Here is a 72,089-nt window from a genome sequence, read left to right as displayed (position 1 = left end):
TTTTTCCTGGTAGAATTGCAGAAATCTGACAGCCTGCTTTCCTTTTGTCCCACCTCTGTCCTTTTTAGTCAAGTCTGGTAGTGTTTCTGCAGGTATAACATTCTCAGAAGCCTGCTAGTCTCCCATGTAATTTACAGCAGTCTGTGTCGTCACACAAGAAAGTCCTCCAGAGATCTTTCCTGGTTTTGGTTGGGATGGTTGCTTGGATCCAGGAATTACATACCTAATCTATTCAGCAAAAGGTTTTCCAGAATCCTTGGTCCTGCCTCTAGAGCATACTATCTAGGTAGGCTGAGAATTTTCCAAATCATCAAATTCTGGTTCCTTTTTGCTGAATAGTTCTTTTCTTGGTTTATCTCTTTTCTTTCACATTTGACTATCAGCTTGAGCAAGGAGACACTAGGTTGAACCTAACACAATCTGCTTAGAAATATCCTCAGCTAAATATCCCAGTTAATCACTTATAAATTCTACTTTTACCAAGCTATAGAACACAACTCAGCCAAAGTTTCTGGTCCTTCATAACAAGTATCATCTTTCTCCCACTTGACAATAACATATCCCTCACTTCCTCCTGGGACCTCACCAGAAGCAACTCTGATGTTCAGGTTTCTACCCAATATTCTGTTCATGACAATAGATGTATTCTCTAAGATGATAAAAGCTTTGTCTACTTTGTTCTTCACCTTCATCTGAGACTTCACCTGAATTGCCTTTAACATTCATATTTTTGCCAACTATCTCTTCAAGTCATCTAGATTTTTCTTTTTTTTAATTTTTAAAAATATTTTATTTATCTATCTATCTATCTATCTATCTATCTATCTATCTATCTATTTGAGAGGGAGAGAGAGAGAGCAGGAGGGAAAGGGAGAGAGAATCTGAAGCAGACTCCATGCTGAGGGCAGAGCTCAATGCAGAGCTCGATCTCATGACTGCAAGATCATGACCTGAGTCGAAACCAAGAGTCGGACTCTCAACCGACTGAGCCACCCAGGCCCCCCAAGGCATCTAGATTTTTCTATGAAAATTCTTCCAGACTCTACCCATTTCCCAATTCCAAGGCCACTTCCACATTTTTAGATATTTGTTACTGCAGCATCTCACTTTCCAGTACCAAAATTGGTATTTTGGGTAGTTTCCTAGTGCTGCCATAACAGATTAATATAAACTGGTGGCTTTGAAAACAAAGGACACAATTCAACCCACTGCACACACCATGAGAGATCTGACCAGAAAAGAATTAGGAAGAACATGATTTCAGAAAAAAAAGAAAAAAAAATACAAAATAAAATAGTGGCATAATAGAAAGATGAAATGGGAGATTTCAGAGCTAAGGAAATAAGCAGAGTACTTAATACAGAAATAATGAACAAATTGGAATTAGTAAGGATTAGAATAGGCATGTCAAAAACAGAGTTTCTGAAATGAAGGAAAGGTTTGGGATCATCACAGTGATTTCATATAAAAGCAACAAAGATTAAAGCAGTTAGAGGGCAGGTCATAGATGTGGAGAACGGAAGTCAATCCCACATGAAGATCTTCAGTATATGTGAATAAGATAAACTAAACACTAGAATAGAAAAAAGTATTCCAAGATAGAATAATGAGTATTTTTATAAGAAAAAGGAAAAACTGAAACTATGGATTAAAAAGCTTGATACCCAATGTGGGGCTTGAACTCCCAACCCTGAGGTCAAGAATCATATGTTCTACCGACTGAGCCAGCCAGGAGCCACTAAGGCAAAGGTTATCTCTAAACAAATGCAAAAATCTCAAGAAATAATCTCACTATAGGCCATCTCTCTCACCGATCACAATTAAAAAACTCTGAACAACAAATGAACAAAAACTCAATTGCTCGAGGACTCAGAAAAGAAAGAAAAGCAGATATATGGTAAAAGAGCAAAAACTGAGTGAAATGGGCCACGTGGGGTGAGTTTCTCACTTATTTATGAATTTATCTTTCCTCTGTGGCCCTGCTCTAAGAGTAGGCCCCACAGAAATCAGGGGAAGGGGCCACCACAAGCTGAAGAGTGTGTGTGAAGGCAAGTCCTGGAATGGAAGGACATAGAGAAGGGGATTTCTACACGGGTACACAATCCTACACAGGTCTCAGCCTAGCTCCTGATCTCTGTGTGCACTGGTCAACCAGCCCATAGCAAGGCCTTCAAGAATGGAGCTGAGCTTTGAGCCATATGCACAAGTTTCAGCTTCGCCCTGGAATAATGCCTCCCTGGAACAATGCTTACACAGGAAAGACCCAAACAAAGGCCTAAAAAGATCTGATCTGAAAACTGGACTACTCGAAAAATTCTCATACCAACTCATGAATGCGTGGGCCAGACCTGAAAGAGATTAGTGAAATCTCAAAATACTGAACTGAGATTGGAATTCCCACTCAGAGAAATTAGACTGATCTTATTGTTTCAGTCATATTAGTTTCTCCAGAGGATTACAACAGGACCTACAGTCTACACAACATAACTTTTACAATATCCAGGATGCAATAGAAAATTACTCTATATACACAGAACCAAGAATATGTGTCTAACTCCTGAGAAAAAAAAAGAACAAACAGCTGTCATCCCTGAGATATACCTAGGTAGTGGAACACTCAGGGACTTTCATGCAACTATTATATATTATAACTATGCAATGTGATACAGAGAAAACACTCCTAAAAAGAATGAAATGAGAGGAAGTCTCATCAGATAAGTAGAGTCTATAGAAAGGAAATAAAAAGGAAATTTTAAAATGATAAATATAATCAATAAATTAAAAAGGAAACTTACTGGTAGACTCACAAGTTGAACTGAGATGACAGAGGAACAAGTCAGCAAACTTCAAGATAAGTCAATAGCAATTACCCAACCTGAAGAATAGAGAGAAAAATGATTGGGAACGGAAACAAAAACAAAAACAAAACAAAACAAAAAAACACTTCAGCTCTCAGGGACTAGTGAGACAATATCAAGAGGTCTAGCACATAAGTAGAGTCCCAGAGAATCAGTGCAAGAGATATAGAGGCACGAAAAAGTGAGGAAAAAAATGGCTGAAACTTCTCAAATGCATTGAAAGTCATAAATTTATAGATTCAAGATCAGCAAACCGTAAACAGGATAAACTCAAAGAATACCATGGAAAATAAGGGAAATAAGAAAATACTGTAGACTGAATTATACTTAAAACACAACAAAGCAGAATTTATGAGATAAAGCTGTGCTAAGAAGGAAACGTACACCTTTAAATGCTCGATATTAGAAAGAAGAAATCTAGAATCAATGCCTAACATTCCACATTAAGAAGCTAAAGAAAGAGCAAAATAGATCCAAAGTCAGTAGAAGAGAGGAAATAATAAAGAAAATTAACAAAGTCAAAAGTTGATTCATTGAAAAGACCAACAAAATGGACACACTTTTAGGTAAAGTGATCAAGAAAAAGGAAAAAGAAGATAAATTGTCATGATCAGGAATGAAAAAGAGGTGCGCCTGGTTGGTTCAGTTGTTTAAACGTCTGCCTTCAGTTCAGGTCTTGATCTCAGGGTCCTGGGATCAAGCCTGCTCACTGAGGAGTCTGCTTCTCCATCTGCCCCTCACTCAGCTCATGCTCTCTCTCTCTCTCTCAAATAAATAGATAATAAATACTTCTTGACCTGATGAGGTTGATCCCAAGAATGCAAAAATGTTTACACATTAGAAAATTAATTAATATAATTACTCATAATACTGGCCTAAAAAGAGGAAAACTGATTATTGTATAATCAGTTTTACCCTATTCAAACAAATATACTTGACAAACACCCAGCATAACAAAAGTACTTAATGGAGAAACTCTATAAACATTTAAAATAAAATCAGGATGAAGGCAAGGATTCCCAAGGTTAACAATATTATTAATATTGTTCAGCAAGTAATAGTGAATACAAATTAAACAAGAGAAAGAAATAAGAAACATAAACACTGGAAGGAAAAAAAGGAAAAACAAAGAAAAAAACTATCATTTGCAGGAGAGATGAATGTCTACCTTGCAAATTTAAAAGAACCACACACGGGGTGGCTGGGTGGCTCAGTCGTTAAGTGTCTGCTTCGGCTCAGGTCATGATCCCAGGGTCCTGGGATTGAGCCCCGTGTCAGGCTCCCGGCTCCAGGGAAGCCTGCTTCTCCCTCTCCCACTCCCCCTGCTTCTGTTCCCTCTCTCACTGTGTCTCTCTCTGTCAAATAAATAAATAAAAGAACCACACACAAGGGGCACCTGGGTGGCTCAGATGGTTGACTGTCTGCCTTTGGCTCAGGTCATGATCTCCAGGTCCTGGGATCGAGTCCTGCATTGGGCTCCCTGCTCATCAGGGAGTCCGCTTCTCCCTCTCGCTCTGTCTCTCCCCATGCTTGTGCTCTCTCTGTCTCTCTCTCTCTCAAATGAATAAATAAAAAATCTTAAAAAAAAAAAAAGAACCACACACAAAACAATCTTCCTACAACTAATAAAATAAATTTTAGCAAGATGTTTGGTTTAAATTAATATACAAAAGTCAGAACCTTTTCTAACAGTAAACAATAACATGGATAAAAAGGAAGAACAAATCCCATTCACAATGGTTATAAAAAGATAAATACTTAATGAGAAATGTATAGAATTTGTAAGACTTTTATGACTACATTTTTGAAACTATTGAGATTAGTAAAGGAAATGATACCTCATTTATGGGTAGATAAGAAAAATGATCAATTAATGCTAATTTACTTACTAATTTAAGTCATTCAATCTTATTAAAACACAAAAAGGTGGGGGGCTGGGTGAAATAGACAAAATGTTACCAGAGCAAATTTGTGAAAGTAAACGTATGAATATAAGAAAGAACAATCCTGAAAAAGAAAAATAGTAAGAGAAAACTGGTCTACCAGATAATAAAATGTGTAATCAAGTTAAAATAACTAAAAGAGTTTAGTACCAGCAAGAAATACACCTGGGAAACATAAAGGATCCAGTGATTGGTGCAACTATTTATGGGAAATTAGCATATTATGAAGGTGCCATATCAAATCAGAGGGGAAAAAAAAGATTCATAAATAACATTGGAAAAATTTGCTAACTGTTTGGGAAAAATAATATGAATAAATAAATATACCTGGAATAAATAATATATAATGTGAATATCAAAATAGTTTCTAAATACATCAAAGATTAAAAATAAAATAATAAAATTACTAAAAGAAAAGTTGGGTAAATTTATATACAATCTTGTTATGGAGAAGCTCTCCAGGCAGGACACCGAACACCAAAGCCATAAAAGTTAAAAAATTATACTTGCAAGAAGATGCTAAGCATAATTTTGTAAAAAAAAAAAAAAAAAAAATTAAAAAGACTAACTTGGAAAAGTATTTGTAACAGATAAAGGGAACAAATGGTGATTTTTCTAAATTTCCAAATGGCTTATGCAAATGACCACGTAAAAGAAAATGAATGCAGAAAAACATGCAAATATATGTAGAAAAACATGCAAAAGTGATAAATACTTAATGGAAAAATAAATGTAAATAGCCAAAAACATGAAAACATACTCGCTTTCCTTCCTAATTAAAGTCAACAAAAGCAAAAAATGGTGATCTTTTTCACCTTTCAGACTAACAAAATTAAAAAAGGTTTGCTATCCAATGTTGGGGAGGGTATGGAGAAATAGACACATTCATACACTACTGGTAGGAAAAAAAAATATACCACTTCTTTGAAAGGTAATTTGGCAACTGTTATTCAAATTGAAAAAAATATTAAACACATATGTGCTTAAATTTGTGTGTGTCTGTATCTTTCCCCTTCTCCCTGAAGGATCCATAAGAAACTGTTCTCATTAGTTACCTTTGGAGAGAAGGACTATGCATGAAATGGGAAGAGAGACATTTTCTTTTCATCATATACAGATTTCTTTACACGTTTTTCCCTTTCTTTTTAAACCATAGCTCTATATCTTTTAAAAAACTTTTTATTTAGGGGCATCTGGGTGGCTCAGTCGGTTAAGCGGCTGCCTTCGGTCCAGGTCGTGATTCCGGGGTTCTGGGATCAAGTCCCACATCGGGCTCCCTGCTGAGTGGGGAGCCTGCTTCTCCCTTTCCCTCTACCTGCCGCTCCCCCTGCTTGTACTCCCTCTCTCTAATAAAAACTAAAAAATCTTAAAAAAAATAAAATTTTTAAATTTAAATTCAACTTAATTAACATATAGTGCATTATTAGTTTCAGAGGTAGAATTTAGTGAGTAATCTGTTGCTTATTCTATCAAGTGCCCAGTGCTCGTTCTATCAAGTGCCCTCGTCGATGCCCATCACCCAATTACCCCTTTCCCCCTACTCATTTCTGCTCCAGCAACCCTCAGTTTGTCTATATCTTAAAATAAAAAGAAATTAGCCAGGCCCCTACTCCTCACACCCTCACAAAAGATGACCAGGCTGATGGAAGGAATTCCATTACAGGAATTCTCAGCAGCTAGTCTGCATCCTTTTTTTCTGAACTTCTCTGACCGAAGCATTTGAATGAGCAGTTGGGAAAAGCTCTTCGTTCCTGAGTGTCTGTGCACAATATCTCGGTGAAGATGGAAGCCAGCGTGGTCATTTAGACAGCCAACTCCATTTGACTAATTTCTCTAAACTCCTGAATTGAAATACTCTTTTGTTAAAATAATCTTTCAGAGCTAAGTAGAGTTCTTGTAAAATGGCAAAATTCAATTTCAAGAAGATTAAAAGAAGTGGTTCAATAAAAGTTTAGAAACATTTAGAGTGTTTATCTCTTTCCTCATCCCAGATTGAGACAGTATGACGCTACTGACAATCTTTTTTTCTCTCTGACTCTAAATGACCATACCTTTTAGTAACTTGATACATAGCATTTAAGATAAAGTACTTGAGAATTTTTTTTTCATTTTCGTTTCCTTTCTTTTCTTTCTTTTTTTTTTAAAGATTTTATTTATTTATTTGAGAGAGAGAGAGCATGAGAAGGGGGAGTGGGAGAGGGAGAAGCAGGCTTCCCGCAGAGCAGGGAGCCCGATGCGGGGCTCAATCCCAGGACCCTGGGATCATGACCTGAGCCGAAGGCAGTCGCTTAACCAACTGAGCCACCCAGGCGCCCCTCTACTTTTTTTATTTATAAAAAGCTAAAAGGCATCTAAAACTAAATGTTATATTATTGGGAATACACACAAATGTAGTGAAACACACAGAGCAGCAAGAGAATAACAGGCACAAAAATCAGGATAGGTAAGATTGGAGAACATTGAAAGAAGGGGTTTCACTGTATCTCAAGTTGGGAGATGTGTGTAGGTGTCTGTATTACTGCTGTTTTATACCTTTCACATATACTATAATAGGATTTTTAAAAATTATTTATTTATTTATTTATTTGAGAGAGAGAGAGAATGAGAGACAGAGAGCATGAGAGGGAGGAGGGTCAGAGGGAGAAGCAGACTCCCTGCCGAGCAGGGAGCCCGATGCGGGACTCGATCCCGGGACTCCAGGATCATGACCTGAGCCGAAGGCAGTCGCTTAACCAACTGAGCCACCCAGGCGCCCTCGTTTCCTTTCTTTTCATCTCTAGTTCTTTGTCTTCTATTAAAATTGAACTCCCTCTCCATTCTTTTCATTAATTTCTTTAAGACACCACACCATGCACTTCTATTTAAATGGGGGCCCTGGAGTTTGAAGACAATTTCCAAAAGTGCCTTGGGTAGGTTGATATGCCTTAAATACTCTGCAAGATGATGTGAACCACCATCTCAAAGATAAAAGTGACAGTTGCTTGTCTTGATTACTTTTCCTTATTAGCTTTATTTATCTCATGGCAAAATCCTTCTTTTCTCTGAAAACTAAATTTATGGCTCTTTTTAAAGATATAAAACAGTTTTGTAATATAATAAGTGCAACATAGCCTTCTGCTACTCTTCCATGTAATCCCTTCTGAAAATTCACTGCAAGAGAAATAGTAAAGAAACCAAAGAAACTGTGACTTTTGTAGGTGTTTAGCTTTTGTATGATCTTTACTTTGGAATCAAGTTTAAGGACTCGACTGCCACTATATTCAATACCACCTGCCTGTGCATTTTGTATCACATTGCCTAATTTTTAATTGTTATATTACTTATGACTGTCTGGAAATATTTTTTGGTATAATTGTATGTTATCTGTCTTGTTCATAGATTGGAGGCCAATTTTCCATGAGGTCAATGAAGTTTAAGCTTCAGGGCCCCTGTCTTACCTGGAGCCCCTGTGAATGCAGGGAATTTCTGTAAGCTATGGCGTATTCAGGGTAAAGAGGGGGAAGCGGGCTGCCATCTGGAAGCCTTAGCATGTAGGCATGTCTAGTAATTTGATTACGGGTATCTCAGAAGAAAGGGGCCTGAATTTCCAATGCCCAGGAAGTGGTTGAAATTTTTCCTCTTATTCCAAATAAGTATTGACTATTGTATCTAATTTTGCTTCCATGAATTGTAGGTTGTTTTTTTTAGAGAGAGCCTGCTAAATTATGTTCACTTAAGGTTCTACAAATCCTGAGTCTGTCACTGACTCGAAGGTAAGCCTGTGAAAAGGCCACATCTGCTGCTTTCATTATTGTAACCCCCCAAGGCCTACAACAGTGTCTGGCACATAGGAGATGCTTCATAAATCTTTGCTGAAAAAATATTGAGATGAGAGAGATCCAGGAGAAGAGCAGTCCAAGACTGCTGATCTGGGAACAGATATGGCTTATTTCAGGAACTGTAGAAGGTTTAGTGTGGCTGGAGCATGTGGAATGATAGGGAAGAGAGAGAGATTTTGGAGGCATATGCAAGGCCCAGAAAATTCTAGATGCATTGGAATATTTTAAACATTTATTTATTTATTTATTTATTTATTTATTTATTTATTTATTTATTTATTTATTTTTAAGATTTTTAAAATTTATTTATTTGACAGAGAGAGAGACAGCAATAGAGGGAACACAAGCAGGGGGAGTAGGAGAGGGAGAAGCAGGCTTCCAGTGGAGCAGGGAGCCTGATGCAGGGCTCAATCCCAGGACCCTGGGATCATGACTCGAGCCGAAGGCAGTTGTTTAACTGACTGAGCCTCCCAGGCGCCCCTATTTTATTTTTTTAATGACACGAACATCTTTTTTTTCTTTTCCAGTTCTAGTTCCATACAGTGCTATCTTTAGACATGACTGACTTTCAGTAGATGCCCTTGGTTGCTGCATCGAAAATGGATTGGAGGGAGAAGAATAGTGCAAGCAGGTCTGCAGGGGAGCGATGGTAGGGACATGGACCAGAGTGACAATCAGAGAGGAAGACGGAGGTAAGGGATTCAGGATGGATTTGGGAGATCAAAGCAACAGCATTTTCTGATGGACTAAATGTGGAAAGGGAGTGAGAAGAAGCAACAATGGTTCATGGAATTTTGTGTTGACTGAGATGCTTTTTCTTACGTTGCACAGTGCAGGGGAAAATGCAAATATAGAGAGGGTCTACGTAACACCTAGTGTAGCCATGTTCTTTCTTTATAATAAAAATTTACATCTCAATGGCAGATTTCTCTAAGGCTTTGAGACACAGATTCAAAATAAACTAGCATCAGCCTTGCCTTGACTTTTTTCTCAAACATGAATCCTAAACAGTTACTCAAAATTTCTAAATTGTGATGTTATAAGACTATATGGAGGAATCAAAATAAAATAAAAAATTTTAGTAATTTTTCAAGTGTATTTCATTTCAAATACAGATCTTAAAATAGTTGGCCAGTCTTTTTCTTTTTTTGAGGTAATTTTGAACTTACAGGAAAGTTGCGAGAATACTATAAAGAAATCTTAGATATTTTTTACCCAGATTCTCCCAAATTATTAACATTTGCTATATTTGCTCTAATCTGTCTCTCTCTGTCTGTCTTGCTCTTACTCTCCCTGTCTGTCTCTCTAAGTATATATGCATATATACATAATATATATTGTGTTTATATACATATATGTATGTATGTTTATGTATATTTAATTTTGTACTTATACATTATTCTTTTTTAGAACCACTTGAGAGTACATTGCAGACATGATGTCCTTTTCCCCCAAATAACTTCACTGTGGATTTTCTAAAAACAAGCAATTCTCCTCCACAACCACTATAAAATGATCAAAATCAGGAAATTATCTTTAATACCATACTATAATCAGTCAACTTTATAGAAATTCCTTTGGCCATTATTTTTAAATTCAAAGATCTAACTTAGTATCTTTTCCCAACAATGTTATTGGACTACAAGTGGGCATTTAAAAAATGAGAGGTACTTACTCAGTATCAACGGACTGAGTCTCATTTTAAATTTATGATCATTACCCTCAAGTGGGCCCCTGGTGCTACCACCTGGTGATTCTACTGTATCTCCCTAATCTATTTAATTCTCACTCTCCTAATTGACATCTTTTCTATTTTTGTTGCATTGCTACTACTTTCTTGCTTCTCTTATTCTCAGCTGATGATCTAGCTTTTTATTTCACTGAGAAAAGAACAGCCACCAGAAGAGGACTTTCACACGTTCTCACCACAAAGCCTATCAAACCACTGTACCCCTTGTATACACATCCTCTGCCTTATTTTCCTGCCACCATGAAAGGCTTATTTTTCCTCCAACCTACAGCCCACACTCTTCCTCTTGGCACTGGGTCTGGTCCCCATTCTCAAGTGCCTCCTCCTACATTTGGGTTCTGTGGTTTTCTCTCTCCACTTTTGAGTCATCAATTAGATCATCCACTTGACCACGCAAACCTGACTTCATCTCTCCCTACCACCATCACTCCCAGCTACCACCCATTCCCCTTACAATAAACCCTGCTAAAGAGTTGTATATACTCACTGTCTCCACTTCCTCTCCTCCCATCATCCTTTGAACCCACTCCAGTTGGGCTAATTATTCTCCCCTACAGTTCCACCACAATCAGACCTATGTTGCCAGATTCAATGGTCATTTCCCAATGCTCACCTCATTTGATCTACCTGCAGCATTTGACACAGTTGATCACTCCCTCCTTCTTGAGACACTTTCTTCCCTTGGCTTATAGGTTACTCTTTTCTTGTGGTTTTCCTCTCTCATTCACTGCTTCTTTTCGCTCTCCTTTCCTGGTTCTTCCTCATCTTTCTGATGAGTTGGAAATTTGTTTTGTTTCCTCTATCTTTAGCACCTGGAATGATGCATTCAATAAATGCTTATTAACTTATTAGTCATATATAACATATAATTTACATTACTTTTATATTTATATATGCTTAATGCATAAATATCTTAAACATTAAATATACTTATATGTAATATATAAATTATAATGTTATTAATATTAATAAGCACACAAATATTTATTGAATGAATGAATGGATTTACTCTTGAGGCATTATACACACATACACATTTTATACTTTCTCCCTTCTTGCTATGGAAGTTTTATTTTTCCTCCATCATAATTTCCTGAAACAATCATCTGTCTCCATTGTTGCTTGAATGTCTTCATCAGGGTCAGCAAATGCTTAGAAGTGCTGTCACAGTCCCTCTCAGAGTCTACCGTAAACATAAATAATCCATTCTGGTTTCTTCAGCACTATTATGACCAGTGTGTTTTGCCATTCTGATCAACGCAAAACTGCAAGCAGCCACCTCTAATTGATTGGATTTGGCAGGAAATGTGAAACCTGTTTGTTATCCTACATATATAAATAAACTTTATAAATTTATTACTACATATAAATTCAAACTTTCTTTGGTTGTTGTTTTAGGCTTGATTTCCAAACTGATCAAGAGACACGGACCCATGGGGTAAAATGGAAACTACATGCTCTTTAAAGTTCTTCCATCTTTGCTGGGTAGGACCAAAAAGGCAGAGAGTACCTTAAATAATAACTACTGCATATGTTATTAAGACTCCAGGGCATTGGTTTCAAAATAAAACTCCCAGTTCTCCTTTATCTGTGCCTTAACAAAAATCTCAATTTAATTGAATCATATTCCTTCATAGCCTCCTAAAGTCTCATCAATCACAGATCTCAAAGGCAAGTACAGAAAACCCTACAAATTGTTGGCTTCCTTGTAAATAATGGGAGCCCTTTATGAGCCCCCCTCTGTACCTCTGTACCTCTTCTGAAGTACCTCCTGGACTCCAGGAGGCCAGGGAAACATTGTTTCCTCTCTCTTGCTCCTAAAATCAAACTGATAACTGTGGTCCTTGTTTCTAATGAGGTTTTTGAATGTAAAGTAAGATACTCATTATTACCAAGGGATTCCTACCAGGACAGGAAAAGCAAATCTGAAAGGAAAAATAGATTTTCTGCCATGTGTCTGGAAATCAGGAATTTACTGGTGACAAGTTTCTCTGATGGTTGGGGAACATACTGGCCCAAATCCTTCTTCTCTTCCTTTTTATGATCTCTGTCACGACCCTCTGGTACTTGCTAGACAGGTAAAGTGTTCCTATTTTAACTCCTTTCCAAAGACCAGTTCCTCAAAACGTGAATCTTACTTGTTAAGTTGAGAGGAAGATGTGTTTCTTAGACAGGATTTTGGAGGTCATCTTTCTCCTTGTGGACATTCTAAAAATCTGAAGCCTGAATCTTTAAAGCAACTGGCCAAGTTTTCTATATATATTAATTGAGGTACTACTCTAATGTTGATGTTGATATCTTTGGTTTAAGGAATTTATTCCAATGTAGGTATAATCAAATTGCATATTACCTCAAAATCATTCTGGCCCAAGGGAAGAAAGTTGCATGGGATTTTTATTAACATTTTAATTAGCCTTTTGGTGGTTACTGACCTCTTATAGATCAATTTTTTTTAACAGAACAAACTTAAACTTTAACAAACAAAGTCTTATTTTTGAAGTGCTCATAGTTGCTTCATGGCAGCATTTTCTTATTTGTTTAATCTGCTATTTCAACCTTGAACAATGGATAGAATGTTTTTAACATCAATAGGAAAATGTTAGGAGATAAATGTTGGAGAGATAAATGTTGCCTTTTAATGTTGTAATTGTCTGTTATTTTATCTTTAAACTTTAGAAAAAGGTTCAAATAGTCTATATCCTCATCTAATCATGAGTTTTAGTTTTATTGGTATTTATGTCAATAAGTATTTTAGTGTGATCTATTAGAATTCCATTATAATGAAGCTTGTTTTTACCACAGTTTGAATAAATAATTTTTTTGGAAATATATTAATTTGCAAACAAGAAAAAGCTTCATATAATAGACTTAGCCTCAGTGGTGGACAATATTGTTTATTCTGACATCAACCATATGTTAAGAGCGTCTACTATACTTGCTGCTTATCATGTTCACAGTGGGTTAGTGAGAGACGGTAAAGAGACAATGATATCTAATGATCGTTTGGCTTAAGCTTGATTTTTGATCCTGCTCTTTCGAGACAGTCAATTCATTTTGAATAATTGTACCTTCCATTTCCACTTGTTTCCCTTTCTATAAAATGTAGATAGCCTTCTTTCAAGGATGTAATCAGGTATTAGGTTGAAACACGGAAAGCAGGTAGTATAGTATCTGGCCCACAGTACAGTTCCCTTGCTAATAATGTGCCAGCCACACTTGTTTCCTTGCTTCTCCTCATTCCTGTCTTTAGCCTGCTCTCCTATCCCCTCTACCTCCAGATCTTTCCATGGCTGGCTCCTTTTCAACATTCTCAGCTGGTGAGGGAAGTAACCACCTAGTCTAACCCCCATCCCTAATTAGTTCCAATATTACACATCACCCCATTTCATGGTTCTCATAGCCCTTAACAACAGACACAATTACCTTATTTTTCTGTTTGCTTGTTTATTTTCTTTCTCTTCTTTATAGAATTGAAGCTCTTGGAGAGTAGGGATATTGTCTGTTTTTCTTTTCCCCAAATCCCCAGAGCCTAGAATAGAGAGTGACACATAACAGACAATCAAATGAATGAATAAATGGTGGTTGTCACCCCTTTCCTTTAGCTGAGTCCACTGACATCCCAAAAGAGAGGCAGAAGCAACTTTTTAGTGTGTCATTGGCCCATGCATAAATAGATTGCTAGAAATTAATAAACAGATAACTGGAAACAAGGCAAGGAAGTACATCTCCCTTTATCTGCTTGTACTGATGAGAAGTAAAAATATACTGTAGGTAAAAGATTCATTTTATTCATTCACTCAATAAACCTGTTATGTGAGCATCTAGTATGTGCTAAGGATTGGGCTAGTTACTGAGGTTAAATGCTTAAGAAGAGAGTTCATATTTAAAAAGCCCCTAATCTAATTGGCACAGTAAATCATTTTGTTGCCTTTAAGTGAACTATATCTTTATGCTACTAAAATGCTAAAATGCTAGATAAGCCCGGGCCAAGGGAGTTTGTGGGAGATAGCCTAAGGCAAAGAAATCTTTACAACAGTGACATTTGAGCTGGACCTTAAAGACTGAATGGAGGTTTTCAGGGTAGAGAAAGAAGGAAGGGCATTCAGAGAATGCAACTAGCAAAAGCAAACCCCCAGAAGGGTCCTTCTTCTCCTGTGCGGTGGGGATAGGGAGGTAGTGGGGAGGGATCAGCCAGTGGCCTCAAAGGCTAAAGTGCAGGGTGGTATGGCAAGACTGGAAAGGCAAACTGAAACCATGAAGAGCCATAAATACCTTGCCCGGGGCTTAGACTTTAAACTGTAGGCAACAGAAAGTATGAGCTGATCAGATCTGCATTTTAGAAGGGTCATCACGATGACTATGCTGAAGAGGAGAGGGTTGCTAGAAGAGAGGAAAGACACCAGAGGCAGTGAGAGGCTAGAGTAGGAATCCTGTCTCAGAGCCCAGGCAGGAAGCCCTGAATCAGGGAAGTTCAGTAGTGAGCTTCGAAGAGAGAGATGGATTTGAGGGAAATTCAGCAAGGTAGCGCTGCTAAACCAAAGATGATTCTGGAAATGGCTAAATATATTGACAAATAGTAGAAATACAAAGAGAATACAAAGAGAAGACTTCAATTTCTGGAACATTGACAGTGAGGGGCTTGCAAGGTATCGAGGCTTACAGATCTACTGGGAAGCTTAATATTTGAATGAACCTTTGTTAAAGTTCAAATTATGGTCTGAGTGGTCAGATGGACAGAATAGTGTCTGTTGTGAACTTGTTTCATTGGAGACAAAGGAGGAAAGAGGTAGGAAGCATCGCCAACGTGCCCTTGGACGTACGTGTTTCTGTAATTTTATTTATCAAGCATCACACCCAGACACTGAGTAACGAATTCGATTGTTACTTAAGAGGCTTACTTTTCCCATGGGGAAGCAGGAGTCTGACTCTGTCGTTGCCCTTGAGCACAGTGATGATAACAACAGTTTGATACTCAGATAAGAATCATATTGATTGCTGACTGTAATCAGGAACTGGGATGAGCTCTTCCCATGAATTAACTCATTGAATCCTCATTTTATGAGGTAGGTACCGTAATTGTCCTCTTCATTTTACCGGAGGGGAAACAAAGGGATTTAAACCGTGGCACCCTGGCTCAGGGCAACCCTTCACCTGTCAGACCCATCCTGAAGCATATTTCTCATGCCTGCCGGATCCCGTAGCATGCTCCTCACGCCCCTGCCCATCTTACATTTTGGAGTGACACGTTCTTAACCTCTTCAGTTCTTTTAGCCACTTGATTCTTCTGACAGATGAGCTGCAGGGGCCTCCATAAACAGACACTGGGCTGGGATAGTGCTCCTTTTAAGGACAAAAGCAACAAACACCCCCAAACCCTAGGCGTTCAAATCCTCACAGTAGCGATTTCCCCAGAAAGAAGCATGGGGCATGTACACAGTGGACCAAATCAATGGAGGTGCTGCTAAAGTAAGTGTCCAGGGCTGCCCTGGCCAGAGCGGCAAAATCTGCCCTTTCTCTTCACATAGGCTTTCCTTTGGGATTGCCACTATCTCTATGGGTTGCAAAAATCTGATACCTGGTGACTATTAATCTCTACAAAAATCTGCCACCACCTGGTATCTACATTGCCTCTCCTTTCACATACCAGTTTCCCCCAATTGCTGACTTTCTGTGCACCCTGGGGCCAGGCTGCAGAACAGATCACATGCCCATCCCAGTTTATCAGCGAAGCAGAGGCTTCCTGTCCATACTTCCCAGTTTTGTGTGTCCTCTCTGTTGGGAGGCGTGGGACCACCATGGCTGGGTTGCACACCTGGGTGTTATATTTCCTCTCAGAGCTGGGAGCAGAATAGGAGGGTCACAGACATTCTGCTCCTTTTTTTTTTTTTTAGGAGGTTGCATCGTTATCTGCCCTTTGGACCACACCTAATCAGCCCCATCTTCTTTCTGCCAGAGGGCCTTCAAATATTTAGAGACAGCTATTATATTCAGTGGGTCTTGTTTCTCCAAGCTGGCCAGCTATTTTCTCTTGTGGCATGGGTTTGAGTGGCTTGATAGTCCTTCCTGGGCTTCCAAACATACTTGCTGCAATTCCCCATTCTTATTTATTATATAAGTTCTGCATTTATGGTTTATATACATATCAATATGCAACTTCTTAGGAAGTGTATCCTGTGACAAACATCCCTATTTCAACGTCACACTCAAATTCCTAAATCCCTTAACTCGAATCAGCAACTCTGGGCAATATCAGTGCAGAAAGTATCAATAAAATAGCCACATGTAAATCATACCAGTTATAAAAGAAAAAAGTAAAATAGCATCAATACGTAAGATTAAGACTATGTTAAAGAATGAAATTCACCTGAGTAAATTTGAAGATCTAATTGGCTTTATTAAGCGATTCCTGAATATCATCCAGCAAGTAGAGGGGAGCTCTGGAGAGTTTACAAAATGGAAGGTTTTTATAGGAGGGAGGATGGCGCAAGAACGTTGTTAGTAAGAGGAAAGGAAGGATGGTTCTAGGCAAGGTTATTCTTCCTTTAGGCGGTAGAGCAGTAAGTCTTGTTAAGTGGATTATGTCATCTTCCTTTGAAGGATGGAGAAGGCCTCATTGGTGCTGTTCAGAAAATGCCTGGCTGACTCCTTAAGACTACATTTCTCGTGGAGGTTGAAACTGCAATTAGGTTAGGCATTAAGCCCTGGTTTCGTGACTTGGCCCAAGTGGGTCCATTTGGGTCCATGGTTTTCTTTTTAACACCTGCAATACGTTAACATTGTCCTTTCTTTACAACTTGATTGTCTTCTCTCAAACTACCAGCCTTATTTTTCATTCTTGCGCAAACAACATGAATCATTAAATCATTACAGATACCAAATTAAGCATGGCAGAAGTGAGGGGGGGTTGCAGATTAGAAACAGCATAAAGTGAAATGCTCACAACACAGGATATATCAGTGTAGATAAAATTCCAAGACTCCAAGTAAATTGAAACAGTTGATAATACTTTAAAAAAAAAAAAAAGAGGCACCTGGGTAGCTCAGTTGGTTAAGTGTTTGACTCTTGCTTTGGGCTCAGGTCGTGATCTTGGGGTCATGGGATCGCCCCACTTTGGGCTCCATGCTCAGCGTGGAGTCTGCTTCTCCCTCTCCCTCTGCCCCTGCTTGTGCTCTCTCTCTCTCAAATAAGTAAATGAAATCTTAAAAGAAAAGAAAACCTGAACTATTCACAGTCAAGAGCCTGGTCAGTATAAACTCCTTCAAACTCACATACGATACATTCTTGTATATGCCTTGTATTTGTAACAAGTCACAAATCCTCAGTGTGCCACTGGCCAGGCCACTGCGGGCACAAAGTCCTGTTGAACAAGGAACCCCACTCCTCAATTCCCTGCCATGGCAATGAACAACCCCAATTCATGCTCAGTGTGGGGCTACATCATTGTTCTTAATACTAAAATCCACATGGCTTTTATAGTCCCACCACATTCCCCAGAGCCCCAGCTCTTGTTAGCTGAGTAATTTCTAAGAATGCCTTTGTGTTCTTATCTCAGCGTCCTGTGAAGTTGTAAATGCGCTGCCCTGCACACTTACCCCCCACATAATCAAGCAGCTGAACTGTCTTTGGCGCAGAGTTGTACTTTCTTGGCGCTCTCAGTCCCTGCTCATGATCTCTGAGTTCCCTTGTGCCATTGCCTGAAACAGCATGTTCCTTTTCTTTGCTGTAGCCCCGCTCCCCCACCTGGTTTTCTTCAGAACGCCAAGCCTGGCTGCTGAGAGAGGGATTCTCCACAGTCCCCTTCCCCTGATTCTGACTTTACACCGCCCCCCAGGAGGCGTTAGCAAATGTCTCTCACAAGTTACCCCCTGTAATGCACTTTATGACAGGACTTTCACTCTTTTATTGTCATTTTTAATCTGAAGCTTTTTTTTTTCTTTTTCAAGGCAAAATCTTATTGAGAGACTCAAAAAGTTAAAGATCTAATATCGAAAACACTCTGAAGAGGGACAGCTCAGCAAACACCTTATTAAATCAGTATCAGTCTCCTTTCTCTATTCTTTCCTCCTTCCCTCTCTCCCCCCTCCCTCTCTCGTGTCCATTAGGCTCTACTTACAGTTTACAGTCTTAAAACTTTGTCTCTGGTTCATTCTGAAAACACTTTTTGTCTTTTCTTTGTTAACGGGTCCTTTAACTTTTCCTTTGTCTACAAAAACACTGATTTTACTTAATTCAGAACATTTCCCTGTGTTCCCACCCAGAACTTTTACTTTTTTCAATAAGCATTTAGTGAACACTTACTGTGTTCTCAGTCCTAGAAAAGCAAACATCCTTGCTTTTGGGTGGTGCAAAATAGATGGTAAGCACAATCAATAGGTAAATTATTTATTGGAAATTCATAAATAGTAGGAAGAAACGTACATTAGGGAGGTGAAGAGGGAGTGGTGGGGAGGGTTGTTTCCATTTTAAATCTTGCATTTTGAAGGATGTGAGCAGTGACAAAATCTAGGGTAACAGCTATCCGGGGAGGGAGGGGGAAATGGCCACACATTTGGTGTGTTGGACAAGCAGCAAAGAAGGCAGAATGGATAGATGGGTGTGAACAAAACTGAAAGCAGATGAGTTCAGAAGGACAGGAGGCCAATCTCGGGGGGTCTTATAAGCCATTAAAGGGACCTTGGCTTTTGCTCTTAGTAGCAAAATTTCTGATGATTGTATGCTCTGGTTTATACTTTTCAAGGATCACTTGGCAGCTGGAGATGAAGAGACATTGCAGTAGGGCAAAGGTAGACGCAGGGAGGCCAGTTAAAAGGCTTTTACTTTAGAAAGTCCTTGACTCTTCAATTTATCTCAACTAATACATTGTTGACCTCTTACTGTATTCCGGGCACTGAGTTAGGTGTGAGGGGGAGAGGTGGGCGGGGGAGGAGGGAGGGAATGGTGTTTAACAAGGCTCAGTAATTTCTTTGATTAGTCTCCTTCCACACCGAGACTCTCTAGTGCAGACCTGTAAATTCTATACCTTCAACAACTGTGTAATTCTTTAATCCTGTGTTCCCGCTTCCAGGGAAGAGAGGCAAGAGATAAGTCTGCTGGGGTGGGCCCGAATCCAATCTGGTGTCCTTAAGAAAACAGGAAGTTTGAACACAGGGAGAGACCCCAGAGCATGTCTGCTCCGAAGAACGGCCACGCAAGGAGGCTGCAAGATGGCCGCTATCTGTAAACCAGGGAGAGACACCTCAAGAGAGACCAGCCCTGCCAGCACTGTGGTCTTGGACTTCTGTCCGCCAGAACTCTGAGAAAAGAGATCTCTGTTTTAAGCCACTCAAATTGTCGTATTTTGTTATGGCAGCCCTAGGAAACTACTACAATATAGTAAGGACAAGCAATCACTTAGATGATGGAAAATTGAGAGGACTTTAGGAATATTGACGGTAACAAATGGAACACACACACAAAGAGAAAATGAAATTAAAATAATGTCTTGATTACTGCATCTTAAAAATAGCTACATGGAACAATCAAGTGTATTAAGTGTAACCCTGCAATGTCACAGAAAACTTTTCTCAGGAAAGTTAAGCAGCTTGCCCAGTGTCACTCAGCAAGAAAATGGCAAGAGCCAGACCTCCTCATCTCACTTCAGGTTCAATGCTGCTTCTCTGCTCACCTAAAACTTGGCACTGCAGGTTTGTTCCAATTAACATGACAGACAGCACACTCCTATTTACTGTGGAGTCCTATTTAGTTTATGCCCATCCTTTGGAATCATTTTCCCAGAAACAACAAAAGCAGTGAACCCTATCAAAGCAGTTTTACTCAGTGTGGGTGGCTTTCTGAAGGGTTTTGTCTGTTTACACTGTAAGGAAGTACGACGCAAAGGCCAGATGATAGGAATAATTTTCATCTATGGAAATCTGCTTAACTATCCAGTGAAGGGGCTTTTTTACTTGTGGCAGAAGCAAACACAGCTAGACCTACTTTACTTATACCCTCTGCCTTCCTCCCTTACAAAGTAACGATTGTGAACTTTGAAACAATTACTTAAGTATATGTGTGTGGGGGTGGAGGATTTGCAAATCAAATCACATAGTTCAGCTAAATATAGCCTTTGTCAGGAGAAGTAATTTGTGAGCAAATAAAAATTAAGAACTAGAATCCACTGTGGACCATAACATGGAAATAATGTCTATTGTGCTCAGAATTTTCAGACTGTGACCATTGTCCATTAATCCAGACTGACCCAGTGATGGACAACTCTTGAAGGAAATCACCACGACATCTCAGGTGGAGATGTCATTCCACCCTATAATGTGGTTCTTAAAAAGGTGAAAGCAATCTAATCAAGCTGGAATGACTTTGGGGTAGAACCGAGAAACAAGAGAGTTGAGTTTCGCGAGGGACTCATCCACACTTAGCTGCGAAGAAGTGACTGACATCGTCTTTCTGGTCAAGGACACCGTTACCTGTTCTATTACTATCTGCGCAGATGAGTATGCATGAAATATCCAATATGCATCCCACTTCCTTTCTAACTTATCAGCATCTCTGGGCATTGGTGGATCCCCATTTTGTGAATCAGCTTACTCTTTGCTACCATGCTTTTTTCTTCAGAAGCCCAGTACCCTGTCTGAGGTTGAATCTGTTGCTCAACATTTTGAATTTCATTCCAATACAGCTTTTCCTCCATTTCACGTGCGTGTCTACTACATGCACTCCTATGTGTGGACATTAGCACTTCTTAAGAATTTGCTGTCTCTCTGTGTGGATGTCTGTGTTTAATTTGGCCCTTATGGGTCTTTTTGCGCTTCTTGTTACCCCATATACAAAATAGTGGCGGATAAATACATCATCAAAACTCTGATAATCAATATTTTCCTGTTTGAAAAATAAATGTGCGCAGTTTGTGTGGTACAGAGTGTCCTAGGTCGCATGTCGTACAGGCTATACCCTGGCTGGGTGAGACTACACGCACTTGCCTATCTTCTCACCAACAACGTTAACTATGACACCAGTAATTATAGCAGACCGATAAATACAGTACAAACTTTAAAATTCAAATGTAGGAGGCGCTTCCTGCCTAAACATAGCATTCTAAAATATTGTATTATTCCATCAGGAGACATTTATTGAGCCTGCCTACTATGAATAGGAGAACTCTGGGTACTCAGTGGTGAATAAAGCATGTTTCTTTCCCTCATGGGTTTATATTTTAGTGGGTTACTAAGCAAACAAATAAGGAAATCAAAATAAAATAATTTCAATTTTTAATGAGCTCTCTGAAGCAAAGAGAAAGCACACAGGGTTTAGATTTTATGCTCTATGAAAGGCTTTTTTGGTGAGGAGTACCAGAATACAATTTACATCTTAAGAAAACCTCTCACTGGTTCCCTAGTGAGAGTGGTTTAGAGGCACAAGAGTGGGAGCAGGACATAGCTGGAAGGTTGTGTAGTAATTTGGGCACAAGATGAAGGTGACTTGGTACCTAGGGGATGGAAAGATGATTGAATACGGTGGCAAAGGGATGAGAGACAGGGAGACATCAAGATTGCTCCTAGGGATCCGGCCTGAGGACCCAGGTGGATAGGGAAGCCATGTATTGAAATGAGAGAGTTTACGAAGCATGATTTACTGCATTGAATATGTTAGAATTGAGGTCTCTGTGATCAGTGATGTTGAGCAGGCAGTTGGGTCTGTGAGCACAGAGTTCACAGGAAATGTCATGGTGGAGGTACAGGGTAGAATTCATCAGCATACTCCTGGGAATGATGACCTCAGCAAGGGAGAGGAACGGGATAGAGAGAAAGAGAGGTCAAACAGTAAGAAGAAAACCAGCTTGGAAGCATGTGGTTTTGAGGAGGAGGGGTATCCAATACTGCCAAGAGATGAGTGAGATGAAGACAGAGAGGTATCCTTGAACCTGAGAGGTGCCTCTGATTCCTGACTTAATATGCGTTTAGCAATAGTCCTTACCTCACCGGGATTTTGTAAGGATTTAAGAACTTCATACAGATAAAGCCTTTAGAGGTGAGCCTGAAACGTTTCATTCAACAAACCTTTCTTGAGTACTCACTGTGTGGCGGGTACAGGACTGGGTGCAGAGATCTGAGAGTGAACAAACCTCTGTCCGGATGGACAGAGACAAGAGGCAGACAATAAGCAATGAGGTCTTGAGGATTATAAAGAAAAATGAAGCACCATAAAGGGGATAAGGAGAGCACAGAGTGAGTGAATCATCTTATTTTATTTTTTAAAGATTTTATTTATTTATTTGAGAGAGCAAGAGAGAGAGAGCATGCACAGGGGGAAGAGACAGAGGGAGAAGCAGACTCCCCACTGAGCAGAGAGCCCACCTGACTCGATCTCAGGACCCTGAGATCATGACCTGAGTCTAAGGCAGACACTTAGCCGACTGAGCCACCCAGGCATCCCTGGGTGAATCATTTAAATGGGGTCGTCAGGGTGGTAAGGAGCACCACCTGCAGATATCTGGGTCATGGGCAGCCCTGGTAGAGGGAAGAGGCAGGAGATCCCTGCTGTGTTCAAAGGACAGGAACTGCCTGGGTCAGGGGGAGAGGAAATAGGATCAAAATCACAGATTTATTATGACCACTATTTGCATTGGCAACAAAATGACATCTAAAATGACTGACCGGGTCCGGTGTGGTAGTGCGTGTGTAAGCAAACTGAAGGAAGTAGGAAGACACTGAAGGAGGTGAGAAGAGAAGTTGAGCTATGAAGGAGAGCAGGGAAATGCAGTGGGGCCATCATGCTTACCAACTTCTGATTTCTTATCAGCAACTGAGAGCCAGAGGAGAGGAGGAATGAAGAGCTTGAAACAGAGCTAAGAACCTGTTTTGTTTTGCTCATTTGAGTGAGGGCTACTAGGACATGTTCCTATGCTGATAAGAAGCTGCTAGAAAGAGGCTTGTGAAGGGAGGGAAAGGTGGGTGAGTGATCGAGCAGCACCTTGCGAAGGTGGGGGACAGAACCCGGCACGGGGGGGGGGGCTGGCTTTCTCAAGAGGCTGGCGGGGAGGGAAGAAGCAGACAGTGCGGGGGAGTCTAAAGGTGAGGCGCTGGGAAGGGTGGGGAGGCTTCCTCAGAGGGCTTCCCTGGAGAACGCAGGAGGGGCTAACAGCCGCTGTCAGGAGGGGAGGAGGAGGAGGAGGGTCTGAAGAGAAAGGGAAGGTCTGAAATGTTTTTCTTGGGAGGTGGGAGACAACATTCTAGCGAATCATGCAAGAAATTGCGGAGTCCTCCTGAATACCCTTTTGAGGTTTCAGATCATGAGATTAAAATGAAACAAGTCAATATAGTTTGCTTTAATCTTCTTTGACCACTCCCCCCACCCCAACCAGCTTCTAGCCACAGTTATTCATGGATCTTCTCTGAAAGAAATCATAAAGTGGCTGGTGGGGGGGCAGAGAGTAAGAATTTAGACCAGGGGAAAAAGAAACAAAAGTAGAAAAAAAGCAAAAACTCTTTTAAATTGTTGATTTTGTTCTCATAGAACATGGCATGCATACTGCTTATCCACACTTTCCATGAGTATTAATTAAAAGGAACTTTGGTATTTAATCAGCAGCGGGCTTTGTTCTCCTCAGGTAGCTTGTCTTGTGAAGATATGTCTTGTGAAGATAAAGACATTCTCCTTTCTTAAAAACGCACAAACAAAACTACAGTATCGCTGTTGTTTTTTGGCATCCAGCAATGAGTCTCCTTGGTCAACTGATATATACACCTACCAACAGCACAGTGGTGAGGCAGCTTTGAGAGATTTTATGGGTCTGTAGGATCAAAGAAAGTACTTCAGGCTGATTTTGTCCTTACTTAGTCGCATTTATGTATAGGACATGCTTATTGATTCTTGGATTAACTAGCACATCTACTTTCCACATATTGCCAGAAAGCAAAGGTTTTCCAGCATTTGGTTGTCATTTTCAAAGCAGATGCAGGAGAATCATGTTGGATGGGAGAAGCTCAGGATATGGTGAGACTGTTTCTCCGGACTGCAAGGAGAAAGGACATTGAACTCATAAATTAGCTATAATTACGCCTTTGTACTATGTCACTAGATTCCATTAGATGCGTATCTTTGTTATTTCCTCACAGGCTCATTCCTCACTGCTGGCAAATTTATTAGACATATTACTTAGAGTTATAAAGAATAGCTTTTTTTTTTTTATTTAATTACTATGTTTAAGGGATGGAAATTCCCTTTTTTCACCTTGTACCACATGGAACAAATCCAGGTGAATAACATAAGTTGATCCAGAGGGAGGTTTAAGCACAGTTCAGACCTGATTAGCAAGAATAAAGAAGAGAAATAGGTCTGCGTTTCACTTATTGATTCAAAATAAGCCTTTTCAGTTGTCTCCCCTAAAAATCCTAACCACCACCCACTCTTGCCTTCACCCTCACTTGCTTTGCATCAAAGTTTCTGAATTCTCACCCCCACTCTGCAAGATTCAGTCAACCTTAAGTTTAGAATTATAAGAAAAATCCAAGTAAAGCTACTTTGTATCCTGATTACGTATTCTGGAGCTTTGTTTTTAAGATCGGCTATATTGGAGAGATAGGAAGTAGGAGCTAGGATGGACTCAGGGACAACAGAAGTGGTATCACACACAGAGTTCTGGTGAAGCCTGGCATTCTAAGGATGTGGTAAAGCTTGTCTGTGATTGAGGCCACACTGCTCGGCCGAGGGTGGGGGTGGGGTGGGGGGGTGGGGGGTGGGCTGGGGAGGTGCAGTTTCCCACCAGGAGGTTGGAGTCCAGTGGAGATCTCAAGCTGTTGTCAATACTTGGTTGTCAGGTCATTTGGATGATCCGCCTGTGGGTGCATGGAAAGCTCCAGCCCTCAGAGGAGAAGGAAAAGTGGGGTAGTCGCTCCCCTGTCCCTGAGGGTGAGAGGGGGACTGACACCAGCACTCCAGGTCAGAAAAATGTAAGAATAACAATCAAAGCAGAGGACCAGATGGGGAATGAGGAAGACTGTAACTCAGGGGCACGTGGACACCAAAGGTTAGCTCTGTGAGCCCCAGTTTCTTGTCGATGGGCATAAAAAGAAACACAAGAAAGGAAATAGGAGCCAGGAAAGTTTCTAGATTATTACACTGCTCTTATATCAAATCACAAATATTGTAAGAATAAATGCAAAACTATCCCTTTTCTGTTTCATCAGTGTATTTATTGCTATGGTTTAATTTTATAGAGAGACACTAACATATATTAAGGACCTAATATAGTCCTGAAACTTGAAGTAGCGTGACTCTCCAAATCCTAAATGTGTTACTTCGGTTTTACAGGAGAAGAAACGGAGGTTCATAGAAGTTAAACGAGTTGCCTAAGGTGACAAGTTATATTGCAGAGCCAGGACACAGAGCCTTGGCAAATGGCCGTGATTCTTCCACCAAGCCATGTGGACACTTTTATCCGCTAGTGTTTGCTGGTTTAATTTTTTCACGCACTCAGGTGCCTATTAATCTAGTTCATTCAATTTGTAAGAGTGTCTGCTCTGATGTTTGGATATTCTGTGGACCGCAATGACAACTAGGATGTCCTTGAGGCAGAAGTGTCCTCTTGTGTCTTCAGCCTCACGGAAGCCGGTACCCGAGCCACATGGCTGAGACCCAAGGGTTGACTCCGCCACACTTCAGAGCAGTTGACAAATTGCTCACAGCTGTCTGGGGTGCAAGAACTCATCTCTTGAGAACTGACATTTTCTCATTTGCTTTTTAAAGAGACAAGTGCGCCTCCTTTTCCTCTTCACTTCTCATGATCGCTCTACTTTGAAATGGTCCCTGCGCTTGTTCTGTCTCACCAGCGTCTCCACGCTCGCATTCTTCTCAGACTTAACCTCCGTTTTTAACCATGACATCTTCTCACTCCATCTAACCTGTTTCAAATGACAGAAAAGAAGAGATTTCATTACGTCTCCGCTGAAGCGAGAGACTCTGCCACTTGGAAATGCTTCTCGATTATTGAATTTAATTGGAATGGGTGGCCTGTTATTAGGGATGGTGGAAGGGAATGACTTCTGCCTCCAACATGAAAATGTGTTGTGTGAACTTCTTAATGTGGATGACTTATCTCATGATTGAGGTTAACTGAGGTCAGTGGTTTTCAGAGTGTTGATATCAGGAATCACAAGGAAAGCTAACTTATATATGGAAATACAATTAATAAATAGATAAAAGAGAGTTTTGAAGACCGCCAGCTCTAATGAACAAATAGACAGGATCCTAATTTTATTCTCTAGTGCTTGCACCAACCTTGAAATGCCACCGATGTGATGTCAGTTTACTAAAACAATCTTTAAAAGCTTGCTAAAGAAAAATTATTTATTTGTGGCATTATTTTTTAATTCCTCAAAACTACTGCTGCCACAGGAGGCCAGATTTCTTTTTTCTTCGAGCTGGTTATTGTAAAGTATCTAGTTTTTAATTTACTTATGCTGTATAAAATCCACTAAACCACAACCATTTATAATTCATCTGGCCCACAGCTGAGTAATGTTTAAGGAACAAATTGTCAAGAAGCCACATGACAATAATTGAACTAGTCCATGTCACGCTGTGAATTTCCAAAGTATTCTACAACTTGTTTTAAATAGGTGCTAAAAAAGAAAAAAATATGTTGTTTGGACCACATCAGGCATTTCTACCTCCTTTTTTTTTTTCCCTCTCTCTTTGAATAAGCTTTTAAAAGCCCAAGGATTCCTACAGAAATAAAGTTTAAAAAATTCCAGCAGATCGTAGTAATTGTAACTGTGCTTAGGATAGTATAATTCTAGGCAAAGTAACCTAACCTGCCTCACTGAAGAGGTCACACTGCCATACTGTACATGGAAAATACAATGCCAGTCACTTATAAGATTTAAAATATTCTAGTAGGCCCATTGCAAAAAGGCAAATGAAACACATGAAATTAATTGTGGTAATATTTTACTTAAGCCGGTGTGTCAGAGATATGATCATTTCAATATATAATCAATATTTTAAAATGTCAATAAAATATTTTACTTTATTTGTATTATATCTTTTAAATTCAGTGACTGTTTTACACATGGCACCTCCCTCTCAGTTTGGAGGGACCATATTTCAGGACTAAATACCCATATACTGGTCGTGGCTACTGCACTGGAAACAGCAGGGTTATTCTGATAGCGGGTGGAGGTAATCTGTTAAAACGAACTGAGAGGCTATTCAGAGCTCATCCTATATTAAACAACATTTCTATTCTTTTTTTTTTTTAAGATTTTATTTATTTAATTGAGAGAGAGAGAGCGAGCAAGCAGGGGGAGTGGGAGAGAGAAGCAGGCTTCCCGCTGAGCAGGGAGCCCGATGCGGGGCTCGATCCCAGGACCCTGTGATCATGACCTGAGCCGAAGGCAGACATTTAACCGACTGAGCCACCCAGGCGCCCCTAAACAACATTTCTAATACATTCCATTTTATTTGATTCTATGCTATAAATATTCTCAAACAACTGCTAAATTCAAGACAACATTCTGGGGCCACGGGGTCTAAATATATTAAGGAAAATAAACTAATCCCTGCCCTTAAGGAACCTGCCATCCAGTGGTATGCAGAATCCCTATAAACTGCCCTAGCAGTGCTCTTTTTTTTTTTTTTTTAAAGATTTTATTTACTTGACAGAGAGAGACACAGCGAGAGAGGGAACACAAGCAGGGGGAGTGGCAGAGGGAGAAACAGGCTCCCCCGCTCCCCCCCCCCCCAGGAGGGAGCCAGATGCGGGGCTCGATCCCAGGACCCTGGGATCATGACCTGAGCCAAAGGCAGCCGCTTAACTGACTGAGCCACCCAGGCGCCCGCCCTAGTGTTGCTCTTGATGAACCCATGCCAGTAATAGTTCTGGGCAATTTGATTGTAGTATTCCTTCATTGAGAAAAACGTCACTTTTGAGGATATGTATTTGCACATATTCTATATAATGTAGAACGAAAAGAAAAATATTTCTGAGCCATACCTTTGCTCATGTGTACGGCGGGAATGATGATAAATTTTCAATGTACTTTATAAATACCTAAAAGGTTGGGTTAGAATAATATAATAATCAGTGATAAATAAATAATCCTCGGGGCGCCTGGGTGGCTCAGTCGGTTACGTGTCTGACTCTTGATTTCAGCTCAGGTCATGATCTCAGGGTTGTGAGATCAAACTTCACACTAGGCGTGGAGCCTGCTTGAGATTCTGTCTCCCTCTGTCCCTCCCCCTCCACTCTCTTTGTCTCTACTGTTCTTTAAAAAGAAAAATAATAATAAATAAATGAATTTTTAAAATAAATAATTCTCTTAATTGTTCCATATTTTTATGAATTTATTTTATACATTTATTTAATATTTTTAATTTAGAAGTTTATTAATGTATTTATTAGGAAATTCTAATCAAGAAGTGGCAGCCTAGCTTATGGTAGGTACTGAACCCAAATGTATTGAATAAATAAAAGATCACTTTCTGGAAAACTTTCTGTTAACTACTATGAGTAATAAAATAACTGGACACAGATCCCACTTTCAAGATACTTAATTTTTTAGTAAGAAAAATGAAACATGTAAACAACTAAATATTGCCAGGTAGGAGGTGATCAGTGTTATGAGAGAGACAGGAAGGTGCTATACATATTCATTAGTGAGAAAGGAAGCAGATGAGAAAGAAGTGTTATGTTTTGAATTTCAAAAGAATACCCCGATATTTCATTTGAAAAAGTGCAAAAAATAAATATATTATTTGAACCACTTCAGATACCTACCATCCCATTTTTCTTCCCTAGATGGCCCTTTTCCTCTCCTGCTCTTCCTGCAAAGACAATATCTAAACAAAGGGGGATGAAGGGGACTTAACGTGTCTTCACAATGATGAGAAAAAGCAGGGCTGTTCTAGGCTGAATTGTCTCCCCATCCCCAATTCAAATGTCGAGCCCTAACCTGCATTTGTAAAGAGGGCCTTTAAGGAGGTAATTACGGTTAAATGAGATTATCAGGGTGGGGTCCTAATCCAATAGGACTGTGTCCTCTTTTTTTTTTTGTTTTTTGTTTTTTTACTTACAGCCTTTTTATTTTTAATTTTATTTTATTATGTTATGTTAATCACCATACATTACATCATTAGTTTTTGATGTAGTGTTCCATGATTCATTGTTTGAGCACTGGGTGTTATACGCAAACAAGGACTGTGACCTCTTAAGAAGAAGAGCTGCCAAGGAGCTCTCCCTCTCCGCATGTACACGGAATAAAGGTCTTGTGAAGACGTAGTGAGGAGGCAACTGTGTACAAGGCAGGAAGAGAGCTCTTGCCGAAACCAACCCTGATGGCACCTTGATCTGGATTCCAGCCTCTAGAACTGTGACAAAGTAGATCTCTGTTGCTTCCGGTACCAGCCCATGGTATTTTGTTATGGCAGCCCTAGCTGATTAATACCAGGGCCTGTGGAGGTAGGTGTTAACGTTGACTAGCAGTAGCAGTTTACACGGGTTTACTTCTCTAGAATGGTGGCAGGGCATGGTGACGGTAAAGGCATGGGAATCTTTGATTCCTGGAAACACTGATGGGCAGAGTCTGGCACTCACTTTGTTTAGACTTCTTTTCTCTATAGATTTTCTTTCAACAGCAGCAGGTGTAGAATTTTCAGAATGGCTCTCCCAGGAAGGAGAAGATAACAAGGAAAACACAAGCTAGAGAAAGAAGCAACGAGGTAGTAAAAGCTTGATTCTTGATATGTAGTGACTTAAACAAAAGATGTGTGATTGCACGGATAATATGGTCACTGTATATAGTAGGCATGCTAAATGCTAAATGACTGGAAATCTAGAGTCTTGATAAATACCCAGCCAACTCTAACTATGCTTAATGGAAAGCATTTGTATATACTAAATCTCCGTTTAATAATGACATTTATTGAGAATTTACTATATGCCAGCACTTGGGCCAAAGACTTTACATATTTCTGTTCATTGAATCCTTACAAGGTGCTCATAAGTGAGTCACTATTAGCATTCCATTTTGCAGATGAGGCCTAGAGTTGTGTAGAAATTTGTCCAGTGTCACAGAATCCAGTGATAGAGCTAGGACTTAAATCTGTCTGACTTGAAGTCTGAAGTCTTAGCCACTACAAAATACATTCTTCCAGAAACAAATGAAGAAATGAAGAATATACTTTATTTATTCTCCAAATAAGATGGCAACATTTGGCATCTTTCCTGCATTTTTAATTTGTTATTTGGATGATTATAATATTTAGTGGTCAGTATTTAACTTTTCTTTTAGAAGTACATTCTAGGGGCGCCTGGGTGGCTCAGTCGGTTAAGTGGTTGCCTTTGGCCCAGGTCATGATCCCAGGGTCCTGGGATTGAGCCCCGCATCAGGCTCCTTGCTCAGTGGGGAACCTGCTTCTCCCTTTCTCTCCCTCTGCTTGTGCTCTCTGTCAAATAAATAAAATCTTAAAAAAAAAAAAAAAAAAGTACATTCTAACAAAATTACAATTAAAGATGAATGATAGTAAAAGTTTGGTAAGTTTTGGGGCCATAAAACGAAGGAAAAAACAAACAAACCTGGCAATAGGAAGTCTTCTCCTGGGACCCTTTTCAGGTTTTGCTCTTTATCAGATGACATGTGGAATATTATTTTAAAACTCCAAGGCAGAGTGAAATAACTTACCCATTTATCAAAAGAGTTTCATGTTTAAATTATATCTTTTTCAGAAATCATACTCTGAGAGACAATGTTTCTAAATTTCCGTTTTTTAAAATTGTCTTTAATGGCTGGTCTTAAAATCCTTATTGGATCCTTTCAAGTTCATTTTTTTTGTTTGTTTTCCATAAGGGTATGCAGTTACTAAGTTTACATGTACTTTATCTGAATTTCGTTTGAGGATTTATCTCAATACCTTTGCCAGGATTTCTTTTTCATATCCTGATTGTCTTACCAACTAAAAGAGAGCCTGGCCTGTCCCCTGATTACCCAGAAAGGAAATGGTCAGTTTAGTTTCAGTCCATTTACAATACGTTGTTGAAGGGAAAGAGGAAGCTGGTTATTAAAGACCGTTTGAGTGGAGTGTTATAAATTCTTTAGACCTTCAGAGGTAGCTTATGGAATTGGAGAAATTCCTACCCACAAACACACCATACCAGTGATTTTTGTATCCCCCCCCAAGTCTTACCGCTACACTTATATCTCCTCAAAATCATAACAATAACCGGGGACAGAAGTAAATTGACAAAGGAACTTAGCCTAAACCACTACTTCAGGGTGGCAGATATTGAAGTACTAACTATGGAAATAAGCAAAGTAACTAACAAATAAAACTCTTGGCCCCTTAAATGACCGGCATTTCCTAAAAAGTCTTCCGTTGAATGGAAGAAATATTTATCTCCTTTACAGGCTCTCCTAAATTGGGAAATACAACACACCTCACCTTTCCCTTGAAGAGTTACAATTGGTGGTCCTGAGAAGGCCTACGGTAAGGAGACTACTTCAGTGTCATTTAACCTGAATTTTCTTGGGGTACAGAATTTTTTTATGATCCTACTGACAGTATTCTCTAGAACATGCCAAGGGAAACGCTACTTTAACCTTATCTTTCTGATTCTCTTTTAGGAATATTGGATCAAAATACTAAATGGATTTAACCAAATATTTTCCTTTTCAACTTGGGTGGATTTTGGTAAAAAAAAAAAAAGTTACCTATTGGAAGTAGCTGTCAGAATTTGACTTTCCAAAGAAGAATTTTGTTCAATTCCAAAATTGTTAAATCAGCAAAAGAATGTGTCCATTCAAACAATAAAACATGAGCAGAGAGAGGAAGCTGAGCACCTAGTTGGAAGCCAGATCACCGAGAACCTTATAAATAATATTATCATTCACTCAGAGCAGGATTACACCCATTGTTCCTGTGTAATTATTAGTAATGTCATGTTCTCTTCCACTCTCAAAAATGTCCTGGTACAGACCATAAATTATATGACCACCCTACTTACATGTCACTCTAAAAATGTGATGAGTCTGTCATATGCACAGGATTCTGATTGTCTCTCTCCGGGGAGGTACAGTGAGGCCAGGGTAAGTATTAACCTAAAATGTTGGGGCCTCAAATGAAAATTTGGAAGAAAATCCGTGAGAATCTTCTTAGATTAAGTCCACCGTCAAAACTACAAATAGCCAAATGATAATTAAGAGAATGAAGTGGAGATTTAGCTAAATTAAGAAGTCTGTTGGGTTAAAGAACTAACAAATGGGGAGAGGGGGAGGATTCCAAGCCAAGACTCTATGTTTGTCAGTATACTTTGAAATATGTCCATCTAAACACAAAATTCATGAACAAATGAACTCATTTGTATTTGTTAACTTTTTAAAAAAGTGCATGATTTCGGGCGCCTGGATGGCTCAGATGGTTAAGCGTCTGCCTTCGGCTCAGGTCATGATCCCAGGGTCCTGGATCAAGTCCTGCATCGGGCTCCCTGCTAGGTGGGGAGCCTGCTTCTCCCTCTGCCTCTGCCTCTCTCTCTCTCTGACTCTCATGAATAAATAAATAAAACATTAAAAAAAAAAAAAAAGAAAGAAAAACACCTGTAAAAAGTGCATGATTTCGTTTTCCTCCTCTGATTCCCAAAACTCAGCGTTTATTCAGGCAGGCTGGAGACTGGCACGATCTGGGCATGTGACAGAGGCTTTGTTCGTGAGAGTTCTGGATTCCAGTGTCCTGGTTACCAAAGGAGAGGCATGAGATGATTTCTTTGCCAGAGGTGATCACCCATGTGATTAGGTACCTTAAGCCTATTTAGAGGGTCTTTTCATCCCTAGTCAACATAGTCACTTTCCTGAAAAATCAAACTCTTCTGTGAGAGACCTCCGCCCTGCCTTTTGGTTTAATTAAAACTACACCAAAGGTAAATAAACATTAGAGGAACTCTCACACTTTGGTTATTTTCCTTTATTGTGCCATAATCAAAGAAGGTCATAAAAATGTCTAGGGTTGTGGAAGCTTTCTAAAATTAAATTCATGGAGAGTTTACTATGAACATGTTGTACTTCCTTTTCAGCCCACGTGTGGGTCAATCAAGAGACTTATTTAATATCAGAAAGTCATGAATGATGAAGACTATGGCTTTAATTCTTTTTCTTTCTTTTTTTTTTTAAGATTTTATTTATTTATTTGACAGAGAGAGACACAGTGAGAGGGGGAACATAAGCAGGGGGAGCAGGAGAGGGAGAAGCAGGCTTCCCGCTGAGCAGGGAACCCGATGCAGGGCTCAATCCCAGGACCCCGGGGTCCTGACCTGAGCCGAAGGCAGACACTTAACAACGGAGCCACCCAGGCACCCCTCCTTTTCTTTTTTTGACCATGTTTTCATTCTTCAAATAAACACAGAATGGTCCTGGAGATGACACAGATATTCCAGAACTTTTCCTAGTATTTTGGGGGCAGCAGTTATCACCTGGGAAATTTGAGCTCAGCTGGTTGTCTAGATGAGTGGCTTTATGTATCAGATTCTCAGCATTAGCTAGTGATCAGTCACCCTCAAGGTCATGAAGACTTAACGTAAATAGACCAAAATGACATCTCTTATAAAATGGAGGTCTAAAAAGCCTGTTCACAAAGCCAAAGAGAGAAGGACATTTCTTTTCTTTTTTCTTTTTTTTTTTTTTAAAGATTTTATTTATTTATTTGAGCTGGGAGAGGGAGAAGCAGGCTCCCCGCTGAGCAGGGAGCCCAATGCGGGGCTCGATCCCAGGACCCTGAGATCATGACCTGAGCCAAAGGCAGATGCTTAACTGACTGAGCCACCCAGGCGCCCCCATTTGTTTTCTTTTTTGATAGCATGGCTGTCAAAACTGTGCCCCTACATCAGAGCTTTGATTTTAGTGAATGAGAAATGCAGACAATAGTCAAACCCAAACCCAAACCAAACAACACAACAAAAATATCAAAGAAGTTACCTCTAACACCTTCTCCCTCATCAGACCACATTCAGTGCTCATCAAGTGTACCTTTAGAATGACTCTTGATTCTTTTGAATCCCTACTGCTATTGCCACAGTTCACAGCCCATCTTTTCTTGTCTGTACCGTTAGAATAGCTTCCAGCTTTGTCACTGGACTCCACTTCTCCCCTCCTCGATACATCCTTTGGCATTTCGCTGGAGATATTTTTTAAGAACAATTTTGATCATGCTACTTTCCTATTTAAGCACTTAACATTGTGCCTAGTACATATTTAAAGCAAACTACCACATAGTTATTTTATGTATCACCGAATTCTTATTTGGTGATACACAAACATATAAAAATGCTGAGATAACCCTTTCTTATCATTTAGACTTTTTCTTTTTATATCTATGTTTTCATAGACTTATTTTGTCAGATTGTTATTATATGTCATTCCTATAAATGCATAAGAAGGAAAACATAAGCTGCAGGGATGCTCAATCACAATTATGTCATAATTCCCGTTGTGAGGCACTATCCACTGAAAGATACAATGTAATGTCAGAATTGTCAAAAAATGAAAAATGTACATCTTAAAATCAATAAAATATGGTGAATGCTTACCATATGATTTGCACTTTTTGGTATTCACTCAGAAAGAGTTAAAAACTTGCGTCCACACAGAAACCTGCATTTATAGCAGATTTATTCATAATTGCCAACACTTGGAAGCAACCAAGTTATCTTTCAGTAGGTGAATGGGCAAAAAAACTGTGGCACATCCAGACAATGGAATATTAGTCAGTACAAAAAAGGAATGAGCTATCAAGACATAAAAAGACATGAAAGAAACTTAAATATAAATTACTAAGTGAAAGAAACCAATCTGAAAAGGCTACATACTCTATGATTTCAACTCCATGACATTCTGGAAAAGGAAAAACTGTGCATCAGTGGATCAGTGGATCTGTAAAAGGATCAGTGGTTGCTGTGGGGTTGTGATGAATAGGTGATGAATAGGTGGAGCACAAAGGATTTTTAGAACCACGAAAATACTCTATGATACCATAATGATGGATACATTTGTCCAAACCCATAGAATATACAATATCAGAAGTGAACTCTAATGTAAACGATGGACTTTGGATGATGACGTGTCACTGTGGGTTCATCAATCATAACCAATGGACCATTCTGTAGGGGATGTCAACAATGGAGAAAGCTATACATGTGTGGGGGAGGGAGTATATGGGAAATCTCTGTACCTTCCTTTCAGTTTTGCTGTGAACCTTAAACAGCTCTCTAAATAATTAAAGTTTAAGCTAAAAAAATGGTGAATGTTAGTTTTGTGCATTCCTCACACCCCTCTTCTCAGTTCCCCTACCTTTCACTATAGGTAAAATAAAGTCTGAATCCCTTAGCTTGAGACTCAAAGATTTTCATTTCGTAATCTGGCCCACAACTAATTTTTAAATTTAGTTTCTTTCCATTTGCTAGTGTGTCAACCTGTAATTGCATATTCCTCTGCTCTATGCCCCTTTTCTTCCTTCCCTGAAATCCTGGATTTGAGGTTTCCTTCTTTGTTTTCCCTCTCCATTCTGACACAGTTGGTTCCTCCCTGTGGTCCCCACGCATTATCTGCACACTGACAGGGAGGGGTTTTAACTCATTACTCTGTAGTTAGTAGATATATACCAGTGGCCATGCCTATGGTACCTGAGCAAGGAGATGCTTCATAAACACATTTTGACTAAATTGTACTGAAACAAAATAGTAAGAAGCTCATTCAAGAATAAAATAGTAAAATACATACCAAGCATTCTGCCATCATCATCATCATCCAAACAAAGCCATCTATCTATATTACTTCTGATAAAAACAGATTAAAACTAGGCCTTGCACATGTAGGTGACAAGGCTAGTGTTTAATATATTTTTTAATATTTTATTTATTTATTTGACAGAGAGAGACACAGCGAGAGAGGGAACACAAGCAGGGGGAGTGGGAGAGGGAGAAGCAGGCTTCCCGCTGGGCAGGTAGCCTGATGCGGGGCTCTATCCCAGGACCCTGGGACCATGACCTGAGCCGAAGGCAGACACTTAACAACTGAGCCATCCAGGCACCCCTGGTGTTTAATATTTTCTTTTTCCTCTGGAGCAAACTTGCTGGGAGACCAGGAGTGATGCTCAAACTTCTAGATGAGGAGCAGCATAAGAGGGTCCTTGACCTGCCTCGAGGTCATGGCATTGGTTAGGCAGAAACCTTTTCCAGTAGATGAAGAACTGGGTCTTCCATGAGACCGAAGTCAACTATAGGTGAAGTCCTGAGCCAGGGGACAAAGACTCCCTCCATTCCTTATATATTCCTCTAAGGTTATTGCTCCAGAGCATTGAGAACTGCTGTGTTGCTTGCTATTAAAGTGTTTATTCCAAGGGTTGCCTTCTTCTGCTTAATACTTTTGATTGTTTTCATGAAACAATAGAAATATTTCCCACAACAGTTCACCCCCCCTTCTCTCTTTGTGCATAAAGAGGACTATATGTAGTCTGTAGTTTTTGTCTTGTTTTAACCCTTGAAACATTTTGTCTCCTCTAGATTTAGAAGCACACGAACCAGTATCACGTAACTGAAGTCACGCACGAGTAGCATTTGATTAAAGCTGGCGTGGCATTTTTTGACAAAAAATATGCTTTTTAATGAAGCAAGCTAAAATATACACACCACAGACTCAATTGCATGTTTTTGCGATTTGCAGAGAATTATTTGAGGTGTTTCCTGGCAATTTGTACTAATTTGTTCATTATTTATAGTACTAGTTATTGTCTTGCCAGATACAATTTCATTCCCAGTGGCACTGAAAACATGTTTTGAATAAATCTTGGCACGAATAAAGGCATAAATACTTGAACTTGGTTCAGTCAAAACATAGCTGTGTGCTTCACTTGGAAACTGGTATACTAGAGCAGCTTCGCTGGCGTTCCTCCGACTCTCCTGGTTTTCGAGGAGCGCTTCTTTAAGATAATGGATCTCCTTAAGTTTGAAGAGTTCGCTGGCAGCTTCCTGGAGGTGTCCAAGAAGATAGAGGGAGCAAGTTAATGAAGGCTAGTGAGGCGGTTCGTCTTTCACACTCACAATTTCTATTGAAATACATTCCTGTTTGTGTATTCGAAGTAGAAAGCTCTAGGAATTCAGAGCTCGTCTTGTTTTCAAATACAATTATTTGGAAAACTTCTTTGAAAATTGTATTTGTATTTATTTGAGGCATATACACGGAGTCAGAATCTGTTAGCATAAACAAACAACAACAGAAACGGGCTGGATCAGCTGCCCCAATCATGTCAAGGGTAATCAGTGACACAGCTAATTTTAGAACTCAAGTGTCTGAAACTACGGTTCACTTGATCCTGTGTCCTCTCACACTGGAGTCAGAAAACCTGTGGAAAATTGCTATCGCCACTACATTTTCAGGGTGACGTTGGCCCTGTTGCCAGGTGATGAAATGGCTGTCTGCCTGAGGTGGGTCTGGAGCCCATCCTGTCAGCCGCAGGTAATAGCCATCACCCAGTTCTGTGCCCGGAAAAGACCAAGATCGCTTCTTTAAGAAAATAGAATCTTCTAATAATTGTTTAAACAAGCGGGATACGTTTTAAGCACACTTCTGATTTATTTCTCATTTAAGGCAATCTGAGATTTATTTCCAGGTGATGGGACATCTTAAAATAGCCACTTTTCTCCTAGCTTACCGAATATTTGTGGATTTGTTGAACGGATGTTATTTCATTTGCCTCTGTAGGCTTCCAAGTACCTCATGCGGGTCCTTGCATGCCCGAAGGGCATATCAATGGTGGTTGAATGACATCGGTGTAGGGCTCATTCCCTCTCCCTCCCCTTTGCCCTTCCCATTTTCCCTCCCTGTCTTTCCACATCTCCTTTTTTTTCCTCTCTTCACTTCTCTTTTTTAAAAATAATAAATTATTTTTCCAAAGCCGTACAGCTGATTACCCTAAAATTGATTTTCTCAGCAGTTTCTCAGTACATGCCATGTTGGGCAATTTTTAAGAAAATGTCACTTCGCCCTCATAAAGCTCAGCTTTGTGCAAATCTTTATAGAAACTATGTAAATATTTACATAAGTCATTATATAAATTTTAAAGTTATAGAACACATTTATATAAACTTTATATAAATCCTTAGAGTTAAGATTTTGATTCAGGAACCTTATTAGCGTTACTGACAGAACAGCTATCATGACCAATTTGCAGCTCATTTGGCTACTTTGTGCTGTCAGCTAAGTAAAAGTTCTGTTTACCAGGCCAGTTACATCTGTTCTCCCTGTACATATCCAGAGGTCCAGTGAGGAGAATGTAGAAAACAATTTTCTACTTAGCTTGTGGACAGGTCAGTGTAGGCATTATTTCATATCCTGTTGCACTGACTGATGAAAACATGAGGGGCTAGATATGCTTTACTTGTATTCCTAGATAGGTGTAGAGACGGATGACTCTGGAAATCTCAGAGTGAAGCAGGGATTTGTATCTGTACAAATTCACGGTCAAGACACAAAGGAATTCAATAAATAGTTGTGGGTTGAGTGACTGACCAGGGATTTAAAAGGCATGTTCAGGGACGCCTGGGTGGCTCAGTCGGTTAAGCGTCTGCCTTCGGCTCAGGTCATGATCCCAGGGTCCTGGGATCGAGTCCCGCATCGGGCTCCCTGCTCCACGGGGAGCCTGCTTCTCCCTCTGCCTCTGTCTCTCTCTCTGTCTCTCATGAATAAATAAATAAAATCTTTAAAAGGCATGTTCACTAGATAGTTTAGAAGAAATATAAATGTTTTGGATTGCACTCTTAATGTTTGTTGCTTGCAGTTTTTTTTCACCCATTTTTTTTTTATTAACATATTATGTATTATTTGTTTCAGGGGTACAGGTCTGTGATTCATCCGTCTTACACTATTCACAGCGCTCACCATAGCACATACCCTCCCCAAAGTCCATCACCCAGCCACCCCATCCCTCCCACCCCCCTCCACTCCAGCAACCCTCAGTTTGTTTCCTGAGATTAAGAGTCTCTTATGGTTTGTCTCCCTCTCTGGTTTCATCTTGTTTCATTTTTCCTTCCCTTCCCCTATGATCCTCTGTCTTGTTTCTCAAATTCCTCATATCAGTGAGATCATATGATAAATTTATTTCTTTATTTGGGAGAGAGAGAAAGAGACAGCACAAGCAGGAGGAACAGGGACAGGGAGAGATAATCTCCAGCAGACTCTGCGTGGATCATGGTGCCTGACTCAGGGCTCCATCTCACGACCCTGAGATCATGACCCCAGAATCATGACCTGATTCAAATCCAAGAGTCAGATGCTTAACCAACTGTACCACCCAGGCGCCCCTGTGGGTTATTTTTCTTTTTATCAACTACGGCCTTGAGGACTCTGCACACAATAATACTTTACATGTCCACCGTGCTTTATACTTTATATAGCACATCTCCACTTATTTTTTTCTTTGATCTTCACTAATACCATATAAGGAAAGGTGTTATTTTCACATAAAGAGCACACAGATATGAGGTTTTTGTGTTTTGGTCAAAGTCCTCTAGAATTTTGACTATTTAGTATCACAGGACCTTCAGAATTTTGGGGTCACTATACACATATATGATCTTTTATAGGCAAAGAAGTTCTTTTTCGTGTATCATAAAAAGGCTTGTTCTCTCCAACCAGACAGGGTGTTATAGTGGGAAAGATATGAATTTGTGGTCCTGAATCCTGGTTCCATTACATATAAACAGTGTGATCTTGGGTTACTTATTATTATTTTTTGGGGGGGGTACCAAATTACTTTATTTGAAGAATGGTACAAATGAAAGAAGTTAAGTAGATGTTTTGGTACAACTTATAGAAAAGGTAAAGGTAACCCCAACATGCATGCACTGCCTTGGTGACCAGGGAAGTCACCCTTGTGGCTATGGGAAGACAGCCTAAGGCTTAGCTCTCACTATCACTGTTTCCCAAGGTGTGCTTGTCAAAGAGATACTCTGCCATGCCAGATTCGGGAGCCCCCATCTTGCACAGGTTGGTTACGTGGTCACCCAGTTCTTTGATGGATTTCACCTGCTCATTCAGCTAATGAGTCTCAATGAAGTCACACAAATGGGGGTCATTTTTATCAGTGGCCAGTTTGTGCAGTTCCAGTAGTGACTGAGTCACGTTCTTTTCCAAGTGTAATGCACACTCCATTGCATTCAGCCTGTTCTCCCAATCTTATTAATCTTACTGAGCCTCATTTTTTTTTAAAGATTTTATTTATTTATTTGAGAGAGAGAGAATGAGAGACAGAGAGCATGAGAGGGAGGAGGGTCAGAGGGAGAAGCAGACTCCCCGCCGAGCAGGGAGCCCGATGCGGGACTTGATCCTGGAACTCCAGGATCATGACCTGAGCCGAAGGCAGTCGCTTAACCAACTGAGCCACCCAGGCGCCCTGAGCCTCATTTTCTCATTTAATAATCATAGCAATTATTCAATATAGTTACTGTTAGGATTACATGAAATAATACAGATAAGGAGACTGGGTTGCAATAGGCATCAGTAGAGTCAATTTCCCAACAGAATTACTCTGCACCAATGCATCTAGACTATCTTTCCCAATATCTGTATTAATGAATGACACTCTTTGAGAGATAATTAGTTAACAACTCTGTCTATGGCTTTGAAAAATAGAAAAGTAACTATTCATGATTTGGTCCATGCCAAAATCAAACCTGGAGCTCTGACTTCATGAGCAAACAGTAAAGAAGGTTAATCAGTTGCAGACTTGGGACAGTTCATTGTTTGACCATTGAGGGAAGTCTTGGGACTCTATCTTTCTTACGTCTCTGAGAAACTGGGGGGTACTGAGACCCCTGTCAACATTCAGATCCAGCCTATTCTGGCATAAGTGTGCCTCAGTTGACTCACCTGGTGCGAATGGAACAAATTTAAACCATTAAACAAGTTGAACAACTATGGAACTCATCAGATTCTACCTTGGGGATTTTCTTGCTGATTAAAAATTCTCACACCGAGGAAGAGATCTCATTGTAGGAAGAACTGACATAAAGTTTAGGAGAAAATCCTCTCTTATTTTATTGATGGCTATGAGGAGTTATCTGTGAAGTTTCAACCATCAGTGGAAACATAACAATGGTATTACTGAGTAATTGGATTATGAACTATTTTTCATCTTTGCTTCTTTGTGCTTCTCTCTATTCAAAAAAATGAGGTGGGTGCAGTCAGTCAATAGATTAATCAATAATACATGTGGGAAAGAAATACTGCTTTGAGAATTTGGGGGTGGTCATAGAATAAAAAAACCTTCACTTAGCTCTTAGGAATTGCTTTTGTCCATCTACGTTCTGAGCCTTTTCTGCTCCGAAGTTAGATTTTCTTTCCCTGAAGCAGCTTTCTGCCCATCCATGGATCTCATCAGCACAATCTGTAGGATTTATATGCAGCTGGCTTTCCCTGTTTTTACTTTTGAATGGGTAGATTATTTCTTTCCAGCAGTTCTGAGTTGTTTTTTTTTTTTTTTTTTTTTCTGATTGACCCAAAATGGGTGCAGATGTGGTAAGCACATGCTAAAAGTTGTTGAATATTATTTTCACCCTGAATAAAGGCCTGACATAAGCAGTTTCAGATTGTGCATATTCTTCATTTCACAGTGGCCTTCCAACACTAGTTCTGTTGCCAGTGATAACAGAAACCAGGGAGAGACCTTGGGAGGTAAACCACAGATTTACTTAGTTTCCAAGAATTGATGGCCTCATGTGTTCCTTGGTGTGTGATTTTGTGAAATGCAGAGATGTCAAATGAAGTTTTGATTTTCAGAATTGGAGCTGGGGCTAAATCACAATGTATGGTCTTTTCCCTATACTTTTTCCTTTATTTTTCAGAGCATACTTACAGATGCCAACTTCTCTTATTTGCTTATTTACACCAAAGATAATCTCTTTGTGCCAATTCCAAATTCTGAATTTTTAGTTCTTTCTTATACCTTTCTGTTAGCTGCATGGTATATTGAAGAGCCATTAAGCTGGGAATCAAAAATCTGCATTTTTCCCTCTTGTGCATAAAATGAATATATAGTACGAATATGTAATCACTGAAAAATAAGATAACGTACCTTCTACCCAATACAACTGCAATCTTATTGCTCCTAAATTGTTTTTCAATACTTATGGAAACATATTGTGAAATAGCATTAGTGTGACTACATTTTTTTTTTTCGTTTTTGGTCTGGAGCCTAAAATTATACATTCCAGAGGTTCTCAGAGAGAATGTTTTCATGTTCCCACAGATGAATTTTTTTTAAACCTGGGGAAATTAATAACTTCCTTCTTGATAGAAGATAGTCAAGGAATTGATTGAATTAGTATATTTCTTTATTGTCTAAACACCCAAGAGCTAGATTAATGCACTCATTCATTCACTTATTTCACAAAAACGTACTGAGTGCTTTACCACATGCCAGGTACTTGGTCAGAAATCGGGGATACAGTGACAATCAGAGAAACAGTTCCTGCTGTCATGTTGTCTGCGAGCTAGTGTGGAGATGGACAAATTAGCAATTGCCATAAGACATTGGAGGAACACCTGAATTTAGAGTTGGGGGTCAGGAAAGGGATTTTGAGAGGAAGGGAGATCTAAAAAACAAGTAGGTGTTGTCCAGGTCTTTGCATTGTTGGGAAAGGGCAAGTGACAGAGTGTGCATGTGTTTGTATGTGAAGGAAGAGGAGAAAAGAGGGGGACAGGGAGCATCAGATAGCGAATTGCTTAAGTCTGCGTTTGGAATGAATTAAAATAACAATAAAAGCTGGTGGAAACTTACTCCATGATCATCATTAGGCTCTTACAAGCTTACTGGCCAGTTCCAAGGTTTGATTTCTTGGAACACATAAAGAGAATTTAATAAATTTCCCCTTCGGGGGAGGAGAAAGTTAATAGACCACTAAAAGGGCCTAATTTACCTCCCAGGATTAGATTACTCAGTTAAAATAGGGCAATTAAGATGCAGAAGGCATGTTTGAAAAGCTAGAAAGTATACTCAGTGCAATGCTGAAAGACCAGAGTCCTTCAGAAAGCACTACAGTTTGTTCAATGCATTGAAGCTTTACTTTCTCGAGAACCTCATACCTTGGTTTCAGCTAAAAAGAAAATGAAGCAAGTCACGCTGATTCTGTTTTTCATTGCCAGACACAGTCTTCATTACATTGTTTCATTTGGCTATTGCAAGGATCAAATTCACGTTGTAAGAGGAAAATCAAATGATCTTTCTGAAATAAGTCTTAACTTTCTTTTACCAGCTCCAAATGAATGAGTCATATTGATTCCATACTACAGAGTCATGTTCTAACCTCAACTGCTGACTCTTAGATAATCCCTCCTGATTATTTAGCCTAGTTCCCTAATTTTTCATTTGGACTGCCATGCAGGGTCATTTCTCACCCACCTCAGAGTCCAAGTGGACCTCTTGGTGGAGCTGGTTCTGGATGCCATGACGCTCCCTTAGCATTTTGTAGGAAGATCCAATCGGGGGTCTAAACACACCTCGTCTGGGAGGGGTTTGAAACTCTGCAAGACCTTTAAGATGCTTAAATGTCAATCCTAGGACTGGGGCATGGATTAATTTAAATTATTTAAAAGACAGTGGATGCTTCAAGTGGTCCTTCAACCTTGGGATTTATTCATTCATTCAAGACATATTTACTGAACATCTATTATGCACCAAGCACTGTAACTATCGTGGCTGAAAGTCTAGACATACTTCCGAGTCAGGATTTCAGTTTCATGACACAAATTCATTCAAATGTGGCAGAGACCATCATAATCCTGGCTCTGCCGCTCAGCAGCTTGGTGAACTTCAACAGACCTCTTCTCTCTGAACTTCAGTTGTTACATTCTTCAGCTGTGCCCAACAGCTACATTCACTAATGGGTTGGGAAAGACATGGATGTGACCAGCAGAGCAGAGGGGGGAGCTGCTTTGTGAGCTCTGGTCTCTCACCCTTCACCTGCCAGGTACTACCTTTTCCAGGGCCAGCTGAACCCCTGGGCAGCCACAGATATTCCCCTCAGCAGTCGCATCACAAACTCCTACTCTCACATCAGGCCTGATCTTTAAGAGGACTTCCTCCAGAAGCCTTCCTTGATGTCCTCTATGACTCTACGCCCCCGATAGGCATTTTTATGGGTCCTGCACTATCTCAGGTATATAGCCCTGACCATGATTTATCATGACAGATGTTTGGTCTGTCACCTCTCTCTCTGCTGGAGTCTAAGCTTTAGGAAGGCAGGTCACGTATCTGCTCTGCTTTACGGGATAGCCCCAATGTTTAACGCAGTCCACTTATCATTGTTAAGTGAGTGAATGAATGACTGTATCCTTACAGGCCTGCTAAAGAGGAGTTTGCAAAGGAGACCAGAAGGGAGCACACTTCATCCATATTAGTTGCTGTGTGCTGGGACACCTGCAATTTCATTTTAAGTCTCATGACCATGTCACGTGGCAAGAGTTACTGGTATTTTGACCTGTCTGCTGCAGACAATGGGGGTCAGAGAGTCATCACTGTGTTTGCATGGCCAGAAAGTAGGAGACCCAGAATTAGAACTTAGCTCAGTTTGATGACAAACGCTTTGTTCTTTCCATTAAATCACAGCATTTCTTGGCACTGAGAAACTCTTCTGCAACTTACAGCAACGGCAACCGGGATCTGACGGCCACCTGGAATTTGATCTTTGTGGGTGCCTTCTCATATAGTTTATTTTTCATTTCTATCTGCTGCTTTGCTCTTATCAAATAAAGATAAACAGCAGCTGCTACTGGTGCTGTTGATTGGGATTGCTATTTGAAAATGAAATCTTGGGCATCTGTTCTTTCCTGTTATATTTTACTATGGAAAAATCTATTTTTTTTAATTTTTTTTTTCAAAAGGTAATGCATGTCTATGGTAAAAATATAAACAATACAAAAAGGTATTTTTTTTAACTCACAGTAGCATACTTACCTATCTCTGTGTACTTTGCTTTTGTCAGTGAATAATATATCTTCAAGATTATTCCATATTGGTACATAAAAATACATATTTCATTGTTTTAGTGATTACATATAATTTCATCTCATTTGTAACACATACCTGGTAGGTTTAATAATATGATAACCACACAAAAAGTACACTAACATCAGAAGTTGCCCTATTTACCTGGTGAGCACAATACTAAGTGTTATTTTAATGAACATAGGTTAAATCAAGCAATATGACTGATAAAAGTGGAATTCTCATAGAGTAGGAAAGTATAGTTTATTTTTCTATTGAAATAAATAAAAATGCTTAAAAAGTTCTATTCCTTTTATTGTTAATCACTGTGGTCAAGTATCACTTAGAGTCACAGAGTTTTTGAGTTGAGAATTACATTGGGGTGATTTAGTCCTGTGGTTTTAAAGAAATGAGTGTGTGTGTGTGTGTGTGTGTTTACATTTTTCTTGAAAGTAAGCTTATACTGAGGCAAAATAATGTCTTGTTTGCGGAGCACATACTTTGGGCCTGGAATATCATAAGCATTATCATCATTATCTTATTGCTTACTACAATCTTAGAGATGGGTTACGATTATCATATTTATTTTATAGGTGGGAGACAGAAATGCAAACTCTGATTCTAAATCCTATGCTTATTACTGTGGCACACCATTTTATCTACCAGCTGTAAAATGACTCAATTCCAGAAATGGCCTCACCTGCTTAGTCCCAAAATCCAAACTTGATGGTGCTGGAAGGGGTTCCTCCAAAACTTTAGGATTTTTCAGAGCATTTTTTTCCCCAAGACAGTTCATCTTTTTTTATAAGTTTCAGAGATAGAGTTTAGTGATTCATCAGTTGCATATAACACGCACTGCTCATTGCATCAAGTGCCCTCCTTAATGCCCATCACCCAATTATCCCATCCCCCCCCACCTACCCTCCAGCAATCCTGTTTGTTTCCTAGAGTTCAGCATCTCTTATGGTTTGCCTCTCTCTCAATTTTCATCTAAATTTATTTTCCTTCCCTTCCCCTATGTTCATCTGTTTTGTTTCTTAAATTCCACATAGGAGTTAAATCATATGGTATTTGTCAGAACATGTTTTTAAAATCCTCACAGAGGACGCCTGGGTGGCTCAGTAGGTTAAGCGTCTGCCTTCGGTTCAGGTTGTGGTCCTGAGGTCCTGGGATTAAGCCCCACATTGGGCTCCCTGCTCAGCAGGGAGTCTGTTCTCCCTCTCCCGGCCCCCCCAACTCATGCTCTCTCTTGTTATCTCTCTCTCTCGCTCGTTCTCAAATAAATAAATAAAACCTTTAAAAAAAAAATTAAATCCTCACAGAGTCTGTGTCCCTGATTAATATTCAGCCACTACTCATTGGCATGGGTGTACCAGTTTTGAAAATATTAAAATACTTCTGAATGCTTAATAAATAATCCCAGGGGACCCAGCTACTCTCTGAGACATGCTGGTTGTTATGGTCTGATTTGTGTTCTCCCCAAAATTTATATGTTGAAGTCCCAACCCCCTACCCAGGACCTCAGAATGTTTAACTGTATTTGGAGATAAGGTCTTTGAAGAGGTGATTAAGTTAAAATTGGGCATTAGAATAGGACCCTAATCCCATCTGAATGAAGTCTTTCTAAGAAGGGGAAGAGACAGCCGGACTCTTTCTCCCTCTCTATGCTTGCACAAAGGAAAGGCCACGTGAAGACACAGTGAGGAGACTTTCCATCTGCAGGCCAAGGAGAAGAAATCAAATGTGTTGACACCTTGATCTTGATCTTCTAAGCTTCCAGAACTGTGAGAAAATAAGCAACTCTTGTTTTAGCCACCTGGTCTGTAGTATTTTGTTAATGGCAGCTTGCGCAAATTAATACACTGGTCCTCCTCATAATCTGGAAACTGAAGAGTCCATGCCTGGCGACCAGCAGAGGGCCTTCCTGAGGGAACTTGCTCTGTTTGGTTAGTCCAGGTAACTGTGTCCTCCCTAGGAATGGACATTTTGCCTGTTGGCGCAAACAAGGCTGCAATGAATTTTCTTGTACCTGTGTCTATATGTTCATTATATTTTAGTACTCATTTCTAGAAATGAAATTGCCGGGTTGGTTAATTTCAAAAATAACTACATGTATTTTAACATTCTTCATAAAATACCTAAAAAATTTCTCTGGGCAAAGCTGCACTGTAGAAGACACTGGTGTATTGGTTGAGCCCATTCTGGCTTCTTGACATTAACACTACCTTGTCTTTGAAGAAAAAAAAAGTTTCAAAGTAGGAAGTCTTTCAAATGCATTAGGGAGAAGGAGTTTGATGTATTCCACCACCTGATAAATGAAACCCAAAGCCACAAAGGGAGGAAATGTCTAAGGAGCTCTGACAATGGCTTTGGGTGTGAGCAAGGCCACAGAGCAGCACTGCTGAGAATAGAGGCTTAAAATGATACCTTTTCCCTTGAGTGTCCTTTGCCCACAGAACTTACCATGATGACGGTTTACATTATGTTCATTCCTTCAGGAATAATTACTGTGCCTCCATGTGGAAGTTTTCTCATTCCAAAGAAGCAGGATCATCCATCATATCAGTGTGATATGGTTTTGCCAGATGCCAGATGAATTAGCAAATGGTATTCAATACACACATTCATCAATTCTGACTAGTGCTTAAATAAAATTATAAGGATACAGCTTTGGAAAATACTCGTGGGCTTCCAACATATTTTAAAAATTGTCCAGACAGATATATGGTTCTTTTAGTCACTTGAAAAAATTTATTATTAAAATAGTTTTTGCCGGGCGCCTGGGTGGCTCAGATGGTTAAGCGTCTGCCTTCGGCTCAGGTCACGATCTCAGGGTCCTGGGATCGAGTCCCGCATCGGGCTCCCTGCTCTTTGGGAGCCTGCTTCTCCCTCTGCCTCTCTCTCTCTCTCTCTCTCTGTCTCTCATGAATAAATAAATAAAATTAAAAAAAAAATAAAATAGTTTTTGTCAAAAAACTAGCCCTTCTTGAATTTAAATTGTAAAAGGCCAGAGGCAGAAATTCTCAAACTTGAGAGTACATCAAAATCACCTGGGAGGGTTTGTCAAAACACAGATTCCTGGGCTGCACCCCCAAATTTTACACTCAGTAAGTGTAGATTGGGACCATGGTTCTGCATTTCTAACAAGTTTTTGGATGAGGCTGATGCTCCTGGTCACACTTTGAGGTGTGTTATTCTTGATGAGCCTTTTACAAAATTTAAGTCACATATGAATCACCGAGGGATCCTTTTAAAATGCAGATTCAGATACAGCAGGGGCTCAAAATTCTGCCTTTTGACAAGCTCCCAGATAATGCTGATGCTGCTGATTTGTGGATCATACTTTGAGCATCAAATTTCTAGACAATGTATAGCACATTTTAATTGTTTGACGGTTTGGGAGGTTCCTGATTAAAAGATAAAGGTAATTAAAGTAATGTTTGGACTTCGCTCAGTTTCTCTGTCAAATGTTAAAGAATGTTTTGAAACTGATTGCCAGGCCTTTTACTATAACTTGGCCCATGATCCTCTCATCCAGGAAACATACTCAATTTGACCCATTCTTGCCACTTGCCCATTTTGCTGAGGCTTACTTTGATAGATTTTTTTCAACTACATGTCAACAAATAGAAACTGGGCATGGAACATTTTTGGTACCACATAGAATGTGGCCAGACACCGAGGTTTAGAATAGATAAGTAATTTTCCTAAGACACAAAGCCCAGGGCAACTGTGCTCCCTCCTCTCTCATTGCTTAGGAGAGGCAGTATGGTAGAGATGGATTGAAAGGCTGTGAAAGGGAAGGAGGGAGATACCTTGATGGTCTGGTGCTGGTGACTGTTTTCTAGGAATGCGCATGGCCTTGCTGGAAGGTAGTGCTCCTGAGTGGGGCAAGTACCCAGAGACCTAATGTCTTCAGCTCAGGGCTTTGAATTAAGAAAATAGAGGTCTCTCAGTTTCAGAGTCTCAAGGCAAAACCTCCAGGAAGGACTTTAGACTTCAATGATTGGATTCCAGGACCCATCCTCTACCCTATACTTCTCACACTGGTTATATTCTGGAGAACTGAATCATAGAACCACAGAATCTTAGAGTTGAGAAGAACTTTAAGAGGTATCCAAGGCTTTTCCTCCTCTGAGACTGATTCATCACTAATAAACTCACAAGAGATATGTTTATAACCCATCTGTCTCTAAGATAACATTTGATTGATATCAGAACACTTACATCCAAAATCTGAGGATGCTCTGACTAGTATTAAGATATCTCAGAAACTGAACAGGAAGTTTGATGAGCATGGAATCAATTAGAGCTGGGAGAGATGATAAGTTTTGTGAGATATTTCACCCAAATATGGAAGAATCTGAGAACTAACTTGTTCCACTATTAACATTGCAACCATTAGCTCTGGATTCTCTTAGCCGGCTTTAGAGTCAAGTGTTCTATCTTTTATACCCAGGTCTCCTTCTCAGACTACATGTCACAAGCTTTGGTTTGGAAAATATAGTACACAACTAGAGAGTTCACTTTCCCTGGGGTTGACATCTCTTTGTCCCCAGAGAGTGTCCCTCTATCCTGATGGATGCTGTCTGTCCCACTCTCCGTGCTGACAGCCCCACTCTCCTTGAGGCCCTCAAGCCTCAGAATCAAACACCGGGGAAGCTTTCTGAGCCTCATGCATATATGAGCCACAATTTCTGTGGGTTTAGAATGGTTAGCCTATAGTGTTGCAAGGAATAGAATACAGACTTTTTAAAAAAATTTTTTTATTACTTTCAAGTATCATCAATAAATCACTTAACCTCTTATGACTTAAAACAGACCACTAAGACTTAAAAAATTCACAGCCATTCCCCATATCTTAGTTCCTGCAGGTTCCCTGTCTGTTATCTTTTTTAAAACTATATAATCAAACAGATATTAATATGTCCAAGCTTAATATTTTCTGATGTGTATAATAAAAACATAATTATCCATTGTTTAATCATTCCTTAATGGATCATTTATTCAGTGAGCATTTATGTTATTCTGTACCCACAATGTTAGATACAAGGGATACAAAAACCAATGAGGCATGGCCTCTCCCCTGAAGGAGCTCACTATTTGTGGGGCAGGTAGGCATTCATTTGTTCATTTATTCATTCCAAGAATATTATTGAATTTCTATTACGCTCCAGCCACTGTTCTAAGCACCGAGGAGCTTACATTTTAATGGTAGTGACTAGGGGAAGGGGGAGGAAGAAGACAGACAATAAAAAAGTGAATAAATGAGAGCACATTGGCTATTAAAAAAAAGGTAAAAAAAACCCACCCCAAACAAAGGAACTAACAAAAAAAACATTAAAACAAGGTAATGGGACAGGGTGGTCAGAGAAGGTGTTGCTTACCAGGTGATAAGAGCAATGAGACTTGAGAGACCAGGTCGTGTGATGGTCTGGAGGAAGAACATTCCAGGTGGAAAGAATCAGTGGTAATTAAAAAGGGCACGTATTGAATGGAGCACTGGGTGTTATATGCAAACAATGAATCATGAAACACTACATCAAAAACTAATGATGGCATGTATGGTGATTAACATAATATAATAAAAAAATTTAAAAAAAAAAAGGCCCGAAGTCCAGAAGAAACCCTATCCCTTCCAGAGAGCGAAGTCCAGGGAGTGTGAGAGTCACAACACTTAATGGCAGTGGGAGGAACTAAGACAGCATAGAGAGTTTTGGAAAGATGGGCCTGTGTAAACCTGAGAAGGTGGTGGGATGTGAGGCTGCCATGGCAGTTTTCACAGAGGACATGGCTTTTGCAAAGTGTCTAAGAGTAGGAGTCTGTAGTGGTTCTAGGATGCTTCTGAGACTCTTGCCTCAGGAGACTGAAGCAATGAGTGGGAAGGGAGCTGGGTGGGAGAGGGGAGGTGGTGGCTGAGGTGACCCAGCTGAAAGACTTCTTATAATTTTATGCATTCCCATAAATGGAAATGTCCAAAAACTACTTACATGCCTAAAGGTACAACTTTCTAATGATTTTGCATCATCAGATATACTTTGGCTCAGTCCTTTTCTGAGTGATCACAAATTCCAACTTAGTAAAGTCTGCATTAATGAAATTTTCGTATTGTCATACCCTTTTGTCAAGGAAATTGAGATCTATGCCAAAAAAGCTTTTTCCTTATCAGACATATCTGTCTTTAAACAAAAATGGTTATGTGTGTGTGTTGTGCATTTCTTCTCTTTAATGGAGATGTTTAGGGATAAGGAAAAATAGTGAATTTAGTCATCTTGGTTAGTCCTTCCTGATAAGGACTGTGGGTTCTTAAAAATGTTACCTACTTTGTGGCTGGAAATGATGCAAAGATATGAACACTTAAAATAAAAAGGGATTTAATATAATACAGGATTAAATATCAGAAGTATTCTTATGGAAGTGTGTGTGTGTGTGTGTGTGTGTGTGAGAGAGAGAGAGAGAGAGAGAGAGAGAGAAGAGAGAGCACATGGGCAAGCGAGCAAGCAAGCAATTCTGATATTTTAAGACAACAAATGATCCAGGTGTGCCCGTGGGTTTGAGCACCACCATTGCCCCAGGATGATATTCTTCCTCTTTTTTTAGGTTCTCAGCACATCTGGGGCTTCATGGATAAAAATGGCATGCAATGGAGCTCATTTAGTATCACCGTAAACCATCTGATACATTCAAACCTCTCTTTCATATTCTGAGAACAATGTGATTCTGGATTTTAAAATCCTGCTTGAGTCTGTCCTTGCCTTTATAAGTGGAACCACCAACAAAGCTCGTGTTGTCTGTTACCAGCTCTGACCACATACACAGGTGAAGGCATTGTGAAATGGGTTTTATAATTAAAATTAAAAATACATTTATCTATGCTTCCTTACATCCCTGGGCAATCCCCTCAAAAATTTGATTTTTAAGAGGATTTCAAAGCTTGGTGTTTTCGAAAATTGCAGTAATGTTTGTGTTCTTTAAAATATAAATTACATTCTTATGCATAAGCTAAGGTTAGGAAAGCATGTAATATTTTCTCTCATGTTTTATCTTTTAATAGAAAGACTAGAATAGTAGCACTTCAAATTCAACTCAGATAGCTTTTTTTAACCAATTTTTTAGGAACCATATTTCTCATTCTATCCTCTGTGTACACATTTGAATTACTTTTAAACTTCCAAATGCACCATAGTCTCCAGAAGTTGCCTTCATGGAGGATGGAGCCTTTTCCAGTTAACCCTGTTTAGTGGCTGAAATTGCTCAATTTGTTTAAGATTGCACCTGAATTAATGCACTGAGTGAATTATATATTACTTTTTAAAATTCAAGGCACAATGCAACCTTTTCAGTTATTCACAGACAGCATGAAAGCGTAAGTGGAGTCAATGACATGACATATGATTTGAAGAGAGATGCTAAGAAACACTCCTTTCCATTCTCTACCCTTTTCTCCCTCCACAGGAGCCAAAATTTCTCTATAAGAAGGACTTTGGTATGAGAAGAGGATGCAAATACCTATATAAAGGGTTAAATGCAAAACAATGATTAATCTATGACTTCTCTGGAAGTGCAGTCCTCAGGTTACTTAGCAAGAACCTGGGGGTGAGGGATAATATTGGCAAGTGTTTTATTTATAAGAAGAGTAGAGGGCAGAGAAGTCCTAATTTCTTTACCCCCTTTAAAAAAAAATCCAGAGTGTATGTGAGGAGTTGGGGAGCTTTAAAGGGAAAAAAAGGATTAAGTAACTGGTAGACGGATGAGGGCTCCTGATGTGTCTATTTGACTAGATTCTTCCTGAGACTCTTTCCACTTCTGCACATTCGTTCCAGTTTTCAGATTGCCCTTTCTAATCTCCACCCGGCCTCTTATTTGACAGAGAGAGAAAGAGAGAGAGAGAGCACAAGCAGGGGGAGCGGCAGGCAGAGGGAGAGGGGGAAGCAGACTCCCCGCTGAGTAGGGAGCCTAGGCTGGATCAATGCGTGCCTCACCTCTCTCGAAGTTAGCTTCCCTTACAAGGGTTTATTTGGTTCTCTCTCTTGCCAGATTGTGAGCTCTTCAATGGCTGGGACGAAGGGTCCTTTATATTTTGGAGGACCTGGCATAGTTAGTCAATAAATGTAGAATAAATGCATTTCAGCGCTGCTCTTGTATGTTTTCCTACTTGTTTATATCCTATATTGGAAGATAAACATTGCTAGATCATCTTCCATTTCAATACCTTTACTTTTTTCATAGGTTTTTTAGTCATTACTATTTTCACTCTGAGTTCCTCACAATTTTTATAAAATGGAAATTGCTTGTTTAAAGTCTAATATTATATTCATCAGTGTCCTCCAGCTCTCTGATTGACACCAGCCCGTTCCCCTTTCCCAACGCATTTGGAATAGGTAAGTGATGGCTGTTCCCTGCTTGACCCAGGAAGAACCTGGTTTCAAGCTATGAGCTTGAAAACCTCCAACTCCTGACCTCCTTCACTTGTGAGGTTCTGCTTCCATCTTTCTTTACAAGAGACTCCTTCAGCATGCTCTTCTGCATTTCATTTGTTCTGTGTTCTTTGAGAGATCTTTCCATCATGCTTTTCTTCTTTTATTGTCAACCACTCCAGTGAATCTCCCCCTCAGCATGTAAAGACACACAAATCTCTTTAAATAAAAAAAACCTCTCATAATCGCATGTTCTTATATCTCTCTTCTTCCTTCATCTTTATTCAATAAAGTAATAATCATTACTTGCAATCCTAATCTCAATTTTCATTTACTCCTAAACTACTGAGTCATCCATGACCATTGCCAAAGTGAACGTTCATTTTGGTCTTTAATCTTACTTTTATCCTTGCTGCATTCAACTATATAGGCCATAGTCAAATTTTTGGAACTTTCTGCTTTTCTTTTTTTACAACTCCCTGTCCCTTCCTGATTTTTCACTTACATTTCCGGTCAGTCTACTGAGCCTACACTATGAGCCTCTCTTTTTCCATTAGCTGCTTCAGTGCTGGTATTTTCCAAGGCTCTGCTCTTGGCTTGCTTCTCTTCCCACTTTGTACACTCTCCAAGGGTAGTTTCTTCATACGCACAGCATCCACTACCAGCTATGCTGAAGGATTCTCAAATATCTATGCCCATCCAGATTAAACTCAGCATTCCCAGGTGTCCAGTCTGGAGCTAAGGAGTCATCCTAAGTTTTTCCTTTCTCGTTGTCCTGTACCTAATGGTTTACAACAAGTTAGAGGGTAGAAGCTGAAGCTGAATAGTGTCCTCCCTGTTTTCTCCAAAAGAGTAGATGAGGTTGAAGAGCAGTTTCTCTCTTGTGACTGATCGGGTTCATTAGAACCATGTTTGACCCTGTCCTGGTGAAGATAGTGTACATGGGTGAGGTATTTGCAGGATGTGTTCTTCCCCTCAAGAGCTGAGTGAAGTTTCCCAGGGAGCCACCTTATAGCCATGTCTCCTCTCCTGTCTCCTCCCTCCCTCCCACTCCCATACCTTCTCCCTATCTTCCCTTTCCTTCCTTTGCCTCCTTCTGTCTCCATACGTGTGACTTTCTTCACATTGGAGAAAACCTGACATTTTTGAATGGACTAGAGGTAGAGGGTCTTTTGTTCTGCTTTTACTGTAGATTTTTAGGTTTGCACTTGCTTGGTAAAAGGAACTCCTCTGGGAAACAAATAGTTCATGAAACCTTTCTACTGGCTTTTGAGTCAACATCCCCAGATAGAAACAAAGGGGGTCATTTTTATCTTACTTTGTTTGCTGTGTATATATATTTTCTTCTGGGAATCATAGGCAGAGGTAGGCAGCCAAAAACAGGATTCAATTATCCATGGGCCTCCAGTCAATATAATTTTAATGTCAGCCCCTCTCTCTTCACCAGCGACCACCAACTGGTTTGCTTCCACCTCCTAACTACTCCAAGAGTCTGTCTCTGGGGTGGACACAGTTCTTTTATAGCCCTCATATCAAGAGGCACAGTCTATTTCTCTAGTCCTCGAATTGGGCCAGACTTGTGACTTGCTTCAGCTCACAGAATGAGGCCAAGAGGGTGTGCATTCTGAGACAGGGTCTCGAGAGGAATTGCACATTTCTTCTTGGTTTCTTGGAACCCTGCCTCCACCACATGCACAATTCATGGCCAACCTGCTGGAGGATAAGAAATGACAGGGGTCAGAGAGGCGGTCACCAGAGCCACTTTAGACCAGCCAGCTCTCAGCTGCCAGCTAGCTGACCACACATGCATGAATTAACCTGCTGAGATTGGAGTCTGGCCCCCATCGGCAGAGGCCCAGCTGAGCTCAGACCAAACTGATGAGCTTCAGAATCAGAAGCTAATTTCTCAATCTCAAAACCACCGACATTTTGGACTGGAGGATTCTTGGGGGGCTGTCCTATAATGGATGGTTAGCAGCATCCCTGGCCTCTACTCACCCATAACAGTAGCACTGCTTCTCACTGTGATAACCAAAAATATCTCCTGACACTGCCAAATGTCCCCTGATGGTGCTGGTGGGGGACATACCCCTCCCACCACAGCTGAGAAACAATGAGCTAACTTAATGGTTGTTGCTTTAAACCTCTAAGTTTTGAGGGGTAGTTTGTTATATAGAAAAAGCTAATTAATGTAGTTCCTGTCTTTCTAGCTCCACTGCCATTGTCTTAGGTCGGGTCCCTATAATTTTGTTTTGCCTAAATCACTGCCAGTTGCCTAATCAGGCCTCCTACTTCCTGTGGTTTGCTCCTTTAATCCACCCCACACATTTCTACCAGTGGTTAAACAAATAAACATACAAACACAAATCTGATCATATCATGTCATACTTAAATAAACTTCACTGGTGCCTCATTGCCTACATGGTACAAATCCAGACTCCTGGCATATAAGTCCTTGATCACCTGGTCTCCCTGCTACAAATCTGATTTCCTATCTCTCCCATACACAACTTGTTTTCAGTGTCATAACACTCTTTGCTGTTCTGGAATGAGTCTTATCTTTTCATGCATTTGTCCCTGAAAGTTAAATTCAAATAATTCAGATCCTGCTTTCTACTACCTGTATTTTGAAGGATTTTATAGTATACAGCTAATTGCTTCCTGCTAGGCTCTTACTTTTTTTGTGTGTGTAACAAATCTTAGAGTATGTACAAATATACTCATATACATGTATAATTACATATATGCATGCACTTAGAGAGAAAATCTGGTGAGATTGGAACTCAAATTTCAACATTTTCAGTTTTGTGGAAGTTTGCGGGCAGTTCTAAAAAGCATTTTAATTTTACAGCTCTTCAGAATATATCCTAGTATAGTAGATATTTGTTTTATTAGGCATTCATTGTGCTATTTTATCTTGATTTGGTAAAAACAACCCAAATTCTTTTCAGAAAAGTACCTTCCTCTCCGGTGATGAAGACTGATAGAACAATCAGTCAGGACATCTTGACCCTCTCTAGCTAAGGGGTGGGGGTGTGACTTAAACTAGACCAGTCAGTATCACCTCCAGGATGCTGACTGCTGAGCAGAATGATGCAAAATCCTAAAAATTGGCTGGAGCTTTGGGGCACCTGGGTGGCTCAGTCAGTTAAGGGTCTGCCTTTGGGTCAGGTCATGATCGTTGAGTCCTGGGATCGAGCCCCGCATCAGGCTCCCTGCTCTGCTTCTCCCTCTCCCTCTGCCCTTCCTCCCCACCGACTGCCTACTATGCGCTCTCTCTCTCTCAAATAAATAAATAAATAATCTTTAAAAAAATTGATTAGAGTTTCCTCATCCTGTGGTGGCTGATTGACTCCTGCATGCCCTAATTCCTGTTATTTTTCAAGCCTAGTGCTTGCTTTTCTTTGGTTTTATAAGCTACCTGTGATCCTTTCAATACATTCTTTTTCTGCGTTTCTTACTTGGATTTGTTTTCTATTACTTGCAGCCTAACAACCTTAAATGATATCCCAGGTTACCTAATTTATTATTCTCAAAATAGAAAAATAATAATTGAAACATGGGGTGCCTGGGTGGCTCAGAGGGTTAAGCGTCTGCCTTCGGCTCAGGTCATGATCCCAGGGTCCTGGGATCGAGCCCCACATCGGGCTCCCTGCTTGATGAGAAGCCTGCTTCTCCCCCTGCTTGTGCTCTCTCTCACTCTCTCTCTCTGTCAAATAAATAAATAAATAAAATCTTAAAAAAAAACATTAATAAAGCAAGAATGAATAACTATAGTCAATGTGTCTTTCAGGACCTTAGATGCATTGACAAAGCTTCCATTGCTTCTCAAATGAAAGTTAGTTTTTATCTCTTTGAAGTATATTCCAAACACAGATTTATTGTAAAACTTCATGCCAAACTATCTGAATCCTTTCTTGGTCCAAGGAAAAGTTGGACTGCCATGAAACCCATAATTTGATAGTACAGACATCAATGGGTCTAGAAGTCCCTGACTATGCTAGATGTTTGGGATGTATTATATTCTGACTAAGTTCAATATATCCAAGCTAACTCTGATTATTTGGCATTTTGTATGAAGTATTTTCCCTTGAGTTTTTTTGGAATAATGACAGTAATATCATCTTCTTAAGGACTTGGAAATATAGTACTGACATTCATTCAGATGAATAAAGACTTAGTATTAGTGTTTTCCTTTGACCAACTGTTATTATACAGTTGACATCTCTGTGCCTTTTGAAAGAGGAAATTGTAACTTACTCATTTTTTTAATACATGAACTTAGCCCATAACACATCCTTTTTTTTTCTACTGGAGGAAGCTCCTTGAAAGTCTATTCCCAATGATATGTAATTGCTCTAACTAGTTCTTATATTTATTTTAAAATAATAATACTGAATTAATTTGCAGATATTTAATAATATATGTCTTTGAGTAAATCAATGTGCATTTTCCCCAAGCCAGTCCATTTAATGAGAGTTTATTATATCTTTGCTACACACACACACACATTTACATACTCCAAGTATTTATAAACTTTATTATAAATGTGTCAGAAATGGGGAATGAGGTAGTTTAGAGGTTTGTTTTTTTATATTGTATGTTACTTCTGTTTTAACTCCCCACATACAAATAGAAACAATGCTATGAACGTTCTTCTTCTGGCCCTACTGTGAGACAGCCCTGGACTTGCTTAGACTTTTGAGAGACCCGAGGATGTCCTCTTGAGGAAGTTATTAGTACTATTTTCCTAATGTTTCCTGTTACCTCCCGTTCTGGGCACATGGGGTTATTCCTTCCCATTCTTATTGAGGCTCAGTGGGGCTATGTGGTTGATTTTGGTTAATAACTTTTTTTTTAATTATGTTATGTTAATCACCATACATTACATCATTAGTTTTTTTTTTTAAAGATTTTATTTATTTATTTGAGAGAGAGAGAATGAGAGAGAGCAAGTACATGAGAGGGGGGAGGGTCAGAGAGAGAAGCAGACTCCCTGCCAAGCAGGGAGCCCGATGCGGGACTCGATCCCGGGACTCCAGGATCATGACCTGAGCCGAAGGCAGTCGCTTAACCAACTGAGCCACCCAGGCGCCCCATCATTAGTTTTAGATGAAGTGTTCCATGATTCGTTGTTTGTGCATAACACCCAGTGCTCCATTCAATACGTGCCCTCTTTAATACCCATCACCAGGCCAACCCATCCCACCAGCCCCCTCCCCTCTAGAACCCTCAGTTTGTTTCTCAGAGTCCATAGTGTCTCATGATTCGTCTCCCCCTCCGATTCCCCCCCCTTCATTTTTCCCTTCCTGCTATCTTCTTCTTCTTCTTCTTCTTCTTTTTTTAACATATAATGTATTATTTGTTTCAGGGGTACAGGTCTGTGATTCATCAGTCTTCATCAGCACTCACCATAGCACATACCTTCCCCAATGTCTATCACCCAGCCACCCCATCCCTCCCACCCCCCGTTAATAACTTTTAAAGCAGAAGGAATGTGTGTTACTTACAGGAAAATCACTTCATCACCAACATGAGAACTTTTTGTATTCTGTTTCTCTCCGGCACATTTGAGATGGTAGAGTGCTCCGTCAGTAAGTGTGATATGGGGGGTGCTCTTTGAGTGCATACTATGAACAGAGTAGGCAGATATGTAGATTGAACAAGAAGCAAAAATTTAGTGTTTTAAACCAATAAGATTTTATTGTTTTTGCAGCAGCATGTGGCTTTTCCTGCCTGATGTACCTCTCCCTCTCTGGAGTGTTCTCCTGGAATCTCTACCTTTTCTTCTAATGATAAACTGTGTTGGACAAGCAAGAAGAAAAGCAGAAGTTCTGTGTCTCTTGCAAATATCCAGAGTTTTCATCTTGGCCTTCCATAGATTTTTTGGAAGCACACACAACCTCCTGCTTCTCTTTCTACCCACTTCCACAGACCCATAAATCTCCTGAAAGCTTGAAAATGTCTTAGGTAAATTCCCATCACACAAAACTCCACTCCCAAAAGGTAGAATGGAAAAAAAAAAAATCTGCCCTCAATCTCTACCAAATTTCTTTTTATCTTTTAAAATTCTTTCTTTTCACCTAACAAAGTTTCTAGTACGCCAACCTGTTTTACATCTTTTCGTAAAAGGAGAAGAGGGAATAGTATTTGCCACCCTTGCTGGCCCCCAGATTTCATAAATACTCTTGCTCTTTCCCTCAGTCTTTACATTACTATCACTGCTTGCTTGATCTTGCTGCCTGCCATGTTCTCATTCTGGAGAAGGCGTAAGTAAAATGGGGGTGAGGACACAACACATGCTTTCTCTAACATTTTTTTCTTCCAACATAAATCATGCCCTGATTTAGACAAACTTGCTTTTAGAACTGGTAGTCACATTGAGACTGTTCTGATTGCATTTATGAGATTTGAGAGCAATAACCTGCAGGTTTTGTGCTTCTAGAGGAGTTATACATCTGCAAGTTGACAAGAGGGCTTAAGAGAGCTTCTTTCTTCATTCTTTCTATTTAGCTGGAGCTAAGTGGTCCAACAGAAACCAATGAAAGAATGGAAGCAGAAGGGAAGGGTAGATCTTGGGTCACCAGCAGTGAATGAAGGAGAAAACCGTACACAATCTGCAGTTTCATACTTTCCACCGGCCACAGTGGGACAACTGAGATATTTTATTTTGAAAATTCAGGTTGAAGTATTTTTTTTTTAAAGATTTTATTTATTTATTTGACAGAGAGAGACACAGTGAGAGAAGGAACACAAGCAGGGGGAGAGAGAGAGGGAGAAGCAGGCTTCCCGTGGAGCAGGGAGCCCGATGTGGGGCTCGATCCCAGGACCCTGGGATCATGACCTGAGCCGAAGGCAGATGCTCAACAACTGAGCCACCCAGGTGCCCCTGAAGTATTTTTTTTTAAAAAAACACTGGTTCTGGGGAAAAGTAAATTTCTTTAGAATGTATTATTTTTTCTTTTATAGCCTTTAAAAAATTTTTAATCTATTGCTTTTACAGAAAACCAGTCTTTTTTCTTTTTAAAGATAATTTATTTGAGAGAGAGAGAGGGCTGGGGGGTGGGGGTGGGGCAGAGGGAGAGGGAGAGAGAATCCCAAGCCGACTCCTTGCTGAGCATGGCCTCTGACGCAGGGCTCAATTCCAGGACCCTGAGATCACTATCTGAGCCAAAACCAAGAGTCAGATGCTTAACTGACTTCACCACTCAGGTGTCCCCTTATTGATTTTTTTATGGAAAAGGATGGTATAGAAATAAAATTAAATAGTTCATGTAACTCTGATTTACGCATTGAACTTCCGGGAGTGTTCTGTAGGAAAACGTTCCAAGACTCTGGTTTGCCTCAGTGGCGACTGAGTAGCCATGACAGCCAAGGGTTTGGGTGCTCTAAATTTGTCATCCTCATTCTAGAAAGTACCTGAGGGATAATGTCTTACATTCTTTTTTTTTTTTTTTAAAGATTTTATTTATTTATTTGAGAGAGAGAGAGAGCACATGAGAAGGGGGAGGGTCAGAGGGAGAGGCAGACTCCCCGCTGAGCAGGGAGCCTGATGCGGGACTCGATCCTGGGACTCCAGGATCATGACCTGAGCCGAAGGCAGTCGCTTAACCAACTGAGCCACCCAGGTGCCCTGTCTTACATTCTTGTACATCAAGGAAGAAAAGGGACATGCTCTGTTCTCAAAATATAATTGTCTGTTTTCCACTTTAACACCTCTAGAGAAAGAGTTAAATTGGACATTTTTGTCTCCCACAGGTTTTTTTTTTTCAGTCCAGAACTTCTGAAAGCTGAGCTCTAGGCAGCATTGTGTAGGGGAGTGTCTTTGAAGCTTTCTCAGGAGAGTTTTTGTTTGCCTGTTTGTTTTTACTGAAATCTCACACAGATTTCCAGTACAAAGCAAGCAACAGTGGAACTATTTTGTTTAAAGAGGAAACAGTGATCTAAGACTCAAATTCCTTAGACCCCTCCCTCTTGCCCTTTAGGACACTTAAGGATCCACGGGCTTTATCGAATACACATGGAAACTCCGAAAAGTGACCTGTGAGCCAGACAGACTTGAATTAGAATATCTTGCTTGCTTCCAACTATGTAAAACCTTGGACAAGTTGTTAGCCCATCAAAGCCCGTTTTCTTTATCAGGTAAATAGAGATAACAACCCTTAGTTTGCAAAGTTCTTGAGACATTGAATTGAGAGGGCAGCACGTGATAGATGCTCAATAACAATGATTCATATTTCCTCTACTGCTTGAAGCTAAATCCAATGTAAAGTATCAAATTCTTTATAACAAGGGTTAAAAGTAATTTCTTGCCAAACCCTTCAAATATTTGTAGATTGCTATGGATTTTTCTTCAGTTTTTTTTGTTGTTGTTGCCTCAATCAACCCTAATTTTGTGTCTTTTTAAATTGCTGTTATTATTCACTCATCTGGTGAAACAGTGGATGAAATATCTTCTTTATTTTATATTTGTCACATTCTCATCAATGGTAATATCTTACTTTTACTTATTCAAATAACTGATACCACCAATAACCAATACCAGTTTTAGAACTACGCTGTTGGATATAATTTAGTTTTTTATTGGTTTTTAAAATTGGTTTTAAAACCAATTTTAAAAATTGGTTTTTTATTTTTTAAAAAGATTTTATTTATTTATTTGAGAGAGAGAGAGAGAAAGCACGAGCAGGGGGAGGGGCAGGAGGAGAAGCCTGAAGGAAGCCTTAATACAGTTTGCGGATTGTTGCCAAAGAGTTACCAACAGGTCTCTGCATCTTTGAACGAAAATACACTGAGTTTATTTATTTTTTTTAAAGATTTTATTTATTTATGAGAGAGAGAGAGAGAAAGAGAGAGAGCACGAATGGGGGGAGGGGCAGAGGGAGAGGGAGAAGCAAGCTCCCCTCTGAGCAGGGAGCCCGATGAGATGTGGGGCTCAATTCTGATCCCAGGACCCTGAGATCATGACCTGAGCCAAAGGCAGACACTTAATGACTGAACCTCCCAGGTGCCCCTACACTGAGTTTATTAAGGAAACTTAAAGTAAGATCCAAGCTGGCACAGCATTTCTGGGCCATGTGATCCAATGAATTAAACTTCAGTCATCACTTCCTAAACAAAGTGGAGCTGAGGTTCTCCTGTGGGCAAAGTTTCCCCTTCTCAATGGTCAGGGCTGCTTTTGAAAGCCCCTGTGATGGGGCCCTAGGGAGTTTTGATTAGAGAATCACAGGAAATGTTTTCTCCACCTTCCAATAAAATTCAAAGTTTTTATAATACAACCATTCAGGCTTTCTGTAACTGTTTTGCTTTAATAACGTATTTTGTATGCTGGGGTAAATAATTCACAGTGCAGAATGAGCAAGGAACGTGCGTGTGTAAAACTATTTGCAAGGAACTTGTATTAGTAATTACAGCCTTTTTTCAATCCCTCCTCAATGTAGTAGAGATGAGTCATTTAGCTGAGCATTTTATGTTGCTTAATTAAGGAGCGAGCTGTTTACAAAATTATCCTGAAAGGAAAAAGTCTTGTGGTTGAGGCCCTTTCACTTAGCAAAACACACATTGGCATTTTACTACCTGATTGGAAAACATCTGAGAAAGTCTTCCTTCGTAGTTTTAAAATTATTATCTTTATTTCACAGGCGAATTTTAAAAAATTTTTCTATATATGTGTATTAATATTTCATATTTAAATATACAATATTTAAATATTTGTTAAAAACCCTTGGTCGTGGAATTAGGAGACCAGTTTGACCAGAATAAAAAAAAAAAAAAAACTCAACCAAACAAAATCCCTTTTAAGCTTGTGGCTCTCACTAGTATTTCTAGTATTTAGGAACTTCAACTCCTTTATGAATTTTAAAAGTCTGTATATGAGACCATTTAATAAATGAGTTGTAGATTTTTTTTAGATCAGAAAAAATTAAGTCAATTTTACATTAAGAAACTATGGAGTGTCACAGATACCAGAAAGATAATGGTCTTCTACAAAATTTTCATCCCACACCCCAATTAATAAAATATTTTGAGCCCACAGGATTAATATACATTTATTTATTTATGTACATTATAAAATATACATGGAAAATAAGGTGAAAGTATGATATAAAAATAAAACAGCATTTTCTTTTTTTAAAGATTTTATTTATTTATTTGTCAGAGAGAGAGAGAGAGCACAAGCAGGGGGAGTGGCAGGCAGAGGGAGAAGCAGGCTCCGCGCTGAGCAAGGAGCCTGATGCGGAACTCGATCCCAGGACCCTGGGATCATGACCTGAGCCGAAGGCAGACGCTTAACCGGCTGAGCCACCCAGGCGTCCCAAACAGCATTTTCTTATACTTAATGGAGTGAATACGATGACCATAGATGAGAAAAATTAAGAGAAATTTAATATAACAGTTTCTGTGACAGTTCTGGAGAGCCTCTCTGAGGCAGGTGGGGGGGGTGGCACACACTGCTCAGCTTTTGGGGCTGAACAGGTGACACATGGAAGGGGAGAGGTAGGTGCTCCCCCACCCATAGGGTGGCCCTCAACACTCACTTGAGTCAGAGTCACTTGTGTGTTTTTTTTTAAATACTGATGTCTGGGTTCTAACTCCAGGGATTCGGCTTCCATTAGTCTGATGGGGGAAGGGACTAGGCATTGGCATTTAAAAATCTTCCCAGGAGCATAGCATAATGTATAGAGTTGTTGAATCACTATGTAGTACGCTCGAAACTAACGTAACTTTGCATGTCAACTATATGTCAATAAAGAAGAAAAAGACAGAACTTCTTGTTCCTTTATGGTTAAGAAGGTAAGAAAAAGGGGCACCTGGGTGGCTCAATTGCTTAAGTGTCTTCCTTTAGCTCAGGTCATGATCTCAGGATCCTGGGATCAGGATCGAGCCCCACATCTCATCAGGCTCCCTGCTCAGCGGGGAGCTTGCTTCTTCCTCTCTCTCTGTCCTTCCCCCCATTCGTGCTCTCTCTCTCTCTCTCTCTCATAAATAAATAAAATCTTAAAAAAAGAAAGAAAGCAAGAGAAACATAGTTTACACAAACAGTGTGTGTAAGAAAGAACTGGTTTAAGAAATGCAGAAACAATTCGCTGTCCAATAAATAAAATAAAATAAAATAAATCTTCCCAGGAGAAGTCAGCGTACAGCTGGGATTGAGAATTACTACGCAAGACGCAGGGTAGCTCCTCTCTCCTTGTGTGGGCTTCCGTGGCTGGTCCCAGCAAAAAGGGGCTGCAGTTCCCACCCACAGTGCCTGGTGGAACAATGTAGTGGCTGAGAAGACATGGCCCAAGCACTGATGTATGTCGTGCATGTGACGGCACTGTGCTGGGAAGCTGTTTATTTGAACCATGAGAAGCACCAGCCATGCCCTCCAAGATAGTACCCAGCCCAGTCGTGCAGCTGAGGGGAGGGCCAGACTGGCTTAAGAGCTCTGGGGAGTCCTCAGGAGAATGTTGCAAGGGCTGAGATCCTGAGTGAGCAGGCAGGAACAAGGACCATTTATTGCAGCTTAAATTAATGTCGTTCCTATGTCATTAAGCCTTCCACAGCCAGAGGACGCCTAGGGAAACTCAGGTTACAGCATTAATATTGAAACAATAACCAACTTTTACAGAAAGCTTCAAAATTTACAAAGCTCTTTTGTTTATGTTACTTGATCCACACTTCATCCCTGGGAGGTACTAAGGTAAATGCTATTAGTTCCATTTTATAAAGGAAAATAATGAAGTTCAGAAATGTTAAATATTTGCCTGAGGTCATACACTATTAAAAGGCGGAGCCAGAACTCCAACTTAGGTCCCTCGGTTCTCAACTTTTTTTCTTTTTCACCATAACTTGAACTGGTAGAAGATGCTCGGTGATGCACAGAGGAGGATTCCTGTGAATTTGTGTGGTTATTGATTTCCTTAGAAAAGGGGTAATTCTCTCTTGGGGCTTGCTATTTTTGCTCTTCCTCAAAGCCAAAGCTAATATTGAGCCATACCAGTTGTTAAAATGCTGAAAGGCCTCTTGCTTGTTTAGTAAACAGTTACTATCCTGAGCGCCTAATCTCTCTGCTACCACAATCCCTGCAACCCCAATTCTCCCCCGGATTCCCCCAATGATCTCCCAACGATCCAACAATTAAGGGGTTAGTACCTGGCCAGTGAAGGCATTCCTGCCTCTGATTCAGTGCTAAAAACCAGAATGAGTGGCTGGGCTGTTACATCTGTGGTTGTTAAATATTAGAAATATTACTCTTCCCCATAGGCGTTCACTTGCAAATTCAGGAGATTCGCAAATTGATTTCATTGATAATAATAGGGTATAGAGAATGGATCAGCAAAGCATTGATCCATCCCTCCATCCAAACATTTGTTTAATCTGTGATCAAGTTTTTTGGATTCTTTCTGCCTCCCGAAAATCTCTCTCTGTTTCTCTACTCCCATCATCACTACCTGAATTCAGATTTTCACCACCTTTCATTTAGACTTGCTAAATAGTCCATCCTTTATCTAACCCCCTACAGTTTGTTCTCACACTGCCTCCAGACATTTAGCTGTAAAATTCAAATCTGATGGTGTCCCTATCCTTTTAGGCATTATCAACGGCTGCCCTTTATCAATTGAATTTTTCCCCACTTTATTGTTATTATTAGAATATAACATTGTTTATACACATATATATATATTGCAAAATGATTACCACAATGAGGGTTAATTAACACCTCCATCACCTCACCTAATTACCTCTTTTTGTGTGTGTGTGGTGATAACATTTCAGATCTGCTCTCTTAGCAACTTTCAAGTTCCTAATACAGTATTGTTAACGATAGTCACCATGCTAAACATTAGATTCCCAGAACTGATTCCTCTTACAACTGAAAATTAATATTCTTTGACTAACATCTCCCCATTTCCCTCACCTTCCAGCCCCTAGGAAGCACCATTCTACTCCGTTTCTGAGTTCACAGGAATCTGTTTTATATAAGACTCTCTACTCTGGTTCAGGCTCTCTTCTTCAGCTTCATAGCTCACTGGGCCCAATTCTTGTGCTCACGTCACAGTGAAATATCCCCAGTTCTCCAACTGATATACCTATAAATGTCAACTGACAGATACTGCTAAATGTTTTTCAAAGCAGTAGGAATCCTGAATCTAAATGCGTATGCCAACTACCAAACTATGACCATGTATCTGCATACTGCAATTGATAATTTATTTGGAGCTGGATAATCTGCAAGAATAGAGACATCATTTTCAGGAAAGGACTAACACTGAGTGAATTCTGACAAGTTTCTCTTTTATGCAGAGAGAGATTTTATATTTTTATTTTATTTTATTTTATTTAGAGAGGGATTTTAAGCATCACTTGGGTATTTAAATAGTTAGAAACACATTAATTTCAGCCCTTATTTGGGAATAAGCCTGTGTTATAACTGGCTTAATCTTTTTTTTTTTTTTTTTTTTTTTTTTTTTTGCCAGAGTCTGGTTTGGCAAATGGAATTTGAAAAGGGCTCCACTCACCGAGACTTTGTGAAAAGCCACACAATAAGAGGAACAAAGAAAAAAAATTTTTCCCATCTCTTAAATGATGTGAGGAATTCCTATTTTAGAAATCAAAAAGAAAAACCCCTCAATTTATAAGTGCTTGGCTTAACATGTAAGTCTCATAAGCATTTTATGGTTTTTTTTTGATGCTGTCTAATTGCTAAGATGTAAACTAGGACATTTCAACAGTCTCTTCACTATTTATCTTAGCTTATAACCTTGGAAGAAACAGGCTGTCCCAAAGCATTTTTAGTTGAGCTGATATGTGTGGAATCTTTTCCTTAATGGATTTCAGGGTTAAGGGCGGTGCTCCAGATCTCTTGAAGAAAAAGCAATAAGCATTTCTAGTATTTTATCCACAGTTCAGAGAATCAAGATGTGTTCAGTTCCATCCCTTCTACTCTTTGTACTGAAATGCCCGTATAGCCTCTCTTACCCTGCAAGTGCAAACAAGGCATTATATGCCAACTGATGTGTAAGGCCATGTGTGCAAGCCATGTGTGCAAGAAGTGTGTACATTTAAACACACCTAAAGTTTGACAGCTCATACGACACGGCTTTTAATGTCTAGTCAGGACAGGAATGAAGAAGCACTGAATAAGAATAAAGAAAACTATTTACATATATTTACTTTTGAAATTAAAAAGCATACCTTTGTTTTGTTTAAATTCTGAGAAACTTCACATAATTTCAGGGAATTTAGAATATTATAATCTGTCCTTTCCTATACCATGTTAGTTGGTGAACAAGACAATTGATGAGGTTAGAGAGGGATACTAGAGGGCCAAAACGTTTATTATTTGCCAATGGAGATGTGCTAGGGGTAAGGTTCGAAGGAAAGTTTCGTCAGAAACTTGGGCGAGGTGAGCGTGGCTTTAGTTCACGTTGGTATAGGACTATGGTATAGGACTGTGTTTCCTGTGCTAACTTTTGTATCAGCTCAAGGCTGATGCACAGAACACCTTTACTTAGTTTCTTTTGTTTCAGAGACTCTCCCTCAATGTAGCCTAGGGCTCCTAAATAAAAAAAAAAAAAAAATCAGGTTAAAAGATCTGGCAGGTTTATGTGTGTGCGTGTGTGAGTATGGGCATTAAATCACATTTATTCATAATCTGGGGAGCAACGTAAGTTAGAAGAAGTAAGGTTAATTTGGACTATTTTGAAAATTCTAGGACATCTGCAAGCACATACTTTTCAAATATTATCTCAAACCTTTGAAAATTCTTGTCCAGTCTTTCGATAATGTTGTTGCTGGTTTCTCACCACCTAACGGTATATGAAGATCCTCTCTTCCCTTTCTTGAAGGTCCCTTCTCTCCCCTTAGAGTTGATAGTACCAGATGGGAACCAATACACTAAACTATAGGAGGCAAAATTTTATCCACCCCCTCTATTGTTGAAACTTTATTGGAAATACTGACATCCTTTGGTATGAGAGAGAAAAATATCCCCAAAACCACAAATTATAATACCTGGTTCAGTTCTAATTTAAAAATGCTGGAATTTGCAAAGAAAGAACATTTTCTGCTAGCAATTCTAACTGCAGCCATGCTATACATCTTCCGTTGTGTTTTCCAGATGCCCTGTAGGTTGGACACAGCACACACGTAGGAGTCCTGTTTCGGATTCTGATGCTTGCTTGAATGTTGCATGATCCTAGGTGACTTGTCTGAGCCTCGGTGTTCTCGTTTGCCAAGTAAGGGTAATAGCACGCACCCAGTGTCCTTTCAGGGCAGTTGAGAGGATCACGTGAGCGGATGGCTATACCCAAACACGCTTCCACAGCCGAGGATATTGCAGTTCCACTGAGGGACCAGCAGGAGGCACGATCCAGGGCTTGGCAGGAGCACCGCGTCTTTGCACCCTTGCCTTCTCACACTCACAGCTTCTTTAGGAATTTGAGTCTGAGCCATTCTGTCTATCTCCTTTCACGAGAGCAGGAGCCTCCTTCCAGCTTCTGGCTTCGAGGAGTATTTCCGTTGCCTTCTTGCGTGGAGTACTGCTGGGCTCCCTTCCTCAGCGGCGGCCACGCTCTTGGCTGCTGTGGCCTGCTGGCTTTGTCCCTGCTTTTTGCTCCGTGTTTCTATCCAATAAATATGCTTATCTTGTTTTCGAGATGAGCTGTGTTTTTGTTGTTGTCCCTATTACCGATACATGTATGTGTCTGGCGTGGAGAGCGTGCATCGAAGCCTGAACTTACGCAGCCAACGTGACTTGAATGAAGGCTTCATTGGTGCCAGTGTTTTATAAACTAGTGATGTTCAATCAGTTGTAAGACATCATATTGCTGGGTTTAAGAAAGAAGACCTAAAGTTCATCTTCTTGTGAACTCCATCTGGCATCACTGAGACTATTTGACCGTTCAAGGATGGAAATCACTTCGAGGGTGGGAAAGGTCGGTAACACTCAAAGCCTGGCGGACGAACTCTGCTGGTCCGTGAGCTGCTACTGGTCCAGGGTAGGAGGAGTTCAGAATGTGACAGGAAGTCCTGCGAAATTTTTAAAGCAATTGACAAAGTAATTTTGCATTTGTTGTATCTAGTAATTTAAAGAATTAGCTTATATTTTTTCTTCTTCTTCTTTTTTTTTTGTACTTTACAAAATGCTTGTAATGGATTTGGGGGCGCCTGGATGGCTCAGTTGGTTAAACTTCTGCCTTCGGCTCAGGTCATGATCCTCGGGTCCTGGGTGGAGCCCTGCAGCGGGCTCCCTGCTCAGCGAGGAGTCTGCTTCTCCCTTTCCTTCTGCTTCTCCCCCTAGCTCGTGCTCTATCCTTCTCTCCCTCTCTCTTTCTCTCTCTCTCTGTCAAATAAATAAAATATTTTTAAAAAGCCCCCAAAACAAAATACTTGTAATGGATTAGAAATTAATACAATTAGGCCCTTTCCTACAGATAGTTTAAGAAGTACTGGTTTACACTGTTACTAATGTTTATTATATTTCATCAAATATGTTTTCATCAATTTAATTCATGCTATTATTTTATATATCACAAAAGAAGAAAACAGTGCAGCCAATTAAGCTATACACAATGTCTCTCTATCACTTAGACTGTTTTTTTTTCTATTTACTGCAAGAGCTCTTTTAGACTTTTAATGTAATTTTTAAAAAAATCATTGATCACTCTCATTTAGGTATAAAAAGGAAAATATTAATGCAATAAATTAAGGAAGATATTTTTTAAACTTCTTCACATTCAGAGTCCAATGTTTCTGACTCACTCTTCAACTTAGAATTATTGATGTCCTTGTTTTTCTACACAATATTGCCCTCTGGGTTATCAAAAGTGTTGAGGACATGGAATTTCTTTAAAGATTTTTTGAGTATAATTTGCAGGGTTTTGTTTTTTTTTTAAATCCCCAAACTACTGATCTTATTAGAAAGCGCCAATAGACAGTTGCATGTACTTCAGGAACAAACCTATCATAACATTTCATACTTGTATCATCCTTTCTTAGGTCTATAAAGCATTTGATTGTTGCATTGCAAGAAAACACGGAATTGTGAATATCCCTTCAAAGAATGAACGTCTGCCTCTTTAGTACCAAATGTATACTCAACTGCTCTGTCTTCATGCCTTCCTGCAGACACAGTAACATTTGGGTTTTAATGCTGAGTTATACTGTGATCTTTTAAAAGACATTCAAAAAGGCAGTTGAACTCAACACCATATAGTATCAACCAGGCATTTAGCTCAACTGAAGTGATGAGAATATGAAAGCTAAGACCGAGCCCTAGATGTTCAGGTGAGGCCTGGCTGACGTGATCGTGGTTTACAGTCACAGATTGTAAAATGCTTCCTAATATCACAGACGATGAGATGTGAAAAGAATGTGTCTTTAAATTGATAAAATATGGTAATTTGGAATTAATAACTTTTTTCAGAGTGACCTGTCATTTTACCGGAGTAACTTAGAGACACTTAAGTTCCTCAGTAGTGTTTATTCCTAGGGGAAGCTCTAAGCTTATCTAACTCATCTAAATTAAATTCTTTGAATTTAAAGGAGTATCTGTATGGAGACTGCAACATCCCATCGATTAATTCAACTGGCCAGCTACAGAGTTTACTAAATATTTAAGTGATTTCATTTACCGAATTACTTACTCCAAAGACAGAGTGTATCTAGTGCTCCGGAACGTTCCGCACTTACTGTGTGTATGGTGGTAATCATAGCAACCTTTTAGGTTAGGTAACTGTTAGTTCCCCGTCTGTAAGACTAGGCAACAAGGCACAGAGAAGTAAGTATGTTGTGGGGCCAGGACTCAAACTAGTAGTATATTTAGCCCAAGAATCCAAAGTCTGAGCTTTTTTTAACTTAGGCTATACTCTCAACAAACAGCACTATTTCAGCTATATCTGTGGTTCTCAAAAGAGCCCATAGTTGATTAAAAAAAAACAATCCCCTAAAACTTTCCAGATCTTGAAAGCACGTAACAGGGAAAAAAACAACAACTCTGAGTTTAAACAAACCAACCAACTGGCCTGGTCAAGGTTTTGAACATGAGCGGAACCAGCTGAAGAAAATGTAGCCCATTTAGAGCCTTTAACAAGTCTTAAAAAATGCCTTTGGCAAACAAACACAATCAGAACAAAAACTACTTTCCAGTACCACTGGAAGGAAAAAATGTTGGCAGGGACTATGGAAACGTGGTGATTCGTAATCATTCAGTTGAAGGGGAATATAAACTGGGACTTACATAGAATTTGGAAGCCAAGCAAAACTATTACAATGAAATTATAGGAGCCCAAATGTAAGCCCAAACT

Source organism: Mirounga leonina, unplaced genomic scaffold (assembly GCF_011800145.1).
Source record: "Mirounga leonina isolate KUSES-001 unplaced genomic scaffold, KU_Mleo_1.0 Mir_115, whole genome shotgun sequence".
Classification (NCBI taxonomy): Eukaryota; Metazoa; Chordata; class Mammalia; order Carnivora; family Phocidae; genus Mirounga; species Mirounga leonina.
Note: the sequence above shows the minus strand (reverse complement) of the source record.